The sequence below is a fragment of the Pyrus communis genome, chromosome 13, assembly GCF_963583255.1.
Source record: "Pyrus communis chromosome 13, drPyrComm1.1, whole genome shotgun sequence".
Classification (NCBI taxonomy): domain Eukaryota; kingdom Viridiplantae; phylum Streptophyta; class Magnoliopsida; order Rosales; family Rosaceae; genus Pyrus; species Pyrus communis.
The window spans coordinates 1,667,568-1,719,554 of NC_084815.1; the positions used below are offsets into that span (position 1 = coordinate 1,667,568).

The following is a 51,987-nucleotide window of genomic DNA, read 5'->3' on the forward strand; positions in this document are numbered from 1 at the left end:
TAAACTTTACAACTTTCGTGAAGAGCTTAACTTCGAAATTCTCCACTATAATCATATAAATCATAGATCAAAATTTAACCGTTGATTGTTGTTTACATTTACGCTTCATTTTTCTCATCAAATTTTATTTTTTGAAACCATGATCTATTAGAGGATGCGGAAGATGAACGGTTTGGATTGTTAATATTATGTTCAAAGTTTTATAGTTAGTGAAAATATTGCTTGATGTTTATAAAGTTTCTACAAACTATATGACATTGACTCATATTTCAGTTGACTGTAGATATCAAAACGTGATATCAAAGATCTGAACTGTTCATCTTCTTACATTCGCCAAATGATCATGTTTTCGAAAAATAAAATTTTAAAAATGAAATTCAGTAAGAAGAATAAAACGTAAATGACAATCGACGGTTAAATATAAATTTAAGGTTTATGGATTATAGTGTTGGATTTCGAAGCTAACCCCTTGATGAAAGTTGTAAAGCTTGTCACTATGAACGATTGTATATTTTTTTTTTTAACATTTTTTACACTTCCACAATAATTATTATTAATTTTGCCCTCAAATAAAAAATATTATTCATGAGGGCTTGGAGGATTTTAAAAATCTAAACAATAATGTCATTGTAACCATTATCTACTCGTGGAGGAATAATGATGAATCACGAGTGTTTATATATTCTTTCACATTTTTCATACTTGTATGTATGTCTTCTTAGTTCTTGCCTATTCAAATACTATAATAGTTCATTTTAATTTTGGACAACAATATGTTAAGTAAAATTTATCCTAGTAATGATAATAAGGAATTCTCATAATAAAAATAAATAATGACTAAATTTTTTTTTTTAACTTATATAGAATAATAATACAAAACTATATATTTACTATAGAATATATTGTATATATTAATATGGCTATTGTATTTTATAATAAATATTTCAGTAATTAAACTTTAAAATAATCAAAATAATTTTTTTTCTTAACGGGTCGAAATAGGTTACCCATGTGTTATACCCATTAAGAACCTGTTATTAACGGATCACCCGATAATGACCCGATTAGTTATCGTGTTGACCTCAAATCCATTATTTTTGTATCATTTTCATATCGTGTCAGAAACTACCGAGTCTAGTAGAGATAGTTTCATTTTTCACGTTTTTATAACTTACATCGATATTTGTTGCTTCATAATTCTCTGCACAGTCGTTTCATGCTTCATTCATATAAACAACAAACCTATACAGTAGGTTTGAGAACATGAAGGTAAAATGTGTCTCATATTAGTAAAAGGAGAAATCTTGTAAGGGTTTATAAAAGGTTGGACTACTCTCCATATTACCAAATGATTTTATGGTGGAACCTTTAACAACCTTCATGGTATCACAGTAGGTTGGTCCACGTGTGAAACCCAACGGCCACACGTGTTTCACGCCACCCAATTCATGTTATCCACGTGTTATGTTGGAACCTCAGCCATATTGCCAAATGGTTTTATGGTGGAACCTTTAACAATCTTCATGGTATCACAGTAGGTTGATCCACATGTGAAACCCAACTGTCACACGTGTTTCACGCCACCCAATTCATGTTATTCACGTGTTATGTTGAAACCTAAGCTTCTTTTAGTAATGATAATTGACAATCACCCAATAAATCAGTATATTCAAGATCAATGTCCTAATGTAGACTACTGGTTGTACATGTGATATAGTACTTCTATATTAAATTTATCTTCGGGAAACTTTCGTTCCGGTCTTTAATTAACTAAAATTTTTAGATTGAAAATTTATTAATTTGAATACTTGAATTGAAGGATAAAATGCTAAATTTCAATATTAATTAAAAAATTTAATAAGAAAAAAATATTAAATCCTTCCTAAAATCATGCGAAGATTAACACAAACTATAGGTACTTAAGTTTTTTCCTTTTCACTTGTAAGTGAGAGGTCTTAGGTTCGATTCTGGCCAAATGAGAATTTGAACCATATTATTGATAGACCATTGTGAGGCTAAGCCTATCCCCTCCACCTTAGTGTAGACAATATCGTTTGCTCAAAAAAAAAAAAAATGGTTTTCCCTCAAGTTTGGATTGTTTAAAATCCGATCTGATTTTTTTTATTTTTTTTTTCAAAAAAGAAAATATTGGTACGTTTTAAATTAAAAAAGGGTACATTTCATTACATAATGGGGGTACATTATAAATAGAAAGGTGAATAGATTTTACATTAAGAAAATTGGTATACTTTTCATACATGTAACAAAGTCGTACATTGTTATGACAAATGGGTACATTATAAATAAATTACGAGAACAAATAAAAGATTAAAAAAAAAAAAAAAAAAAGGATCCAGATAAAGTTTTAAAATATGGGCAGAAAAAAATTATATATATGGGTACAAACTAAAACTATAAAAATAAAAAATAAAAAATAACAAAAAGGAGTTGCAAATTAAAAAAAAAGGTATAAATTAAAAATAGAAATATTTGATACAAAATTTAGCCATAAATATAAGCGCATTCAACAATGTAACATTTCTAGCATTATATGATCTATGTGGAAATGGTTTTTAAATTATTTTTTATTATAATATTTAAATATGTTAGCATGTAAATATTTTATTATTGAAATAATGATGTGGTTAAAAACCAAATGACGATTAAAAATTGAAAAAAAAGAAAAAGAAATATGGTTTCAATCAATGAAATACAAAAATGAGGGATGGGAATTTAATTTCTCCTTTATCTAAACTAGATGGAGGGGAATTCAAATTTGGGTGAATCACACAATTCTAGCCAACTTAGTAAAGCCATACTTACACGATGTATGTGATAAACTTTATAGACTTAGTCTGGTCCACCACCAACAATACCGATCTTATCCCAACTTAATCACCTATTTCTAAATGTTGAATTTTATCTCAAAACATCTTAGTGATATTAGAGATGAAAACTCTTATTTATTAATTGTATATTATTTTATTATATGCCCAATGTGAAATTATATTCTCCCACAATATGTTTCTTTTGAACTATTGTACATACAAAATTAACTTTGGTCTTAATATATACAACTCCTATTCATTACAACTATAATTGTTTCCTTCCTATATATACAAGTTTTCATTGTACAAAACAACTTCATTATACTAAATTAAGGATAGAAAGAAGAATTGAAGAAACTGATTTACTAAACATTACCCATTAATATAAAGAAAAGAAAAACCGTACAAATGTTTGAATTGGATGTGTGTTTCCACTCTGAAGTTCTATGATACTATCTGTATGAAAACTTTTGACCTTTCCATTCGTAGTAGTTGGCACCATGAAATTTTATCATTAACCTCAGGACTAGCTTTTAGATAATGATTTCTACTAATGATATTGATAGAAAAAGAAATACTCCTTCCCGACGGAGCCCTACTTGTGGTTTTGGAGGCCTTGTGCGCATGGCACAGAATTAGAAGTAGAAAACTCGACATTTGTTAAAGATGACTCATAGAAGTACTTTTTTGGCCACAATTGCAAGGTATCAAACGATCCTGCAGTATTTTCCTTGTGGTGCCTTCATAGTTTTACAGCTTACAGTATTTAGTCTTTGTGAGTGTTATCTTTTTCATTTTTAACGTGAGTGTTATCTTTACTCTTGGTTAGATGGGCGAATTTTGTATTCCTGATGTTTTGTAGTTGTCAAGTGTGACATTTCTATTAGCGTGTGTCAGTTACATTTACATGCACATTCTATGTACAATCTTAATTGTTGTTAATAAAATCTCATTTGAACTAAAAACAATATTCTATTATCAAATTCTTTGAGAATAAGTCGTCATGCCACTAAACAACATAGCATGGTAAAAGTTCAAGAAAAATGATTATGGTCCGAAGGAAAGTTATTATAAGCAGTTTGGATAATGTTGTCACTCCAACAAGAGCCGTGTTAGAGTTTCTTAAACACCTGCTGATGATTACTGTCTTTAGTAGTGAGTGAACACAAATGGGACCCCTTTACTCTCCCTAATCCCCTGGACTAGGGAATTTGTATTTTTATAAATCATGCAATTGCGCCATTATCTCTTTGACCCTTTAGTTTCTAGATACCGCCATAACCACAAACCTCCACCAACCAGAAACTTCTTATTAGGTAAAGTTATGGATCGACGGCTTGGAGGATGACGATGAACAAGATTATATTTAAAATGAATTTAATTAAGCACTAAGCCGTCTTTCTTTTCTGCAGCTGCCTATATACTATTATGTTTGTTTTCCAATCACAGTTATATGTGATCCAAATTCAGCAGATTCCTGTTTCTTTCTGGAAGTAGGTGCGCTGCTGCCTTGTCCTTTTCTTATAGCTTCATGTTACTTTCAGTTTCATCAGCTTAATTTGTCCACATAATTCAATTATTTGCTCCAAATGTCATATGGTTGCTATTCATATACATACATACATACATACATACATACATACATACATACATACATATATAGGGGTGTAATATTCACACACCCCATTTTACTTTTCACACACCCTTCTAATTTTTGGCCGTTAGATCGGATGAATTGAAGAAAATCAACGGATAGAAATTAACAAGGGGTGTGTAAGAAGTAAAATAAGGTGTGTGGATAGCACACCCCTATATATATGTGTGTGCATGTGTGTGTGTGTGTGTGTGTATCCGTTTATGTATAGAAAAATTAATACTGTGTTAATATATGATTCTGATCTTTCCAGTTTCCAGGATGCAAGCTTGACACACATAGACGTTAGTATAGCAATCTAGAATCCATCGGGAAGTTCACCACGAGAAAAACCTCAAGTTTTATTGACTGATAGGATAATTAACAACAGGCAATGCTAAATTTGATTTGCAGACTACCTCAAATCCTAGCTAGTTAGGAACCCTAAATGGGATTGCTAATGCGAACAATAAATTTTTTAAAATACCCTCAAAACTTGAAATGCTACTTCTGACCTGACAAACAACAAAATTTGGTCAAAATTTGATTTCAAGCAGTAGATAGTTAGGCCATCTCCAGTCATATGGCTAAATATATACCGGGGCCATCGCCAGTCAAATGGCTAGATAGTTAGGACATCTCCAGTCATATGTCAAATATTTTGTTATTATGAACATTGGAGCCGAATAAGGAACAAGTGTAACAAACAAATCCTACTAAAGACAGAACATGTATAGACCGCAAACGAACCACTTACGGCAACACAAAATCTCACCAAATAGGAAGCACCCCAAAACCCCAAAGATTTGAAATTTTGGGAAAGGGAATTGAAACGAAAGATGAGGAATAGAGAATACGGTGAAAGAGGAGGAAAAGATGAATGTACGAATGGTGAGATTAGGTTCAGATTTAGGTGGTATGTAGGATGATTCGGAGGTGACTCAAGAAAATAAAAACCTAAAAAATTGAAAATAAGAGGCATGGAGACCCAAAACCCTATAGAGCAAAAGCTTAAGGATAAAAAAGCCACTAACTCTCAAAACTCTAGAGCCGTGACAACTCAAAACCCTTAAGTTTGTGGTTTCCATTTTAGCCACCTATGCTTGTTTCCCTTGACAATTTATCACCAATCTTTAATTAGCCTACACAACTAAAGGAATTGTTTAGTAAAACATTCTCGTGTTAAAAATTTTCATAAGATACTAGACTAGATTAATCTAGATCGTTAGTTTTCATTAGTTTTTATTTAATTAATTCAGATATATCCTTTGTTTAAAAAAAAAGTATTCATACTTTATCAAAAAAAAAAAAAAAAAGTATTCATATATGCTACTTATGGACGAAGATCATATGATTAATCCATAATAGCTTCCGACTTAGGTTGATAATCATTCTTCAGATGACAAGTAATATAACAACAAAAAATAGAAGACAACGATGCAAGTAGATTAATCGAATAATAGAAGATAATCATTCTTCAGATGACAAGTAATATAACAACAAAAAATAGAAGACAAAGAAGCAAGTAGATAATCATTCTTCCCATTGCGACTAAATCAAATGAGAAGTGCACCCACGTGTTAATTAATCATAACTTAGGGCACCTTTAAACATGCATTTGAATGTGGTCTTCCTCAACACCCTGTATACTGTTTTTCGTTGAACTGAAACGTGGAAGCGTATATAACACCTTGAATCAAAATATGAGATCATTGCTTTGGAGACCAAGGATGACCTCACAAAAACGAAATTGGTCTAAGATTTTTTGCTAAATATAGAAGATTCGGAAGACGAAGACAAAGTTTATTCTGTGTATATACAGAGCAAGGTATAAGTGGAGATGGTCATATAACAGAGCCTTCTAATTACTTTTTCCTTTTTCCTAATTGGCTGCTGGCTAATAGAAATCTTGGCAGAACTGGCTTCTAGTACAATTCTATCAAACATCGTCTTCACATTTCTATAAAACAAGGTTTTAATAGAGAAATTTAATTTCCAACCCACGCCATATACTGTCTATCTATACTCTTCCTTACATTTCTATCAACATCTTCCTTAGAGTTGTTATGTAGTTGCTTTTTTTCTAAGCTATGTAGCAAGTATATAAGACTAGATTCATCCAGCTTATAGTTTTACGCATCATTTTGTAAACCGATACAATATTACAGAAAAACTGATCCAAGCTTTTCTTCAATATTTCTTCTTCTCCAAGCTTCTTCTCTAATCTCCTCTATGGTTATGATGGTATTAGAGTAGGTTGTCTCACATGTTGGACTTATTGATCACCTGCTTCCACGTCATTTGATTTGTGTTATACATGTGTTTGCCTTGAAAATTCGTCACAGGTGACATGTTGAGAGTATGAAGAAGGGATTTTGAGTAGTTGGACTTGGACAACTCTTCATCTTGCTAATTGATTTTATGGTGGAATCTCAATTTTGTATGATATCAGAGCCAAATTGGCCCACATGTGAAGCCAAACATCTATTATAGAAAATAGTATAAATATTAAGGTGCGCATATTTGGAAGGAATTCAATTTTAATTCTTAAACTACTTTCTCTCTTACTATAATAGTATTTTTATATTTTAATTTTGTTGTGGCCTATATTTATTGAGGGGTGTAGCATAAATAGAAAGAGAGAGTGGAGAATAGGCTTGAGGAATTGTGTATTAATTCCCCAATCCTGGTGCCTTTATTTATAGTAATAAGATGGAGAGAAACTTGCTCTCCAAGTAATACAAAATATATTAGGAAAGATCTTCTAGATCCCAAAGGATTCCTATTTTATTTCTACTTAGGATTTACACGATCACATATTGATAAGAACATATGTCACAACACTCTCCATTGAGTGTGCAAATACTCAAATAGATGACGCATCAGATCTTCAGAAAAATGTAGAAGCAATTGATGAAGTCATCTCGTCTAGTTGGCACAAGTAGCGAATGCGAGTCTTAAAACAAACAGAAGAATGCATAGGTAGTAAAACTCACAAAACCTCGTTATGGCAAAACCCAAGTGGGACAAAAGCTCATAGGCTAAGGAGAAAAATGAGAAGTTGCATTAAGTCAAAACTATACGTCTTCTGGACGCAAGTAGAAGAGCTCACAACGGTATGACCAACCCAGGATTGGTGCCTTGTCAAAACCTAGTTAGGTAGCAAAAGCCCAGTGGGAAAAATGCTCCTAATCGTAGGAATAAAGTACATTAAGATCAAGTGAGTATATTTCTAGATACTCCCTCGGAGTTTGACAAAACTTCCAAATGAAACTACAAGCATCACAAATGAGAAAGTTATGCATACCAATTCCTTAGACAAGCTTATGGAATGTAGACTTTGGTAATGACGTCGTGTAGAGGTCAGCAAGTTGTTTGGGATTGGATTGCTTGACTTCAAACTTCTGATGCTCATGCTGATGTAGACACAATATGCTTGTTGTTGACTTGTTGGATGTATCATGATCTGGTATATACATATGGCATTGTCTTCATAGATCGTTGTTAGGACTCAACGATGGATGAAAAACGCAGGGATTTTGAATATGCTTAACAAGAGTTCTTAACTATATCTCCCATCTGATAAGATACAGTGAGTTTTAGAACGATTCGAAGGTTTTGCAACAAAAGGCCTATCTGGTTAACCTCCAAGATATTGCGGTATTCCTTAATGGTAAAGACATAACCATGTAGGAACGTACCTTATGCGGTCAGACAGATGGTCTGATTTAGCAAATCCCACAAGGTAGGCATCATTCCAAAGATCAAGGGGTGTGATATATTTTGAGATGCATAGAGATAGATAAGCTCAAATTCGTAGTAACGGACAAACGTCTTTAACACCAAATTGGGTGGTGGCATGTTAGGCGTAATGTTGCTTTATGCCAAAAGATTATCAGCACATAAGATGTCTGATCTAGTGCACTTGAGCTAAGTACAACAAAAGCCCATGGTACTTAGATATGGCTACCTCATGTTCCAATATGGAACCTTATGCTTCATACCCTTTGTAAAGGTCTCATTTGCATCTAGCATGCAGACAATTAGAGTATACTTGGACGTAACACCTTTTGGGTCTAGATCAAATGGTGGACCAGAATACCATCAAAACTAGCTCGAAACTTCAGGTCAAGATAATGTCGAGTTTTCCCAAGATCATTCATCTTAAAGTCTGACTTTAGGTGAGAGTTAGTATTCTCAACTCTAGTAATTTCGGATTTTGTACACGCAAGGGCATATATCCTTAACTGATCAAATATTCACTTAAACGCGTATACCACATCGGCCCAGATAGTTCTGCATCCGTAAAGTGAAGGCCTCATCAAAATCGAAATAGTGTTCTTATGGTATAGAACTATTTGAATCAGTATATGTAAGTCCCTTGGAAACTCCATGTAGGGTTCCTATCAGGATCCTAAAGATACTCCAACCACATTTACAATGCTACAATCAATCACATGGTGTATGAGAGAAACCTTGTGCCACAAGGCGTCATATCGCACTATTTCATTCATCTCATTCGTCATAGATTGATTCTTTTAATTGAACAATCAGTTCTATGTTGACACTAATCAACGGAATATGGTTCATTATCGTCGCTTTTCATTTATGTCAGTAGTTACCATATAAATGAAACGTCATCTATGATAATCTCATTCCAATTCCATATCTCATCCAAACTAATATACATGACCAAGAACTTCAGGTCTCGGGAGTAATCCAAATTTAATCTCATGAGATGAAAAGGATTGAAATAGCGATCGAGGGGCGGATTAGTTCATCCCACGTTCCTCCACTTTTGGGGAAGTGAATCCTCGAACCGAGTGATCTACCATGATTCTGCGGTAGGATAGATTGATTGGCTGGCCACCAATGTACAAGGGTCAACCACAGTAGTAGAGTTCTTGCTTTTGGGACGAAGGTCCGTCATACATTTGGTACACATATTTGCAGGCACATTTGCAGCTGGTATATTGATCTCGTCATTTTTGCTAGATCAGAGGAAGTGTTTGGCTATACTTTGATGAACTAGATTGGGATTTAGATGAGACATAGTGGAGACATCCAAGATAATTCACGTCGTTCTTTAGAAACGTTGACGTTCTTATCTCCCCCTAATGACAGGAATAGTGCCTTATAAAAGTGACAATCCGCAAAACGAGCGGTAAAGAGATCGTCTGGAAAAGGTTCTTAGTAACGAATATTAGAAGGAGAATCATAACCGACATAGATTTCCATCCTTCCCTGAAAACCCCTTTTGTTCTTTTGTACATAAGAGCAGCGCAAAATGGCACATAGACTGCACAACCAAAGAGGCACAAATGCGAGGGTTCGTATATGGTAACCAACTGACATGTGCTTTATAAGGTTGGGTCGTGACAAGCCTCAGGCGGACCAATCATGGTTGCTTGCAATATTGCATGGCCCCAAGCAGAGATTGAGAACTTTGGTACGTATGACCAATCGATCGCGCAATCGTTTAAAGGCATTTAATGAATGCTTCTGCTGGTTCAATCTGGGTATAAACATAGAGCACTTGATGTTCAACTTCAAAATCTAACCGACATGTAATATCCATCGAAAGTTTTCGATGTAAATTCTCCAAATTATCTAATCAAATAGAGTTGATCAGATAATCAAGGTGGTGAGCCTTAAGCTTGTTAATCTGAGCCACCAGTGTGGATAATGCAGCTTGTGGACAATAGTCACATGTGTGACAAACGTGTAGAAGCATCACCAATACTATAAAGTATCTAAATAGTCAGAGGGTGGTTGAATTAATCCAAAAATATCCCCATTGAATCTGTTGGAGAAAAGATGGATGGTGTTAAGGTATAATACACATCTAGGTATAATGTCTTTACTTCTGATAAGAAGATGCCCAAAACGACGCATCACGGATCATCCTAGATATCCCAAACATTCATCCATAACAAAAATTCCTTTGGAATCGTGGGCTTATGGCCAACCACATAGTGGGCCTGAATGGGTGTAATCTACTCGTTAAACATTCCATCTTCTCTAGAATATGCATTTGATTATATTCGTAGGAAGTGCAATATGGTAATATGCCAGAATTTTACTTCATTTTTCTACATTGGTTTCAATATGATAATAATACTCATGAATATCCTTAAAGCTCAAAAAGGGCATTCTTCTGGAACGAAAGAGTATAAGGCTTCCCTTTGTGTAAAATTAGTACCATTTGACAATATAGGACAATGACATGCCCCACAATCAAGTTGGATAAGCCTGAAAGGTTGTCAGCGGATGATTAGGTATGAAGTTAGCATAGAACCAAACTGCTAACTTCCCCACAAAACATACCTAAGCATGAGTTAATTGTAGTCACATGTGGTAATTTTCGTTAATTAACTCTTATTTGAGAATAATAGTGACATCCAAACACCAATCTTAAATCCGAAAAAAAAAAATGAATTATTCACAAAGTAAACCAAATATACAAGGGGGTTCGGAGCCTTCCATGTCAAATTTTGCTCTTCCAAATGTTTTAGGTGGAGCAAAATTAGTCTTACAAATTGACTACAGGAATGGTACTCCTCAACAACATTGGTAAAAGCACGGAAAAAATGCATAACCAATGATTTATTCCATCAAAACAGAGTTATATTCTGTAGGGTTGAGGTTCGGGAACATTATCCCTTATTCTTGAAGTTTTTAGGTGCCAAAGATCATGTTTCAGGCGTGATACCACCTCTTAGCAAGCCTGATTCTACCATATATTGTAAAACAAACTCGAAATTAGATTGTATGAGAGAAAAAGAGACAAAGACAGAGACAGACAGACCTAGACTTGGGTTCTGTAGGCTCCAGCCGAAACTGGGTCTATACCGTTCGATAGCTCCTAGTCGAATTGTTGGGGTACCATTCTTTCACAAGTATGGTAATAATCAGATAAGAGAATTTAGTAAAATTATGCTCTCTATACTGCTACTTCAGGAGCAATTTGGATATAGAAGGACAAGAAAGATTTTCTTCCAGTCAAAATTCGATCGGATATAAACTTCAAAATTGTACCTATTCATGGACGTAAAGGTTTCAATTATGTTTTGTTTCGGGCAAGAATTCATCTTTTCATGATTTGAAACGGTCCAAAACAAGTCAAATGGCCATGGAGTCCTTGGCAGTGAGGTACTTCCATTTGATATACTTCAGGCATAAATCTTCAAATGAAGATCATAGCAAAGGCTTATTTAGCTCTTCCAAACCATACTTAGCTACAATGATTTCGCAACTAGTCGTAGTCTAGTGGGGTGTCACATCTTGTATCCACATAAAGTAGTTTCTTATTCGAAACTTCCAAATCAGTGAAATCGAACTTGTTATGGTTCGACAATACACTGAATTGTGGAAACAAGAATGTGATTGGTGTTTTAGGAAATAAAATTTTCATAAACATCAAAGTTAGAACATTCAAATTGTAAGACATGGTTTGGTATAAACGGATTTAAGCATTGAGAACTTCGGGTCTCAACATGAGTGTTGCGCGTTAAGAAACTTCAGGTTTCTATAGCACTTTTTCTGAAACTTCAGGTTCGGAAGTATAAACTTTAGGTTCATGGTACCTGCAAACATACGCAATATATACAAAAATGTGCAAATATGTATATAATTTATAATTTAATTATTTGGACTTTAGGCCAAAATTAAAAGTTAGGTGAAAAAAATTTAAAACACATAAGGCCTAAAAAAAAAAAAGGCAATATAATTGGTGGCCCAAGGCATTGGACCAAAGCTCTAATAGGCTATTAAAATTGGTAGCCTAAAATGAACCAAAGCCCACGGGGGCTTTTTGAAAAATGGAACCTAGGAGCCGATACCCAAAACAATTGGGCTGGACAAGAGGTGGGCCGAGCCATGGGGAAAACAATAGGCTTCCATGCATTGCTGGGTTGCTGCAGGTAGGCCCAAAGCTCGGGTGGGACAGAAGGCTCAAAACCAGGGGTGCAGATCCATTGTGGCGCGTCACATGGGAGCACCACAGCCCCACGGGCCAAGCAAAACAGCTACACTGGACCGTTGCAAGCGAGGCCAGAGGAAAAAACTGGTTTCTTTTTTCAGTTGTTGCGGGCCGAGTTACCAAGGCCCAAATACGGCTTAGTCGACCAAGAAGGTATCCCAGCTGCTGCTGGGTGTGCTCCCCGGAGGAGAAGGTCGGCACCGCCGCTTCTGGCGACGGTGTCTTGGTCGAGAAACCTTGGGAGTGAGTTCCGATGCGTGATGGTTCACCGAGGAACCAGTCTCAATGACGGAGGAGGATCCTCGACGTCGGAGGAATCTTCGATTTCAGTGAATTTCAAAGGAAATTCAAAAAACTTCGTTGGAGACGACGATGAAAACCCAAACTAATTGCGACTGCAAGTCGTGATGTCCAATAAAAAAATGGCAACACCATGGTCTCGGCTTCCAATGAGGGTATGTTTTCTAGGTTAGGGATGAAGCAAAGGGCGTCGTTTCTTGGCTTCTCAACACAACAGAGCTGTGCTCCAGTGCATCGCAGCTCCATGTCTTGCAAAGCGGCCCGGCTCAAAGCCCGCAGCTCGCTGGTTAGGGTCTCGAAACCCTTTTTTTTTTTTTTCAATTTTTTTCAATTCAATTATATGCTTATATAGTTTAATTTTATGCGATATCAATTCACGTAATTCTATAATTATGAATATAATACATACATAATTTATGTAGAATTTAAAATTTAAAAAATGTAAAGTTGGGTCAATTGGGGTCTAGTTTGTGTATAAGAGAGACCGGGGTGGAATTCATCCATAACAGTGAGAAGAAAGTTACTTCAACTGTCGCATGCGCGGCTCAATATTTTCTCTGTAACAATGAAGTGATCGATCTTGAGAATGAATCCCGCAAGAAGGTTTCCTCACAAAGGAGATTGGAGTCCAGTTTGTGTACGAGCAGCAAAATAAGGATAAGGAGGATGTCCTATCAAGTAGTGAAGATACAATGATCCAACGTGACAGATCGCCTTGGCACTGGAGCATAGGTTTCGCTGGAGTGGGGTGTAGCGACCCTAGTGGGAGAGAGACCGGGGTGGAATGCATTGATAACGGTGAGAAGAAAGTTATTTCAACTTTCGCGTGCACAGCTTAATACTTTCTCTGTAACCATAAAGTGATCGGTCTTGAGAATGAATCCCGCATGGTATTATGGTAAATATTCATGCTATCAAGGTTATAAAAATATCGAGATAAAAACTGTTGTTTTGGAAGAACCTGATTACATGATGATATTGATGAACTGATTTGATGCATAAAATTATCTCTTCAATTTCAGTTTTCCATCTCCAAAGCTTGTATCACGTTCAAGAAAATAGTTAAATTGAATCAATAAAAGTATATGAATTCAATAAAATTAAAATTTAATCAATTAAAAATAATTGAAGCGTAATACTCTCCTGATTAAAGACAAATAAATTCTTCTCTTTAGCACAGTGTGAAGAGCGTGCTGATAACATTTATTGAGGGTTGCGGCATAGAGAGAGAGTGGAGAATAGGCTTGAGGAATTGTGTATTAATTCCCTAGTCTTGTGCCGTTATTTATAGTATTAAGGTGGAGAGAAACTTGCTCTCCAGGTAATACAAAGTATATTAGGAAATATTTTCTAGATTCCAAACAATTACTATTTTATTTCTACTTAGGATTTACACAATACGAACATATATCACAACAAATTTGAATGTGTTAACAATTTTTTTTTTCTTTTCAATAACCATGGTTAAACTATATAACACGTGGCAATCTGTTAAGATGGTGGTAATGCTCACCACCTTGTAAGGATGGTGAGCAAATTCGGACTTGTTAACCAAAATGACACTCTTCAAGTGGCAAGCCTCCTTCCCATCAATCCTTAATTCACGCCACTATTTTGTAGAACTGATTATATACTTCTAATGGAAGTCAGGTTCTTGGGATCTACTAGATTGTAGTTTCTGAATAATAGTAAACCTATCCAACAGGTTTAATTCACCTCAGTTATAGGTTGTTTAATTTGGGTTATGAACCTTTAACAGAGGTTTCAATTTAGGGTTTTTGACCATCTCCATTTGAGGTCTGATATTTTGGATCTCCAAAATAACTCGTTAATCGGTTCTAGCCTCTGAATATGAAGAGTAATAAGCTTGTTCGATATGTTAATTTGCGATTTTGGTTGGTTTATACAACGTAGCAAACCTGTTTGGATTTGGAGGGTTAGGAAGTTCAGTGGATTTAGTACACTTATGCGCGTCTCCCGCTTTCTGTCGCATCCACACCTTGAGAACATTGTACAACTCAGCACAATCGATCATTCTTTGCGGGCTTATTAATCAAAAAGTGTTTGAAGAGGAACTACTTATTTCAACATATAATGACCATTCCTAACAAAGGAATAAGTTACAAAGACATGTAAGAAGAAAATGCATGTAAAACAAACTGGCTCTAGCTTGGCACAAATCTACAGATGACTGCACAAAGTTAATAGAGTTCTTCAAGTGTGGCTTGCAAAGCTGAATACACAGCGCGCCAACCCTGTTGGGTAGGGTGAGCAGTGTCCCAAAAGAATGCAGATTCAGGATTTTTACAAATGGTGTACTTCTTTGAACCACTTTCGTCCACACTCCCACAAGAATATTCACTGCTTATACCAATGCAGCATGGCCTTAATGGGTTCTCAAACTTTATGCTTCCTGCTCAAGGACAAGATGATTTCACGTATTAGCATTTCATTCGATATTTGTGTGCTTTAGTGCTTTAATATGATTTGTTAAAGGTCACCAAATCCAGTGTTAAACAATATAGACTGCTTAAGATTTTTTTTTTTTTTTTTTTTTTTTTTTTTTGCGGTCTTCACCGACTATGCCTCAATGACTCGATGATCTAACAACAGAACTTAGAAAATTTTAATGGGACAAAGAAAATTTGTTAGTATAAGCTAAAGAGTAAGAGTTATATCGTACTCACCTAGATCTCCTTTGTTCTTGAACACCGACGTGAACGAGGCATAAAGATCAAGAATGATAAAAGAATTCTTGGTTTCGTTGTTCAACTTGGCCACAGCTTGCTGCAACAAAAGGTTGTGGAAACTGACTAGCGCGTTCTCAGTTCCATTGCATTGTTGGAATGAAAATGCTGCCGCGCTCGAAGGAAGACATCCCAAAGGTTGAAGTGCTGTCACAACTATTTTGCTCACTCCCAAGGCATAAATACGTTTCAAGTTCACAGTTACTTGATTCACGACTGATGTGATGAAGGGTTGCCAACCCTATAATGCACAGATAATTGAAGAGAAAGAGGAGTTCAACACAAATAAATTGCATGTTGAGTTCATGCACGAAAAAATATTTGTAATTAACGTTTAATTGGCCAAAAAAACAAAGAATCATTGTTGTAGTTAGTTAGAATTATAGCACATGTGTGATTGTGATTGTGTAAATCATGAGGAGAGATTATACAAGAATCCTATGAGACGTAGAAAATATGTTCTATTATTGTTTGTATTACTTGGAGAACAATAATTCGTGTAATTTTGCAATAGTGCTGTCACTATATTGGACAAATACCCTACTATTTTTGGAAACGGAATGCGGATACACTTGATATTGTTTTTTCATTCTTTTTATGAAAACTGTTATGTGTGCGAACCTGAACAGAGCCATTTGTGGCGACATAAGTCCTGTAATCGTTACCCGCAACGGTGACGAGGGCGACTGAAGAGTGAAGATCCTTGGGAGTGAAGACATAGTCGTTTTTTATGAGCTTCTGGAAGAAGTCAATCTGGGTTGTCATGTTGGGATCCAAAACCAAGGTATTAAAAACACCTGTGCCTCCATATGCGAAATTCACTCCATACTTCAAATGTTTGGCCCCGACTTTTCTAAATCTGAATGGTATTGGAGACTTAACTCCTATAAACCTAGCTGCAATATCATGTGTGTTAGAATATGTTAGGGAGAAATTAGAATCATATATATGTAGGTCAGACTAATCTGCTCGAATTGGTATTGGAGACTTAACTCCTATAAACCTAGTTGCAATATCATGTGTGTTAGAATATGTTAGGGAGAAATTAGAATCATATATATGTAGGTCAGACTAATCTGCCCTAATTCAATTCGAGAACTTATATATTGTGTGGATACTGCAAATGGTATAATGAATGTACACATGTTATAGCATGTAGATTGAGTTTTACCGTATTAACATTATAACTTGAAATATAAACTTGCCATGTAAATTGGTTATATCACATGCATGTGTTCCAATACTATACAATATTTGTTTCAATCCAAAGGCTTTCCTTAAATTATAGCTTTTAATATATGAATTATAACTGTTGGAGGGAAAATAAAGTAAGTATGTGTTCCAATGCGGAAAAGAACAAAATTATAACTGTTGGAGGGAAAATAAAGTAAGTATGAATTGGTCTAGTAAAGGACAATGGGGACAGAGTGGGACAAAGAATGTTCAAGCAAAAAAGTAGAGAATTAGCACAGAAATTCATGAGTAAGAGTCAATAGTGTAGATGAAGAGAAATATCCAAGACTCCAAAAGGTTGAGCTAGCTCATGTGATAAAGTAAGAAATTACATGATGGTGGCCTGACATAACATAAGAAATTACATGATGTGGCCTGACATAACATGTGGATTAAAAGCAAAAATAAAAATAAAAAGCATGCCCAATAATGCAACAACTTTACAGGTAAAAAGAAAACCACCCAAAGAGGCCATTATCTTAAGAGGAACCCACCAGCACCACTATACCATTTTACAGCAATAGTGTATTACTAAAGAGAGCACTAAAGCGTAGGTAAACAAAGTTAACTGAGCAAAGAAAAAGAAAAGCTTGGTACTTTCACACCTTGCAACAAAAAGCAGAGAATTGCACAAGATTAGACAGTGAATCAGAGAGAAGGGTTGGTACCAAGGAAATCGGTGAGGACACGGCCATCGGAGAAACGGCCACTGGGTTTTCCCGGGAATGTGATTCCATAGGGTAGTTTCCAAGAACTGGCCACTGATTTCCCGTTGTTTCCTGTGTCAGAATATGAGTCTCCAAAGACAAATAGCTTCGTCGGCCGCCAAGCAAATAGGTGGCGCTGTGTGTGGTGGTGGTGGTGAGCTGCTGAAACTAGCACCCCTTTTTGTCCTATAACAAAACGTAACCAAATCAAAACAGAGACAGGTATTGGAAAATAATTATTTTACACCCATTTTTGTCTCTGCGCAATCTTGTTTATTTCTAATCTTTCGATTGAATAAATCGAAGGAGAATATATAGACAGAAATAAACAGAATTTCCAGAAGGAGAAAAAAAGTGAGCGTAAACCATTTTCACATAGTATTAACGCATATGCATGCATACCTGAGAGGAGGTAGAAGAGAAAGAGAGTGAGGAGGAGGAAGAGTGTTTGAGGTGGTTTCATGGTAGGCTGTGAAAGAAAGAAGCTTTGACTTGCTGAAAGAGATGTAAGATGGAGTTGGAGATCATGCACTACTTAAATTTAATGAAGATAGAAGGAAAGGAAGAATAACTGAGATTCTCAATGCCTTATATAGTGAAATCAGTGGTGTGTGGCTGATGATAAAATATGTGAATGTTTAAGGGTGACATTGCAATTTGCGTTCTTTTTTTCTTTATTTGTCAGTCCAAAAAGTAAAGCCACACCTCAAAAAAATAACATGAATAAGTTATATGGTAATTATACAAACAATAAGATGAACAAGATGAGAACTCTGCCTACTAATATTCGTATGCACATGAACATATTCTGTTTCTCTGAAGGCTTCCGTACGTCAAACAAGACGGGGGCCGCCCTGGCTGAGGTCTTTTGGTGAATGGGCCGCCTGGATTCCTCGTCAAGAAAAGAATGAATAAAATATATCCTTCTATTGTATATGTGAAGGACAATGTGAAGTTTCAAAAGGGTCTAAAGTTTGAACAATGGTATTAGGACTCGTCTGTGTTTCTGTGATCCTGCTTCGCAACGTGAGAGTATTGTAAACTATGTCATATAATTTAAGGGGCACAATACTTGGCTCCATACATATAAATAAGGGTCTTTTCATATGACGAAGTGACATAATTTTGAAACTGCTTAGGCATTCATATGATTTATGTTGACAAATTGACATTTATGGTAAGTTATTGCTCATATCAAACCATTAATTAAATAAATATACATCATAGTATACATTTCATAATGGATGTGCTAGTATCGAACAATATTGGAAGTGATGAATTGATGTGTGCTTCAGTCAGTGTGACTCACTGAATCTTGGTGATCCCTCCACCAAGACGGTCAAGGTAAGTACTCTCCAAGAAGTGTGTCTAGGCAAGTAGTTAAGCCAAGTTGTATTGACATGAGAGCTTAGGGAAGATAGTTCAAGACTACACCATGTCATGTAGTTCATTAACTCCACATAAAATCTGTTTGATATTTGTCATCAAACGTAAGAAATGGATTCATAATATTTATGGAACATAACATTACTCATATTGCATAATGAGGGATAAAGAATTGAAGTTGAAGGGGATTCTAAAATTCTCGTTGACACTACCAATCTTAAGTCTGCAGTACCTTGGCGAATCAACACTTTAATCAAGCGAAGGCAGCGTGTGGTTTGTTATGTGATCTTTACAACATATTCTTCGTGAAGTCAACGTCGAATGCTTTAATTTGCTTCATTGGGTCATAATTTGGATGTAGTCTAAGTTGGTTAAACACGCACTTGAGACTCTCTTGCTGTTGGATGTCTTAGAGGCTTTTCGTTGTAATTTTTTTCCTATGCTATAAAAAAGGGGAAAAGGATCTGGTGTGATCTGGATTTTCTATCATATATCATGCGATCAGTTTTTATTAAGTATTATTTATAATATTTATTTTAAATTTTAAAATAATTTCTGACCGCATGTTATACAATAGACAGTTCAGATCACGCGAGAATCATTTTCCTAATAAAACGAGCTATCCAAAACGTATGCATTAATAAATAATTATACATGGGACATACATAGATAACTTGCATGCAGGTAACATCGGATACATGACGTCGTAGGGCTTTTAGCTTCGACTTGGATCCGCGTAGATGTGATTTTTCAGAAACTTAAATAACAAGTCAATATTATAAAGTAAAAAAACGAGTATTTCTAGTGTAAACCAGCTGTAACAAACGTAAGAACGACTCTAGGATTTACAAGCCCAAGAGGTCAACGTCTAATCGTGCCTATTAAGATTCAAAGTGCTACGATCCATGAGAGCCAATGGGAAAACAAGAAAATAAAGGGTTTCTCCTATTAATATTGTGTTGGAAAATAATAATATTTAAGTTTATTTTATTGGTGGGTTTAATTTGGGCCCAAGTCATGAGAATTGGGGTTTTGCTTCACTACCTATTAGTACTTAGAGTGAGTTTACATAAATATGATGTTTTGTTTTTCAATTTAAAAGTCAGTCGAGATGTAGTTCAGATACGGATGGGCATAAAAACCGTTAAACTGGAAAACCGAATCGAACCGTGACAAAAAAAAAACCGTAAAAAACTGTGTTGACCAAAAAAGTCAAAACTGGAACAAAAACCGAACCGAACCGTTTCAAACGATTTCGGTTCCGGTTTGGAAATATTAAGAATTGGAGGAACCAGACCAGCCGCTTTTAATATAAATTATTGTTTTATTATTATTTTTATATAAATAAGATATTTTTCCAAGAAGACCATGTGCACCCATTATTTTTCTTCACTTCTCTCCCCCTCCTTTGTTGTTTTATCACTTTTCTCTCCTACATTATTTTTCTCCATTCTTTTCCAGTACATATTATGCATTATGTACATTTTAGTTTTAGTTTAAGATCTACACTTTGGTCTTGATATGAGTCTTTCTATCTTTTGATTTATATTTATATACACACTTTCTATCTTCCGATCACAAATCTTGTAGATCTAGTAGTGGAAACTCAAATTTACTTGAATTTATGGTTGAAATATGTGTTTGGTATTAGAAGTAGAAAATTAGAAAAAACACATATATAATTTTGGTTGGAACCGTAAATCGACATGAACCGAATCGAAATCGTCATGAACCGAACCGTATGGTTTTAATAATAAATTTAAGCGGAATCGCACCGAACTGAACCGTTTAAATTTTCCGGTTCCGATTTTATTTTGAGGGTGGAACTGGGCCGAATGAGACCATGCCCACCCCTAAGTTCAGAAGATTATAGTCATGAAAATATTTTATTTTAGTTAATAAAATTATATTTAGTGTTTGTAGTCGGTTTCTGTAATTTCGGTTTGTTATTCTTCGTTTGTTCTTCGCAAACTTTATTGAACTCTTAAATAGGCCTTGATCAAGTCAAAGTCAATATCATGAAATAATTTTTTTGAAAGGTATTATGAAATAAGTTGGTAACCCTGTTGGGGTATGAAACTAGATGAAACAACGTTATATCAAGGCTGAAGGGGTCAATGACACCAACACTAGTTTCAAAAAAAAAAAACAGATACTAGCACTCTCTCAGATCGATATGTTCTTATTTTCCTTATAAATTATACATGTCTTTTCAATTTCAAGCACCTAATGATAATGTGAAGTGCAGAGGTGGCTTAAAAGCAAGGCGAAGCATGTGTATTGAGCCTCATTTTAAATTTGGCTCATATTTTCTTCATACACTTACTGTATATCGTAAAATTTTATGCTTCATAGTATTCTTCATTATAAAGGAGGAAAAAAAGGTTCTTATTCTGATAAATCTAATTGACGTACCTCAAACTCATATTGTTGTGAAAAAACGTATTAAGGTACTGAATTAAAAAGGTCTCATTTCACTTTCGTCTTAGGCCTCAAGTTTGCATTGAGACGGCTCCAGTGAAATGGATGATGTTTACCATGTTTTGTTTAAGGATATAGAAAGGGCAAGAGTCGAACTATTTTTGTAAACACAAAACAAAGTGCTCAACACTGAGTAAGCTTGGAGTATATAATTGTGGATGCTTTATTTATAAAGCCTTTGTGTCAAAACTATATATGGCTGAATGAAGTCTTTTTTTTTATGCTCAAACTATTAAGTGACACATGTGACTACATAATATGTTTGATTTAATGACAGCGGTATCATCTGATCATTGAGTTGTTAGAGTTGATTAAGCAGTCTGTTACTAGTTAAGTAGTCTTGATATCTCCGTTATGCTGTTACATAAATAGCTTATGTAATTTCTCTTGTACGGTATTCAATTCATTCATACAATTACAGAACAACAATTATATCAGTCTCTCTCTAAAATTCTCTCTCTTTTCGGTTTGTCTACATTTCTAAATATTTCAATGTAGTATTATGTTAACAGGGTCCAGTTACGTACGTTCGATGTTGGATCAATTACCACTGATAAGCAGGATCTTGAGATCCAAGATTATGTTAATAAGCCGGATCTTGGTTTGTGTGCTTTTGAAAATTTAACCAAACCCTTCGAGATCAGATCAAGCATGACAGTGCCTCAATTGCCCAATTAATTCTAGAGATACTAAATTGACACATTGACAATTTAATGATTTTTTTTTTTTTAATAGATTCAATATAAGCCGTCTCACTTACAACTAAAGAGTATTACCACTATACCGTAGTATTAAGTGGCAATTTACTATCTAAAAGTTACGATGATAACACATTTGTAGATCCAAAATCAACGATACAATAATATATTTACTCTAATTCAGGGGTGGCGGATTTAAGTTAAACCATCTACATAAGTCGAACTTAAAATCTTTCACTTACACGTAAAAATAAATTAATACCACTATACTAAACCGAAGTAATAAGTGGCAAGTTAACTCCATCAATAAACTAAGGCCATTAGCCCTCTCCATCATGTTGAAAATCAAATATTACAAGATTACAATCAAAATAGGAGAGAAAAGAAACCTAGTAATATTCTACCTTTCTTCTATTGGTGGAGTAATCCTAATGAGCAAGCCAGGGAAAACATCATCAGGGTCATGGATATGTGGATTCTCTTCAACAATGTAGGGGTCTCCACATTTTTCAATAATTGTTTGCAGAGTCTCTCCTTCACGAACCACATAAATTTCATCGCACGGCTTGTTCAATGCAACCATTTGGAGTTGGACCTTCCTCGCCGTGAATTCGCTTTCGCTTGATTCACAGCAGCTTAGAACCAGAACGAGTGCCAAGAGCAAGGCACAATAACAAGCAATCTTCTCTGCCAATATTACAGTACTTGATGAACACATAACACACACCATGTTGTTTTTTCTTAGGATCAGTGATTGTGGTACGTGGACGTGTTGGTCTTATATATATTTAAGAGAGAAGTAGTTTTTTTCTTTGGTAGTTGGAGTGGGTGCAATTCTTGGCGGGTGTTCAAACGCTTTCTCTTAATGTGTGATAGGTACAAATGCAGGTCAGCACATAAGACGATAAACTAAAAGAAAGAGGAAAAGAGTTGGTTAAACTGCTTTATTAAATGAATTTGGTCCTGGGTTTTGACACCAAGACTTTGTTATGTTCTTTTTATTTTTAAATTTTCTAATTTGTTTTGGTTGTAACAAGAAGCTAGCGGAGGAGAGGGTCAAAGATGTTACTGAACCCATGTCCAAGAAACTTATGAAATTAAATATTTTTAACCAAACCCAAAGAAGTTAAGCTTAATGAAAACTTTAAATCAGTTTATATACTAAACAATAAAATGAATATATCAAATGAAATTGAGCAACTGCTTTTGGAATTGATTATTTAATTTTTAGTAGCAGAGTTGCTCAAGTGTATTTTGTAAAGTTGAATACCCAACGCCCAATCCTTGAAAGAGGAAAATTATCAAGTTTTCGTATGAAGTGAAGCAATTTTGTTTCCTAAGTTGATAAAACAAAATAATGAGGAAATTAATTTTTTTTTTTTTTTTTGTTACAAGTTATTTCTTCACTGGAGATTGGTGGAGCGATCGAGAGGAAATGAAATTTCCTTGTTAAACAATTTCTTTGTCCTCGCTAAAAAGAGAAGGAATACAACCTCACTCCCACCAAATATAGAAAGAATCCAACCTTACTCCCACCAAATATAGAAAGAATCCAACTTTATCCATGTAAAATAAATTTCTTACGTGAAAAACGTTTTCATCGCTTTACATCTCCAGCAAGTTTACTTCAATCCCACTCCCACCAACCAAGTTTTTCATGAATGTACGAAGCACATTGATAGCACGTTTATTAATTCGTAATCAGATTGAAAGGAATTGAATTGAGGAAGAATCAGAATAGTATTATTATGAAAGTTGTTTACTAAACTGTAATCGAAATCAAACTCCTTATTTTCATTCTGATTATAAGTGCGTAAACATGCCATGAGAATAAATATCATGTTGTCCGAGATCGAATTCAATCTGGAGCTATTGTCACAGCTCACTTGCCCACAAAATGTCAGCTTGCCGACATGTTTACTAAATCACCTAGTGAGCCATCATTTCGTTTCTAAATCACATAGCCAGCCATCATTTCGTTTCTTATTTGGCAAGTTAGACGCTCTTGACATCCACAATTCAATGTGAGGGAGAGTGTTAACGGGAAGAAAGGAAGATTTGCTTGATTGTAGTATCATATCAATTAGTTATTGTGATTGATTGTAATTGACAATTTGTATATATTTGCCTAAATAGATCAGTTGTAAACTGTATAACTACATATGTATTGTAGGTCTAATTTACAGAATCATATAAAGGACAGAGAGAGGGGGTGTGGCACATAGAGAGAGAAGAGAGAGATGTGTAATTGTGAGGTGTGTTTTATTCCACCCCATTGTGCCTTTATTTATAGTAGTGGAGAAGGTTAAATCCTTACCCTAATAGGATTACAACTCTAATAGGATAATATCTAGTCTAAGAGATATGGTAGAATCCCATAAGGATATCCTAGATATGTTAGGATTTACACAATCACATTCCTAATCTCCATATGACTGCAACACTCCCCCTTGAGTGTGTAAATACTCAAACAAATGGCACATCAGGTCGTCATTGATGAAGTGGATTAGTTGATGAAGTTGTCGGCACAATGAGCGAATGCGAGTCTCAAATCAACGGAAGAATGCATAAAAAGGTAAAACTCACAAAACATCGTTATGGTAAAAGCCAAGGTGGAAGAAAAATACATAGACTAAGGAAAAAAGTGAGAAGTTGCATTAAGTCAAAATTATACGTCTTCTGAACGCAAGTAGAAGAGCTCACAAGGGTATGATCAACCCAGGATGGGTGCCTCGTCAAAACCTAGTTAGGTAGCAAAAATCAAGTGGGAAAAATGCTCCTAATTGTAGGGAAAATGAGTACATTAAGATCAAGAGAGTATACTTCTGGATACTCCCCCTAAGTTTGACAAAACTTCCAAATGAGAACTACAAGCATTGTATATGAATAGTTAGGCATACTAATTTCTCGGACAAGCTTCTGGAAGGTTGACTTCGATAGTGACGTCGTGTAGAGGTCGGCAAGGTTGTCTGGGATTAGCTTGCATGACTTCAATCTCCTGATACTTTGCTAATGTAGACGCAATATGTCTTGGCGTTGACTTTGTTGATGTATCATGTCTTGGTCAGGTTGATACATACGACATAATCTTCATGGATTGTCGTCGGGACTCAATGATGGATGACAACAACAAGTACTTCGAATATACTCAACAAGAGTTTCTAACCATGTCTCACGTGTGACGTAGTGAAATAAGGTGACTCTTGGAATGAGTTGAAGATTTCGCAACTAAGGTCATATCGTGGACCTCCAAGATATTGCGATATCCCTAACGTAAAGACATAACCATTCGGGGATTTGCCGTGTGCGGGTTTGATAAGTAACCTGCATTAGCATAATAAGTAAGGCAAGCATCATTTCGAGGATCAAAGGTGTCGGATACGTTTGATATACATTGGGATTAGCCTAAATCAGTAGTACCTTTTAGGGTAGCAGAAAAACATCTTTAATACCAATTGCGTGTAGGTGCGGTGATGCATCTTTACTAATAGATCAACATCGAATGAGATGTCTTATCTAATGCAATAAGCTAAGTACAATAAGCGCAGAGTTGAACTCAGATATGGAACTTTGAATTCCATAACCTCCTCAAGGGTCTCATTTGCATATAACGTTGGAAGATCATAGGTATACTCAAAGGGTAACACCTTCAGGGTGTCGTTCGACTGGTAGACCAAAGTACCGTCAGAACAACACCTGAACTTCAGGTCAAGGCATAAATGAGTTTTCCCAAGATCCATCATCTCAATTTCCGTCTTTAGATGTGAGGCAGTTTTCTCAGGCTCTTCTAAAGTCTTAGTGAGATGCATGTCAACGACATAAACTGTAATTATAGCAATTTGGAATAAGACTTTATAGTTTAACATGCAAAGGCATACTTCATATCCCTAACTGATCAAATAATCATTTAGACGGGTATACCACATCCGATGGATTACTTTAATCCATAAGTGAACGCCTCAACCAAGTTGATAGTGTGTTCCGTGGTTTGGAACTATTTAAACCAGTCCATGTAATTCTTCGGGAACTTACATGTAAATCTCTGTATCTATATCCCCATAGAGAAACACCAACCACATTCATAATGTTGCTATTAATCACAAGGCGTTTGAGGGAAACCTTGCACCATAAGGCGTGCATTATATCGCACTATTTCATTCATCTCAAATAGCATGGTTACCTTGGGCAGTAGAGGAACGATAGGTCCAAAACACACTTTGGTAAGGAATTTAACCTGGATTGTAATTTTAGTTGTCCAATCAGTTCTACGTTGTCACTAATCTATGGAACACGGTTCGATATCGTCGCTTTTCATGTATGTCAGTAGCTACCATATAAGTGAAAACATCATCAATGATAATCTCATTCCAATTCCATTAACTCATCCAAACTAATATAATGGACCAAGAACTTCAAGTCTCAGGAGTAATCCAAATTAATCTCATGAGATGAAAATGATTTGAGACAGCGATCGAGTATGGATTCATTGTGTGTCGTGACCTTCCTCTTCTAGGTAAGTGAATCCTATGAACCGAGTGATCTGTCGTGCTTCAGACCAAGACAGATTGATTGGCTATCCGCCAGTGTATCAGACTGTCCAACAAGGAAAGCCAAATCGTCCAATAGGGGTGGCACACCCTTTGGGGATGTTGACTCGACGTTCGTTAAATACGTCTATCCTTACAGGCATGTTTTCAGTTGGTATATGATCTCGTCACTTTAGCTAGATCAGAGGAATGCTTTTGGAGCAACATTCTAAAAGCTAGAATTCATCACACTTGTGCGATACAGGGATCGAGATGAGACATAGTGGGTAACGTCCACGCAAATTCGCGTCATTCTACAGGAACGTTGACGTTTTTATCTCCCCCTAACGACGAGAAGACTATCTCATTGAAGTGATAATTCGCAAAATAAGCAGTAAAGAAATCACATGCAAGGGCTCTAAAAGAGCTCTTATGAAGGAGAATTATAATCGACAAAGATTCCCAACCTTTTGTGAGGACCCATATTGGTACGTTGCGGCGGCGCAACTTGGCACATTGAATGCACACCCAAAATGCGTAAATATGAAGCGTCAGGTTCGTAACTAGTAACCAACTGTAACGTTGAAATGGTTGGATGGCAATGGGCCTCAAGGTGGACCAACATAGCTGCGTACAAGATTTCATAGCCCTAGGGAAAAACCAAAAGCTTGGTGCGTTGACCAAGGTCCTGATGATCAATTAAATTGCACTTTATGATCACTCTGCGAGCTATTTTGGGGTGAACATGGGAATTATAAACCCAAGACACATGCAATACTTTATAAAAAAAATAAAAAATAAAAATAAAATAAAAATAAAAAACCATCAATATAAACTCTCCGACATTATCTAGTCTCCTAGACTTTATAGGATAAGTAGGGTGGTGAACCCTTAAAATCGGCCAAGAGGTTTAACAACAATGTGTGTGGACAAATATGTGACCAGTTTGTCAATTCAACAACCAAAACCATAAGTATTTATATAGTTTGCATTTTGGTTGGATTAGTCCACATATATTCCCTTGAATCCACTATGAAAAGAGGATCGTTTCGTATCTTTGCTAAGGATGATTTAGAAAATCAATTTTCCAAACGAGCAGGCTTGGCAAAGTGTGCTTGTAAGCACAAGATCCTTACTTCAGGTAAAGATATGTGTCGGAGCATCATTGTTCGACCTAAGTGTCCAAAATGGTCATGTCAAAGCAAGTAAACCGCTCGAATCACCCGGCTCCAGGCCGGCCACAAGTGGCATGTTCCCAGTTAAGAAATAGCCCATTGGCCCTAAAGCAAAGCTTCAAGCTCATTTTTGGAGGTGGTGCAAAGATATTCAACTTTATTTTCTTTAGTGGTTTCATTTATGATCGTTGTCATCTTGAATATCCTTAAAACTCAACGACGTTCTTCCGGAACGGGGAGAATATAAGGTTTCTTAAATGGTAATGTATTATCATTCATACAATGAGGAGCATGCCAATGCTCTTAATCAGGTTGGATAGACCTGAAGTCATTGCTAGAGATGTGGTTTAGGTGTAAAGTTAGTGTGCGTGGTATCACATTCATCCAGACAACTAACTTTCTCACATTCATACCTAATCACATGTTTAATTGAATTTGGTCACATGTATACAAGAAACATGATTCAATTAACTCATATGCGAGGACAAGATCGATAAGATTATCCATAACTAAAACAAACACCAAAAGTGAATCCAAGAACATAGAAAAAATATTCATAAAGTAAATGGTTTATTAAGGGGATTCGGCCAACAAGGTCATCCATGTCAATATTATGTTCTTCCAACGATGTTTGGTGGAGCAAAATTAGTCTCACATATTGACTACAAGAATGGTACTCCTCAACGACATTGGTGGGGGCACGAACAAATGCATAACCAATAATTTATTCCATCGAGACAAAAGTAAATTCAACAGGGTTGAGGTTCGGAAACAATATCCCTAATTCTTGAAGTTTTAGGTCTTAGGTGCCAAGGATCATGCTTCGGGCATGATGCCACACCTTGGCAAGCCCTAATTCTACCATATGTTGTAAAAAACAAACTCAAAATTAGATTGTGAAAGAAACAGACCCAGACTTAGGTTAGGTAGGCTTCAATCGAAGCCAGCGACGTCTGTTTGGTAAGCCTCTATTGAAGCAGAGCAATACCATTATGTGCATGCCACATCCCAGCCCGAGGTCCACCACATCCTGGGCCTGCCCCCTCCGTAGCATGATATTGTCCGCTTTGGGCCCTACTGTTTCTGGGAACTCACACAAGAACTTCCCAGTGGGTCACCCATCATGGGATTGCTCTCGTGTGCTACTCGCTTAACTTCGGAGTTTTTACGGAACCCGAAGCCAGTGAGCTCCCAAAAGGGTTCGTGCTAGGTAGGGATGGGAATATGCATACAAGGATCATTCCCCTGGGCGATGTGGGATCTTACAGTGCACCTCTGTCGAAGCATAGCATGCCCTTCGGTGCATCCCTGCCGAAACAGGGCATCACCATTTGGTAGGCTTTGACCGAACTGGGTTAGCCATTCGGTAGACTCCAGCCGAACTGGGTCTATACTGTTCGGTAAACTCAAACTGAAGCTGGGTCTATACCCTTCTCTCATGTTTATGGTAGTAATCAAATCCGAGAATTTGGTAAACTTCCACTTTCTACATTGTTTCTTCATGAGCTAGAAACAAGGAAGAACGAGAAAAGTATTCTCCAATCAAAATTCGATCAGATTTATAAACTTCAGAGTCATACTCATTCATGGACATAAGTCTTTGAGTAAAGTTCATGGCAAAGGCTTATTCTGCTTTCCCATGCCATTGTTAGCCTCAATGATTACTCAGCTTCTTGATAGTCAAGTGGATATTCATGTCTTTTACCCACATAAAGTGATTGTAGTCAAGAAACGTCCAAATCAGTGAAATCGAACTTGTTACGGTTCGACAATCCACTAAATGAAGGGAACAAGATTGTGATTGGTGCTATAAAAATTAAAATTTTCCATAAGCATCAAAGTTAGAACATTCAGGTTCTAAGACATGGTTTACATGAAAAAATCAGTTTTTCATGGATGTATTGTTTTATGAACACTTCAGGTTTCAAAGGCACTAAATTTGAAACTACAAGTTTAAGTTTAGTTATGAACTTCCGATTCATAAAATGAGGTACCTGTAAGAACACAGAATATAATATACAACTAAGTGCAGTGGATTTGGGTTGCTTCAAGAACTCAAGTGTGAGTGCTTCAGGACTACAAATGGTAGTCAACGGTTCAAATAAAATATTGAATCGTTAATTTCCAAAAAGTGGAGTTCAAGCCAATAATTTTGGATTAATTGTCAGATTAATGGACTACTGGTCACTTTAATTAATTTAATAGATCAAGGCCATTCAGGATCAATCATAGAAGGAAAATAATACAAAGTTTCACGCCATATTTTGGGCTAGACGGCTGTGGGCCATTTGAAAGAAAAGCCCAAAAAAATGGTTAAGGCCGTGAAATTGGGCACCAAAATTATGGGTGCAGGCTGGAAAAAAAAGAAGGCCAAATATGGCTTTAGGCCGAGAAAAAGAGGCAGCCCAGCATTGGATTGTTAGCTACTGTCCAATCTGTATAGCCCAGCAGCTGCAAGCTGCTGGTTGGGCCATGTGAGGCTGCTGCAAGCAACCCATCAACCTACAAAATAAAGTTGCAGGCTTGCTGCACTCACGGGCCGAGGGAAAAAAAATTCATAAGCAGCAGGCTTGCTTCTGATGAGGTGGCACGGATTGGGGCTGCAGGCCCAATCATGAAGAACCCAGGCATGGTGATACGCACGCAGCAAACCCAAAAGGTTGCTGCAGTTTTGGTCCATGTTTGGCTCAGCGCAGCTTCGAGCCATGATTTTTCCATATTTTCTTTTTATATTTTTTTTTCTTCAAAATCTAGGGTTTGGAAAAACCCTAAATTGCTTCTATTTTCTTTCAATTCTTTGACTCACAAATTTCACATAGCATAAATTGCGTAATGCATGAACAAATATATGAATCATATACAATATATATATATATATATATATCGGAAGGTAAATATAAATGTAGGGGGTTCATGCATCATGGTGAATGTTTTCATGCTTCATGGTCGTTTCAAATATCTTCATTTATTTAAGCGTACCTGATTGGCAGAAAACAATAAAAACCTTTGAATTTTGTAGAAGATCCTTCTCGGAAAGTCGGAATTGCATCTCCCATGCGTTGTATCACGTTCAACAAAGAAAATTAAATTGAATCAATAGCATGTAAACCAATTCAATAAAATAATAAATTAATCATCAAAAGAATGATTAAAACGTAATATTCCCCTGATTGAAGATTAAACTCTCTTTAGCGCAGCGTCAAGAACGTGCTAATAACATGTTGTAGGCCTAATTTACTGAATCATATAAAGGATAAAGAAAGGGGGTGCGGCACATAGAGAGAGAAGAGAGAGATGTGTAATTGTGAGATGTGTTCTATTCCACCCCATTGTGCCTTTATTTATAGTAGTAGGGAAGGTTAAATCCTTACCCTAATAGGATAATGTCTAGTCTAAGAGATATGGTAGAATCTCATAAGGATATCCTAGATATGTTAGGATTTACACAATCACATTCCTAATCTGATAGGACTGCAACAATATGTATTATCATCATCGAGAAATCAAAGGGAAATTTTCTCACAATTCACATATTCTTAAGAAAAAAAATCTTGGATTATTACTAATTGGTCACATTTTTGGACCTAATTATCCCTAAAATTTAGGGCAAAAAAATTATTGCTCAAGTGACTAAAAGAATACTTTCTTGCACCCAAAGTAATGTATCCAATTATTCTCCCTCTAAAAGAATACTTTCAAGCACCATTTTTAGTTTCTTACATACGTCATCTTTATTTCTGACCATTAGTTTGAATAAATCAAATAGAGTTAACGGCAAAAATTAAATAGGGATAAGTAAGAGAGCAAAACAAATATGTGTTTATCGTTTCTCTTGTTGTTGCATATTGTATCATGAAAAGTAAAGATAAAGTGTAAGAAACTCATCAATTAACTAGAGAGAGAGAGAGAGAGAGAGAGAGAGAGAGAGAGAGAGGAGAGTTTAAGGTATAAAGGTAAAGGTACCGATTCAATCAGTGAGGACGCGATCATCGGAGTAACAACCTGTGGGTTTGGAAGGAGTTTCCATAAGGGTACCAATTATTTATTTTTATTTAAAAAACAATTATGTAGTTAACATATGTAAATTTATTAATACATTAATGTCATGGACTTCCATCAAAATGTAAAAACGAAATAGGTCCAATAAACATAAGGAGCTAGGGCCAGAATACTACTTTTTCCTATATTTTTCTATTGACCTAAACTAAAAATATGAAGATTCTTGAGTAAAGCATCCAATGAACAGTCCCTCAGATTTCTCAGAGAGAATAAAAATTCCTTTACAGTATGTGAAAAAAAAATAGACAAGATTGCGACTTTATTCTCTTTTGTAACGTAACCAACCATATAAACTTCCATTACCTTTTGATTTGGTGGTATTTTTCCTTTCAACGTTAAAGGTATCTCAAACTTAAATGTGTCATCCCTTGTTAAATAAATAAATAAATAAATAATCATATAGATGAAACAAAAATGTCTCCCAAAGATTTTTTGGTTAAAGTGGGATCCAAAAAGATTGCCAACGAGGAACTTTTATTAAAACAAACACACATTTACAAACAAACAAAGGCTCACTTTATTCCTATAGACAAATAAAGAACGGGCTTAAAAATAAAGAAAACACAGAAAATGAGCCCAACAACAATGAAGCCCAAACACAACAAAACGTCTGAGAACCATCTATTGTGCTTTCCATCACTGATCCAAGAATCATCCAGCCATCCGATTCTCCGTCCACCACCAATCATCACCTCCACAGACGCCACTTGCGCACAGCCATCAACAAGAGATAGTCGGCGAGAGAGAAGCCAACCATCAGAAAGAAGCTCCGGGAAATTCCCAAGCAACACCGCCAGAAATGGCAGACAACAAGGAAAACATGGTGGTGTAGGAAACACCCGAGCCGGATAAAACACCGAAACTCTACACACGAACTCAACAGAAAACATGGCTGAAAATCGAAGCAAGGAAGGGCTATGAAAGGGATATCCACCTGGGGTTGAGGAATTGGAAAGGCCAGAAAGGAAAATTGGAAGAACCATCAGCAGATGGAAGAGGAGAAGAAAGAAAGGACAAAAATAAAAGACCACCCACCGATCCCAGCCGCAGCTAGGATCAGTGACACCAAACGGAAGCATGATCAGAAAATCACTCACACAAAAGGGTAAGAAGCACCCTTAAGCAGAGGGAAAGACTATAATGTAAGAAGCACCCTTAAGCAGAGGGAAGGACTATAATGTATCCCAAAGATTGACTTATGGTTAATGTATGTATACAGAGACAGTATATGTTGGTGTTCAATAAAAAAAAGGTGTTAAGTGAATGAGCTAAAATGGAAGAAAAAAAGAAAGCCATGAAATGGAAAAGAAAGGAAAAAAACAAATACACGACACACACTCTCATTGCAAATACATGTGTTCCTTTTGTATTTTTCACTTCTCTTTTGTACAGGCTTATTTCTTCTCGCACATTTACATCCAACACAAACTCAACCTCTGAATCTTTTCCAGAAACATGGAGGGTAGGAAGCTTCCCTACTCCGCCATCGTCAGAATCATAGTCCTCTCGTCGGAAAAAGTTGGATTGTATATAACATTTGTTCTATAAACTGCTTAAACTTACAGTCAAATAAGAAAGAGGAAAAAAAAATCTAGTAATTCTGTATTATTCTACCTTTGTTTAAATGGAGTAATCTTGATAACCAAACCAGGAAAAACGTCATCAGAGTCATCAATATGTGGATTCTCCTCAACTATGTAGGGGTCACCACATTTTTCACTAATTGTTTGCAGTGTCTCTCCTTCACGAACCACGTAAATTTCATCACACGGCATGTATTCCATATGATCATCATCAATCTGGAGCTGAACCATCCTTCCCTTGTATTCGCTTTCGCCGGATAACGATTGACAGCAGCTCAGAACCAGCATCGCCGCCACAATCAAAGCGCAGTACCAGGAAATCTTCGCTGCCATTGTAGTTGGCGAGGATAAAACATAGACCATGCTTGCTTTAAATTTGTGCCAAGTTGATTTTTCTTTGGACTGAAATTGGATTATGGCTCTTGGAGAGGAATTGTCGTATTATTTAAGAGAAGGGGAGAATGTCTTTGGTGGTTGGATGGGTATAAAATTCTTGGAGGGAGTTGAAACTGCTCTCTCAATGTGGTAGGTAAACGTCAGCACAAATGACTTGAAAAAAGAAAACCCTAAAAAATAATTTAAAAATAAAGGAAGAGGGGAAAATAGTCGGTATATTTTGTAAAGCACATGATGTAACGGTTACATGTTAGATTTCTTCTTTAAATCGTTAGAAAAAAAAAATCCAATCATCAACTACCACATCATATGGTTTACAAAACATAGGACTCGTTTGGAAGTGAAAATGGCTGAAAGTGCTTTTGGTGAAAATGTGTTTGGATTCTAAAAGCACTGCAAGTACTTCCTGCAAGAAGCACTTCAAGTTTTTTTTTTTTTCAGAATTCACTTACATTTTACTAAGAATTGATTATAAAGCACTCTCATTAGAAATATTTTCAATCATTTTAAAAGCACTTTCAAAACAGTAGAGTAAATTCTCTACCTTTTTCATATCAACTGCCTTGTTAAATGGATTTGGTCTTGGGGGTTTTGACACACCTGCTTCTCTTTGGTATGCCTTTGGCTCTTTTTTGTAGAGGGGTGGCTGGTTAAGGCAATAAAGACTTTTTCAAACAATGGTGGCTGAGTGTGGTGGCTAATAAATTAAATCAAAAAAATACTAGGAAAATTATAATATTGTGTTCTGCCGCCCTGTTTTGACATATTGAATATAATTAGCTAGATGACGATTGTAGAAAGGTATCAAACACCAAATAAGACGAAGGATTTGCATGTTGCGTCTAAATAAATACCATATGTTTACCTAGTTACAAAAACTTGATAATACCTCTTACGTTTGAGAGATTTTTGAGTGGGGTTGTCGTATATGGCGGTTTCTGGTTGTCTGGAGAACTAGAGCCGCATCCGTCATCCCTGTACATAAAATTATGGGGTTCCAGTTTTATGTGTAACCGCACTGACACGTAATTTGGCTAACATACGCGAAATTCTAAAAAATAAATAATAGAATAGGCATCACCTAACCACTAGAGACTGAGCAGACAGATTATTTAAAGAAACTGGTTGGAGGGATGGAAAGAGACCTCCAAACCGGGAACTTGGGCAGTCACAGTTACAAGAATTGAGTTCAAATAGATCTCTTGTGGATCACTGCTCTACTGCTCAAGTGTCATTTTTATGCAGGTTTTCTTGGGACGAAACACAAATTAATTTCTTTAACGTCATACCGAGTAATTAAACATGTAAAAATTTGAGACGGAAAATTAAACGCGACAATTTTGCACAGAAATTCGAAAGGAATGTACTATTCCTTGTTGGTAACTTCATTAGAGGTGTAACCGGACATCATTCAGAAAATGTTTTACAATTTCAAATAAACACAAGGTTTCATGGAAGGCTCGCTCTCTCTTCACGCCTCGGACTTGGGGCATCTCTGAGAAGGGAAAGGCCATGAAGGAAGGTATTGTTAATGGAAACTAGGGGCAGCAGCAATTATCCTTCTCACTAATATGTAGTGCGCTTTCATGATTTCATCAACTGATTTCGTATATAATCCAGGACTGCCTCCACATTCACCGTCCAAGCAACTTCGACAGGGGAATAACCTGTCCATGGATTGCCTGTATTCCACCTGTAATATAGTATACTCATTAGACTCATAGAGAAGCATTTGCGTAAAAAAGAATTCATTGGAGCATGCTAATCTGCACATACTTTTTCAGTCCTTGATCCATCAGTGTATGCCCGACGCAGATACCCTGAGTCTCAACCCTCACAACGCCCTTCTTGTACGTGAAGAGATCAGGACGGACTAGTGCTACAAAACTGACAGGGTCATGAAGGAAAATCCCTGAAACATACGGCAGAGAATCACATAGGTAGAACGTCAAACCAAAATAGAAGGGCTTTTAACAGATTTTGAACAGGTAAGTGTAAGGCTATAGGTTAAGTTTACCATAAACACCATCAGATTTCACATGCCAGTCTCTGTAGAATTTGCACGAGTCACATATGAATTGAGTATGCTTTCCTTTAGATTGCCGCAGTTGAAGGAGGTCATCATCTGAAACCACAATACGATACTCAAGTCAGTTAGGATATCAAAATTCCAGTGGAATAGCTCATGAGAATGTGTCCGGAAAGTTAAGCAAACTGTAAACTGGAAGTTGCACCTGTAAATTTCACTTGGGTTGTAATATTTATTCCAACAACAGTAATGTTAGCCCCAGACGTAAACACAACATCTGCTGCTTCTGGATCTCCATAAATCTGCAAGCCAGACATTGGTTTCTTCATGTACACATTATTGAGACAAAACTGACAAGTAAATGTGAATAGTTCTCAACAGTTAATGGCAGTTATGCAAGTATATGAGTGAGAATAAGCTAAGAGCCTAAGAGGGATGAAAACCAATCCCCACAATTTTTTTCAGGAAAAAGTTACTTCTAAATAAAGCATGAAATAATTTGGTGAAGTGTTATTTTTACTTGTTGCATGCACGGTGGCACTTACATTTGCTTCAGCAGCAGGATTTACATTTCCCAAAGCAAAGAAGGAACCGCCAAGTACGACCACCCTTTTCACCTTTTTTGCGAATGAAGAATCCCTTTTGATTGCCTGAGCAAAGAAGCATTGTCATAATAAGGAAAGATATCAAATCTCATAAGCTCAGGTCAACACCAAAATGAAGAAGTAAAAAGGACTCTTCAACTTACCAATGCTAAGTTTGTCAAGGGACCCAGGGCCAGTATAGATATTTCACCAGGATACTCAGAGATCATATCAACTAAAAACTCAGCAGCATTCTTCTCAATTTTCTTTGTTTTTGGAGGAGGTAGATGCAAGTTCCCCATCCCATCAGAACCATGTATAAAGTCTGCCACACGTGGGCTTCCACCCTACTTCCACAAGGAAACATGGTTATGATAAACTAAATAAGGTTACTTATTAGAAACTAAAGAAGGGGGCATAGGGTAGGGTGTGAACATTATTAAACTATCAACTATCAAATGAAACAAGGGACAAAAAAAATAGCCAATGAACAAATATAAAGGTGTCGCCCAAGGAATGCCCGAAGGCTAACCTCAATTCTAGCCTTCTAGGCCAACTAAAGGAATACATATCAAATTATTACCTTTAGAGGCTCAGGACTTCCCTCTGCCACTGGCAAACCTGGATGCCCTGCGATCTCACACTATCCTTTTGCAGATTAAGAACAGTAATTGATCATGAACACACTCAAAAAGAAAATAAAAAAATGGAATTGATAGACAGACCCGAAGTCATTACAAGAAGATGAAAATCAAAAGACATGAGGACGTACCAGAAGCAAGGCATTGCGAGTGGCGTCTTCCGTGGTGACGTTACCAAATATTGTTGTGAAGCCTAAGATTTCTAACTCCGGTGATTGAAATGCCATTAAGATGGCCATGGTATCATCTGCTGATTAGCAATAAAGAAAAGTATTACACATGAAAACATGTTGGAGAAAGAAAAGTCGATAAATGTTGTTTTGGATTCCATAACAAACGATTTTCTATTACATTTAACTACTAAGTAGATGTCATTCAATTCCCATTTCTATGCAAGCAATATAAAGTTTCTAAACCCTCAAGGGCATATTCTCCCACAGACTTTAACTTTACTACTCTCTACATTGTGATAAAAAAGGAAAGAGGGACAATCCAAAAAACAAGCAGTTCATAATACATGATCCCAATTCTTTACTTTTCCATAATTCACTGATTAACCATAAATAAGTCAATAAAACTCATTAGAATGTGAGCATCCAATCGGCAATAGGAGGAAGAGGCCCAAGAATATGTAAACTGTTAAGGTAAAGCTTCCGTTTCCAATGTGGGACAACTCTCAACATAACCAAGCTTTTCTTTCATGCTTCCTCAACTCCCAGTTCCAAACTATTATTATCCAAAAAATGGTTATGAAAAAGTCAAAATCACCAAATAAAAAGTCAGGCATGGACAAAGAAACACTCCACAAGACGATCACATTTCGAATACATAATTAATTCAATAACTAAAGATCCTCACGCTAACTCCATCACCATTTGGCATAAAACCAATCAAATATTCAGAATAGAAATCATCAAAATGCGGTCGATTCAATGAACGAAAAAACGCAAGCTAAGCCTAAAAGTAAGACAATTGAGCCTAACCCAGCAGTTCTTGTTCCCCAATTTTAGCTTTAGCTCAAACAAGTTCCCCACTTTCCACAATCCAAACCATCACAAAACTCAAAATTAAAAATTCATCCTAGTTACTGTTCCCACATTTTCTCAGTCACCAAACAGAGCAATAGGAACCATCCCAAAATTCAAAATTTACTCTCTCGGCAACCAAACATATCAAAAGGAACGATCACAAAGTTGAAAATTTAAAATTCCAGCCTGGTTACTAATCGCAAATTTTCACAGCAACCAAACAGAGCAAAAGGAACCCTCAAAATTCAAATTTTCTAGCAACCAAACAGGCAATAGGAACACTAATGCATAACACTTGGAAAAAAAAAAAACCAAGCAAATTGAAACAGAAAACTGACCAATTCCAGGGTCGGTATCAATAATGAGCTTCTCGCGCTTCAGATGATTAGCCCGAACGCAGTCTCTTTCGCCATCGACCGCCACACCGTTAGAATTCGTCATCGCGCTCTCCATGAACAAACGCCTTCTCCGATCTCTCTCAGAACGATAAGAACAATCCCAGAGGAAACGACCGCGACTACGTATTTATATAATGTGTATGTATATGCGCGAGATATACTATATTATAGTATGCATACACATATACATACACACACATATATATATAATAATCGGAATTGGGGTTTCGTCGGATTGGGAGGGACGACGAGAGCGATGGTGCCTCAAGAGGCATCTCGGCGAGTTTATATAGGTTTTAGGTGCCGGAAGATGAGGAGGAGACGTGTGCGTTTGGGATCAATCAGGATCGACAGGTGGCACGTTTCAAGTGGATCTCGATCTTGTCCAGTCACTTTGTAACTTTGTTTGCTGAAAATCCCCAGCTCAAGGGAATATCCATGAGGGGACGGAAATGCCGAAATGGAATTACAAAAGCATTATACTTGGGTCCTAACCTGTCCGGATTCAAGATACTGACTTTTTGATGTAAAGAGGTTTTAGTAGACATTAGGCGCTAGTCGAACGACGGGTTAGAGCTTAGCGGTTAGACAGACTAGGCGGATTTAAGTAAATCAATTATATTTCGTGTAAATAAGTGTATGTTTATACTTAAAATATATATAATTTCATCATAAACTACAAAATAAAATGATATATATTATGAAGTATTCGACATAATGAAAACATGAGAAACAAGCATATAATGTGTGTTCATTTAAGTATTCAACAAGCCTTTACAATTTATTGAAAAACAAATAAAATGCAAAATGAAAGCTATCTATTTTCTGTTTAAGTAAGTCACAACCTAATCGGTGTCTAGGCATGTCTGGACGGTCTAGGCTCTCTTTCTTAATTTTCAAATTCCTAAACAGGTGACCAATTGCCTAGCGCCTAGGCGGCGCTAGGCGTAGATTTTTAGAACCGTGCCTGAAACACGAGATGTCATATGTTATATTACAAGTGGAGGAAGAGCTGAAAAATTAAACTTTTCTCCATTTATATAATGACACATGGCTTTGGAAATCTGCACGATTAGAACTAATGGAAGATCACAGGATTTGTGAGAGATAAGGAGATGCATGAGAGGGGAGGTGGTGGAAGGGGTGGGGGTACCGGCTGGCAAGGACGACGACAAAGAGGACAGTCTGGCGAAGGTTGGTGAGGGAGAAGAATAACGGTTGGATAGGAGAGTGGTGAATGTCTGGTAACCAGTTTTAGTTTAGTGTTGGTGTGTGCAAAAAGACACGTGTCGTTATTTGATTGTACCACATAATCGTAAGTACCGATGAAAAATGGATGGGTTCCAACTTCTTTTAGATTTTTGATAAGCGAGGAGGGATGTCGAATTTAGGGCCTCGAGTGGAAACAATTTTTAATTACTACACTTATAAATTTGTATATGATTATGTAATACTTTGTTATGTGGCGTATTTTGCACATGTTATAATTTGAGTAGATCACATACGTTTTAGGTATTATTTTTTGTTATTAAATTCTCATATGACAGAACTTTTTTATTTTTTAGTTTACTTATATGACATAACTGATAATCGAAAAAAAAATTGAAACATGATAGAATTATCATCAAATTTAATCCAATCAAGAATTTAAAATGATCAAGGTAAAAGCTCACTAACTAAGTGACGTAACTTATATTTGTAACAAATTTACTCATAGTAAATAATCTTAATCATTTTGAGTTACAAATTTTTTAGTTTTTACGAAGTTTTACATTATTTATAATGATTTTTGTGATGCCAATAAAATAAAATACGACATGTTAAGCTAACATGCGATCTTCCTCAATTTCTAAATCCGAAGATCAATACAAGGATTTCATTATTGCCATCCCCCTCAACTGTATTATTTGAGATTCCCACACAACACAACCGTATGGTTTTGGTCATTTTATAGTGAAAATTTAATTATTCTTATCCTTCTTGGTTATTAAATATTGCAACAATAATTGCAAGTGGTGGTTAGGATAAGCTATTAATTAGGAATAGTGTTTGTTAGTTGAAATAAGAGCAGCAAGTCTTATTAAAATGAACAAATGTCTAATTAAAAATAGACACATGGCTAAATAATTAAATAATTAAAAACTTTAACCAACATCACTTTAACAATGGATACGTGTCAATTTTCAACTGATTTTCAATAAGATTCGATGCTCTTCTTTCAGACATCAAGCATTATTCATTAATTAAATATCGAACTTATTATTAAAGTAATTAGAACATCAGCTCACTGTCAAAGTATATTTTAAATAAATCCCAGTTCTACCTAGCTGTATTAAAATCAATTGAATAATGTGATGACACCACTATTACAAGCATTCGAATTTGGATCATGACTCCAGTCACACCACCATTATACAAAAGATGACTCCACTTTTACAATTAAATACCCCATCTTTAAAGATAAAAGTTAAATATCCTAAAATTTTAAGAAAAAATATGAAATATTTATTTGCTAAAAGCGCTTTTGTTAAAAGCACAATAAAATACTTAAAAATTAAATATCCTATAACTTTGAGAAAGAATATCAAATCTTTTTTTGCTGAAAACGTTTTTGTTAAAAATACAATAAAATACTTATTACAAATTCAAGTGGTTTTTTTTTTTTTGTTTGAAATACAGAGATGCGTGATCGAACTTTAATGCATAGAAAGAAGCACATTACTCTAACTAATTTGACTAAACTTAGCACATTGCAAAAACATCTTTAGCCATTGTTAAACAAGGCCTAAAAGGTTGTTGCTCACTTTTCTTCAAATTTAAGAGACCCACCTAAAGTCACTCAGTACTGCAATCTGATGATATTCTTTTTCACTTGAAAGTGAGAGGTCTTAGATTTGAATATTGTGGATGGCGAATTCAATGCGAAATTAAGCTGCCCATAATGTGACTTAGCTGAACTTCCCTCCCCTTAATAATAAAAATATCAATATACTAACAAAAAAAAAAAAAAAAAAAAAATTGAGTGGGCCACCAAAATGCTAAGAACATATTTATGAGTACGCATGGTATGAATTATCATTTATTTTCTTGACATCTCTTGCATTTACTAAACACATAATGAATCAAAAAAAAATTGAGTGGGCCTCTAATAAATATCAGTTTATCTCATACCTGAATAATCGAAGGTCACAAAGAAATAAGTAGTCTATTCCAAACTTGAACAACCAAGTATCATTCCGTACGATAATTTATTTCATTTCAATCAAGTAAGCATACCCCAAATTCAACTTTAAATTGTAGCTTTCAAGTATTCAACTATTTGCATTATAACAATTGGTATTCCAAACCATATTTTCAATACACTGAAAAATCTCTCGAGCATGTGGCAATGGCATTCAACATGGGACAAAGAAATCCACATGTGTAGGACGTGTAAGACAATACAGTGGTGCCCCAACCAATTAACAGAATTCACAATATCCTTTTAATGCCAAGACAACAGCATATGGGAACACATGGAAAAGCCACTTTTCTTCCCACATAAGCAACATAATTTGGTTTTACCAATAATTTAGCGTTCAAAAAATCCGCTTTATGCAAGATATAACGGTTGCAAAGATTTATCAGATTCGCACATAGTACATACAAAATGTAACTGTTGAATGTACGTACCATGAAAGAAAAATGATTAAATATACGCAAAGGAAAGAACAAAGGACAAAGATTGTCTGCCCTCCCGTGCCCTCCTGTTTGTGTGGTCACGGTTAAGAATTATGAACCAAAACAGTAGACGGGCAGCTTAATTTTGAATCAGTAGACCAGACATTAAGCCTTCATATATCAAACCTTAACCTAATGAAGCTTAATTTTGAGTTCTTCCATATACACAACTGGTTTAATGGTGATCCGAAAAGTTCGGGGATCAATCAATTTGTGGAAGTAGAACTTCGTACTTTCAATGTTACCCCAGGGAAGATTTCTGGTTCCTTACCTCCAGGAAGACTTCGGCTGCTAGGATTCTCCTCATTCTACAGTCAGATCAAGAAATTTTACAGCAAAATTTGGCCCCTGCACCAAGTATGCGATGTCAGATACCTGTCGACATATAGATAGAAGCACAACAATTAGTACTTCACATCGTATGTAAAAACTGCACGGTTGAAACCACACATGCAGTATTTAACAATGGCAGAAGATAAAGGTGATAAACAGAAACAACTGAACATGACAACCGCTCCTCTCACTTGATCAAATGGAACTCTGTTAAACTCAAAGACCAAAACCCGAAAATTAATTCATGATGCTAATTATAGACCAACAAAATTTGATAAAATAGAGTATATTTATCAAATCCCAATCCAGGAAAGGAGGAACCTTTTTTTCCTTTTTGGTAAAATAATGGAAGAGAGAAGTTATAAGAACTACCGTCTACATCTGGTATTCATTTAATAACCTCACACAAACGAAAGTGAAAACCAATCTGTTGGCTAACCAACCACCAGGGCTAGTTAAGAGCGAGATTCAAGGGTAGACATTATAAACTCGAAACTAAGAGCAACTTTTCTCAAAAAAAATCCTGAACTGTCAACATGCGTATACTTGTAGTAAGCGTAATAAGATAATTGAACGCAAGTAACAGCAGCAATTAGCTCCAGGACAAGCTCCTGTTTATTGAACACAAATATCACCATCGTATTTGACATACCTTTGTAGTATAAAATCTGCTCGTAACAGTTAATGTCGTTATGTAACTTCACGCATTTTAGAGTTTTGGGAGCTTATGACGTTGGCAGGTGTCTTAACAAGACTACCCTTTGCATTTCCAGCAGCTTGTCCAGCGGGATTCCTAGCATTTGCTGTCTCAGTTGCTACCATGGACTTCTTTATCTGCCAAAGAAAGGAAGGAGAAAATTATAGAAAATCAAATAGGACAAACCTAAGGATAAGTTTTACATGTTTCATAATCATTCATGATGCATTATTCTAACCACCCAAGTTCAAGTCAAAACACAGCAAAGAAAACAGGCCAAACTTACCACAGCAAGACGCTCCTTGTGGATATCATTTGTAAGCTGCAAAACCATCACAAAAAGCAAACAACAATTAATGAAGCATTAAAAGGTTTTTTATTTTTGCATCACCGTAAACATAGGTTTTTAAGTTTTACGATGCTAAAGTACTATTAACCAGTCAATCCATGCTTACTGGTTTTTTGAAGCCTTTAATCTCATCACCACCGAACCCAGGCAGAGTTATATTCCAATTCTTTTCTGTACAAGAAAAATAAATACAGAAGGTTAAGCACTAGTGTACATAATGTGAACAGAAATATCAGCTAGCACTTCTTCCACATAACTAACCAATATGTAGAAGTATGTCTTTTGCTTCTAATTGAGTTGATTTTCTATGCTTGGCTAGTGAGCAACTAAATGTTGTAATCTGCAAATGGGAAAAAACATATTGTCACAATAAGAATTATGAACAAAACAGAATACAAATATATAGAAAGCTATAATTGGGGATAATGAAAAGTCAATCATTGTACAACATACTGAAAGCGGTGAAGCGAAGACCATATGAAACAAATAAGCAAATAAAGCCTTTTCCTATGAAGTTAGTGCTGGCCACACAATGCTTTCTTATCAAGGCAAATTATTCATACCCAAGCACCTATTTCAGCTAGAGCAGATATGGACACAAAGGACATGAGTTTAACCAAGAAAAAGAAAGATAGCAAGCACTTGCAAATTAAGAAATTGTGAAACATATGCAGATCATATAATATTAAGAAGCATATGCAGATCATATTAAATGATTAGCAGCGTACAAAAGGGCTCAGAATCACAAAATAAGGCAGTTATAACTTCACAAAATTTGTTTAGCAATACAAGCTTAATAATCAGGGATATCCTTTAAGTGCAAGAAAAAACAAAACACAAAATACTAGCTCAATTACTCACAGAATCAACAAATTCATCTGCAATGTCCATGAGAATTTCTTCAACTTCTGGATCCAACTTCTCAGATGGATCAATCTGTCCAAAAGCAGAAGACTCAGTAACTGGAAGCAAAAAGAAAGATATTAATTTTAAATATAAACAAAAAAGATATTATCGTCAAGCGGTTGGGTTAGGCAATCCCCTCTTATTAATAAGGAGTATATGTTAGAAAAGGATACAGCAATTTAGAGATATCAGGGCTGCCAATTAACATACTCGAGACAATTTTTCTCTCCCAAATATAAATAGGTGAGACTTGTTCCTTTAAGAACCATTAACAAATGATATGTACATCCACTCTAGTGCAAAAGGAATGCCTCTTCAAATTAGCTTTAACAATGAGTACTGATGAAACTTCTGAACAAATGCAAGCATGAGCGGATATCAAAGTACGAAGAAAGAAGGCCAACATGACTCACCTGGTTGACTAGCTCACGGATGCTTCTTTTGCCAAGAATTCTATTACAAGATTCATCTGTTTCTGGACTAAGAGTTTTATTTTGGGCCCCTGATTGGACTGTGTTAGGCTGTGCAGCTACAAGAGCGGAAGACTTGGGATTGACAGGGCCCTGCACCCTTGTGATCTGTTGCTGACGAGGCGTGGTTTGTGGGACCCTTGATTGCTGAACTTGTTGTGCAGATGATGTAGGCTGTTGCTGTGAAGCTGAAGGCAGGGGTTGGTGCGGTGAAGCAGAAGTCAGGGAATGGTGCTGCTGCTGTGAAGCAGAAGGCAGGGGATGGTGCTGCTGCTGGGGAGCTGAAGGCATTGGATGGTGCTGTAGCTGCGAAGCCGTAGGATGGGGATGAGACTGTTGCTGTTGCTGCGGAAGATGTGATCTTTGCTGCATGGATGGCGAGTTCATCTGCTGCCTATATGAAGGGGATGGGATAGGAGGCTTCCCTTGTGGCCCAGATGACAACCATGGCTGAGTATGAGGCTGCAAACCTTGAGATGCATTTGGTGATGAACTAGCAGATCCAACTGATGAAACTCGTAAAAGGCTGTGCCCTTGGAAATTCTGCATAAAGGAAGTGGAATAAGCAAGCATACTTGAATAAAATGAAAAAGAAGGGGAAAACAACTCTTAATCACCAGATATCTTTAACAATGCACAACAAGAAGAATTGGTATAGAGAAGATGCACCAACAAAGATAAAGGTCAACAGCAAATGAATGCATGGTCCCATTGAGCCACAAAAGAACAAGCAGGACACATAAGTGGAACCCCAGGGCATACTCAACTTACACAATACTGAAGGAAAAATGACGCCAGGTTCCTGGAGACAAAATTCAAACAATAACATAACATATTTGCTAATCATCATACTCAAATCCCTTGCCCTATTTTGGATAGGGGGCTTTCAAAGTCCCAAGGAACTTTGAAGTTTATACTCAATTGTTTAAATTGCACTAGAAGAGCACGACCAACTACTCAAGAATTACAAAGCTGCTACTAAAACGCTACAAATGCAAGGATTTTCAAATGACATAGTTTAATGAGTTATTTGAACGTTCCCTCGGATGTATTGCATTCAAGTCACTATCTAATTTTTGTAAGCATTCCTGACAATTTTGGCCTAGGTTCCATGGAACTTTAAAGTCCCTCGTCCACACTCACCACGAACAATGAACCTACAATACAACTCCAGTCATTTCTTTGCTTACACTATATATCCACATTCCCACATATCCACAAACTATATATTGCACATGGAAATCAAAAAAGTAAAATGTGGGTGTGGCAACTGGATACTGACTTGGGAAGATGGGGACTGATTACTCGCAGTAGATGGTGGTCTAAGAGAGGATTGAACTGGTCTCTGTGGATGGTGTGCCGGAATCCCAGTTGGCCGCATTTGAGAACTAGAACCGAGTGAACCCATCATCCCTATTCCCTGCATTCCTTGCATTGATGGTCTCACCTATATATCCCCGAAAACTACCATTACATATTCCAGCACGTAAACCACACAAACATCTATCAAAGTTCCAAACCAAATAGAAACACAATAAAATTACAAACATGTAGCCCAAATTGGTCACCCAACATATACCAAAATATCAAATAACCGGTAAAATTATCTTCTTTTTCTTTAATGGAAAGTTACAATGATACAATGTTAAACGGAATTGAAATGTCACCTGGGAAGGACTGGAATTGGATACAGGTTCGGGCACAGAGACGCCGCCACGGCCCATCCCACCAAAATGATGCCCATAGGAAGACGAATAAGGAGTGGGTTGAGGAGTAGAAGGGCCGGTGTGATGCGCAGAAACACCAATGGCAATGCCGCCCCTCGGCGGGGGAGGCTGAGAGGGTGAAGGCGGCGGAGGAGGCCCAGACGAAGCGGAAGAAGAAGGCGAAGGATACTGGTGGAAGTGGGACTGCTGCTGCCAAGGAGGACGAGTCAATGTGGAGGGAGGCCTGGGCTGCGAAGGGGGTGGAAGGGACTGGGGGGACGGTTGCGGTTGATGTAGTGGTTGTGGGGGCAATGGGGTTGAGGGTTTAGGGTTAGGGTTTGGGGAAGGGGGGCTTGGGGTGCAGGTTGGAGTGGTTGTTAAGGAGGAGGACGGCGGTGGCTGAGGCTGAGGTGGAGGCTGGGGTTGGGCGGTTTGGGGTGGTTCAATGGATGGTTGGGAGGCGGAGGGAGTTGGAGTGGTGGTGGAGTTCTGTTGATCCATGTCAGTTTGTTGGGGCGTTGGGAAGGAGGGAAATTTTGGATCTTTGTTCGGATTATGGTTTTTGGGTTTTCATAGGGAAGAAGAGTTTGGGCAAAGTATGTTGCTTTATTGCGACGGTAGGGTGGTGAAAAATAATTATATTTATTTATTTTGGTACGGATTTGATTTTTATTGTTTTTTTTTTTTAACTAATAATTTAATTCATTAGTGTTGTTGTTTGTGAAGAAAAAAAAAAATCCGTAACTTTAAGCCTTTGTTTTAGATTTTTTTTTTTGGAAAAGAAATAGATTTTTCTTTTTAAAATTGGCTGAAACTTTGATGTTTAGGCCTAATGACTTGGGACAAATTTGATAAGAAAAACGATAAAATTACTATTTTTTTTAGACGTTCTATCAAATCAAATGGAAACAGGCTAATAAGATTAAACAAAAGTGTTTTGGGAAAAAAATAGTGTGCGACTATTATTTTCTGTTTGAAAAAATGAGTTTATGGAGGTTTTGAAGAGTGTGAGAGTTAACTAATCAAATAACGAAGTGAATCGCTAAAGACAATCACAAGTGAACCAAGTTCTAGTGAGCAGCCTGATAGAAGGCCTTGAGTTCTTAGTAGTATTTAATGGGAGCTCTTTAGGTATTAGAAAGTTATCCTTAACTTTTCTAACAGTGGTGTGAAATGAGCACAAGATGTGACATATTCCAAATTCGAATACCCTTTCTCTAATTAAATTCTTTTTTTTTTTTAAATCTTTTTATACCCTTTTTAACTCCATCACATCTGCACGTCTTCGTTTTGCTTTCCTGAAGTTTGTGTATAATTCGCCTATATTTCTTATATGAAAAGGCAAAGGAACTCACAATAATATGCTCTACTTGAAAAATGTTATATAGTTTTGGAACTATACCGATTCATCTGATACATCGGTCCAAGATTGGCTATACCGAGGGGCAACCTGAGTGTATATATAAATCTCATGTTGAAATGTTCCAAATCGACTGTATCAATGAGAAAAAAAAGAGTTTAAATATCATAACCCCACTTCAACTAATACTAAAGCCTTTTGTGATAAAACTTCACACCTGACGGATTGTGCAGGTGGTAATTACCGAATTGGGGATAATATCAGTATTGTTGGAATGTGGGCCGTATGGTCCGTCTCTCTAATAATTCTACATGGTATCAGAGTCAGGGAGCGGAAATTAATACCGAGGCCTTTTGTGGTAAAACCCCACACCTGACAGATTGTGCAAGTGATAATTATCAAGTTGGAGACAATATCGGTGTTATTGGAATGTGGGCCGTATGGCCCGTCTCTCTGATAATTCTACATCTCATACACAATATCGATGTTATTGGAATATGGGCCGTATGGCCCATCTCCTTGATAATTCTACATCTCATACATACCTCTCTTCTTATATAACACGCATCACGTGACCTGAGTGACAAACACGAGAACGAGACAAACATTCCGTTGATCTTAAGATTTTGCCTCGACACAATGACATTGGCATCCGTTTTCCAAAAATTGGAGCTTGTCAAGGCTGTTGGACCGTTGGTAGATACAAAAACTTAAAAGCAAGAACACAGAGTCTTCCCCCTTGAGTCAGTCCCTGCAGAAGATAACATTCATACATGGCTTCTAGTATTACTTGTCATCACCACTGCTTCTACGCCTCTCGTGCAGTTGGAGACTCGTTTCTGGATGCAGCGGTTTCATCTTCAAGAACGCGGTATTCCAAGCTTGGATTTCCATTCTCATGTGAAGTTACCGGAGCAGGATCTTTTTCCCTGTAACAGCAAACAATCAAGCGTACCGGTAATGATTAATGACGGACTTTCACTATTTGATAAAGCAGTTTCAATACAAGGTCAGAACGTACGTTAGTGAATAAATGATGAGTCCGATAACTACAACCGAAAAAGCTACATAGTATAACCAGTCCACCTGCATTTCAAGTCCGATTTGCTATCAGCATAGAACAATTTATATGGATATGGAAGAGGTATGAACAATTGAATTTTTTTCCAAACTATAGGAGTCTGTCACTAGGGTACCTGCTGGCGGTAGAAAAAGATGCGAACGACAACTGCCCACATATCAGATGTGAGAATAGACAGATTCAACAATGTGGCTCCACTCCGCTGTATGCAAAAAAAATTGAGTTAGTTCATGCAGATCCTAATTTGCACGCACAGAACTTCAAAGAATTAAACAACAGGAGATGAGAAGGAAATTAACCTTGAGTACGAATGGAGTAATTGTGTAGAACAATATGCCTGCTAGAGTATAACCAGCCCAGGCTAATATCTGACAGAAAAGAATGGAAAAGAAAAGAGCGTTCAACTTAAGAAGTTGCAAGAGAGCACCGGGAGTATACAGAAAGTATTGGCAAAGCTGTTCACGTATTATACAAAGCTAAGACCACTTACAATATCTGCAGACCACGCGATGGATTCCAGAGTCTGTAATTCCAGGATAGACCTGCAAGAGGGTTAAGGAATCGAAGAAATATTGTTCTGTTCTCCAATAAAGAATCATGGTATGGATTATTTGAAGCTACTCTCTTGTATGCATTATTGTGATGAAAAGGATACATTTGACACACACTCACTAGAAATCCATAAGTACCAATCATGCAAATTACTTCAACGCGATCTTTTTTCTTGACACAAAACTCCTGCAGTTAAAGAAGGATTGAGATGAGAAGAAACTCAATAGAGGCAACTATTTTACATAACAACAATTCCATTCAAAATCAACCAAAAACTGAGAGAAAGAGCATGGTTTCCGTAATCTTGGATTATATTAGCACTTCTGCAGACAAAAATGGCATAGGAAGAAAAGTGAAAGTTTCAGGCACCTAGTTTTCTATTGTGAATCTCACTGGGAAAAGCTTTCCCTTCATACAGCCGGTGCCTTTTACAAAGATAAGGTAACAAAATATGAGTTCAAAAGGATTCACCAACCTCTCCAACATTGCTCATAGCGAAGAAAATTGTTCCTGCAATGACGAGTATGTCCCCTAGGAGAGGTTTTGAGCCACCTGAATTATGAACAAAAATGATTAATAGATCGCTCAAGAAGTAGAAAAGTTGGTCCAAAAGGCATTAGAGAAGATCACCTCCACCGCCCACCCCTGCATCGGAGAGGAGCACTAAACCAAGTCCCACAACACAGATGGCAGAACCAAACAATTGCCACAGAGAATACCGAGTGCCTAGGAAGATCCATGTTAAAAGTAAGACCCAAGCTATTGTGAAACAGTCCAACAGTGTCACACTCGTAATTGATGAGAACTGGTATGCTTTGTTAACTGCATCAAAACAACACAAAGTTAATATCTCCCTGCATCGTTCATATAAAAGTTACCTATATGCAATAAAATCCCAAAACTCCTCTGCAGTAAGGCATTTCAGACCAAAAGACGTCATGCCTCTTTTGTCGAAAACCTTCCTTCCTCAAAATGGAAACAAATCTCTTCAGATTAGGGATCACAATTCCATCTGTGGCAAGTAATCCTTCGGCAATGAGGAAACTTCCCTTTCAAGGATTCTGACGTGTATAAGCGCATCGTGTTCTCCTATGCTAACTATAAGCCTATCATTATTAAGGATTGTAACATGTATGCAAACTATAAGCATATTAATCCTAGTCTTGTACTGCCTTCTCTTTAAGCTTCCCTAGAAGGCTACTTAGTGACTCGGCTATCTAAAGATCTGTGAAACATGTACAGATATCAGCTCTCTTTTGCAACTGAGACAGATCAGGCAAAATCTAATTCCTTAAGAATCGGTTCATCCCTAATGTAAAATCACCCAACCAAAACACCAATCAAACAACGTCCAATCGAATGTGATGATGAAGACACGGATTTGATCCGAACCACTAGCAAACCGATGTTTAAAGAAATGATCAATAACAAAAAACTTAACAATCAATCATTAACTAGTACTCACCAAGATAGTTCCCCTGAACATCAACAAATCCCAACAGCACATACCAATACCAAGAAACCTGCAAATCCCAAGTTTTCAACTTCTTCATTCCACATTTCACAAATTGAACCACAATGGCAAATCAAATGACAGTTAATTAACAATGATCCAACCAATTAATGCTTGAAAACTGCGAAAATACCCGTAATTTGTCACGCCTATACAGCAAAATGCTCCCATAAACCAAAGCCAAACCCAAGTAAGTGGGAATGGTCTGTGTAATAGGCGCATCCACACCTGCACACACCCACCAACCGCTTAACACCGAAAATATGCACAAATAGAACTCGTTCAAAGCCCGGTTACAAACTTCAATTAAAACTAAAACTTCGCACGCTAGACAGACAATAAGCCGTATATAAAACACGGGTTAACACCCTTTACCCCATGAAAACAGGACCTAACGAAAAATTAGGAAGAAACGAAGAGGGAAACAAAAAGGCAAGAAATTTGAAAAGGGTTGGTGTGGAAGCTACCGAGACTGGCTATGAGCGAGGAAGTGAAGCTCATCATTGCCAGAACGAAGGAGACGAGCTGACCCAGCAGCAGCAGGTACAGAGTTCGCAAGGTTCCGTGGCTTCTCCACCAGTTGGTGGCGGATAAAACGAACGAGTTCATAGCTCAAGTGTTCGATTGTTGACGTCGTTCTTTTGAGATTTGGATCCGTTTGAGCTATATGGACTCTGCCCTTCGTTCCCTCCTGTTTTGTAAGCTACGTTTGTATTTTATATTGTTTTCTTTATAAATAATAAGATAAAAATAAATAATAATATTAAATATTAACGTAATTTAACAATAACCACATAAAATAAAATAACACGAAAAATGAGCTGTTTTGTAAGCTACGTTTGTATTTTATATTGTTTTCTTTATAAATAATAAGATAAAAATAAATA

General features: G+C 36.6%; 4 protein-coding genes across 6 annotated transcripts; all 4 read right to left on the bottom strand.

Annotated features, from left to right (window-relative positions):
* Window positions 1-14,787: 14,787 nt before the first annotated feature.
* LOC137713848 (GDSL esterase/lipase At5g03610-like) lies at window positions 14,788-17,966 on the bottom strand. Its single transcript, XM_068453203.1, has 5 exons — window positions 17,832-17,966; window positions 17,391-17,615; window positions 16,111-16,385; window positions 15,430-15,730; window positions 14,788-15,155 (listed from the first exon to the last, which is right to left on the bottom strand). Exons 1-5 carry the CDS (start codon window positions 17,890-17,892, stop codon window positions 14,944-14,946), a joined length of 1,074 nt encoding a protein of 357 aa, XP_068309304.1. The 5' UTR covers window positions 17,893-17,966; the 3' UTR covers window positions 14,788-14,943.
* A 17,114-nt stretch (window positions 17,967-35,080) lies between these two features.
* LOC137712946 (uridine nucleosidase 1-like) lies at window positions 35,081-38,829 on the bottom strand. 2 transcript variants are annotated; one of them, XM_068452153.1, is made up of 9 exons: window positions 38,354-38,827; window positions 37,119-37,234; window positions 36,930-36,989; window positions 36,511-36,693; window positions 36,308-36,412; window positions 35,968-36,064; window positions 35,751-35,858; window positions 35,510-35,645; window positions 35,081-35,426 (listed from the first exon to the last, which is right to left on the bottom strand). In XM_068452153.1, the coding sequence occupies exons 1-9, from the start codon at window positions 38,466-38,468 to the stop codon at window positions 35,318-35,320; spliced, it is 1,029 nt and encodes a 342-aa protein (XP_068308254.1). In that variant the 5' UTR covers window positions 38,469-38,827; the 3' UTR covers window positions 35,081-35,317. The 2 variants fall into 2 exon arrangements, with proteins under 2 accessions (XP_068308254.1, XP_068308255.1); XM_068452154.1 differs by lacking the exon at window positions 36,930-36,989 and having other exon boundaries at window positions 38,354-38,829.
* A 3,152-nt stretch (window positions 38,830-41,981) lies between these two features.
* On the bottom strand, window positions 41,982-47,162 carry LOC137713509 (transcription initiation factor TFIID subunit 12-like). Of its 2 annotated transcripts, none has more exons than XM_068452811.1 (9): window positions 46,556-47,162; window positions 46,171-46,335; window positions 44,832-45,431; window positions 44,374-44,448; window positions 43,774-43,852; window positions 43,619-43,683; window positions 43,450-43,485; window positions 43,119-43,300; window positions 41,982-42,481 (listed from the first exon to the last, which is right to left on the bottom strand). In XM_068452811.1, the coding sequence occupies exons 1-8, from the start codon at window positions 47,093-47,095 to the stop codon at window positions 43,157-43,159; spliced, it is 1,704 nt and encodes a 567-aa protein (XP_068308912.1). In that variant the 5' UTR covers window positions 47,096-47,162; the 3' UTR covers window positions 41,982-42,481; window positions 43,119-43,156. The 2 variants fall into 2 exon arrangements, with proteins under 2 accessions (XP_068308912.1, XP_068308911.1); XM_068452810.1 differs by having other exon boundaries at window positions 41,982-42,508.
* Window positions 47,163-48,540: 1,378 nt separating this feature from the next.
* On the bottom strand, window positions 48,541-51,776 carry LOC137713743 (uncharacterized). Its single transcript, XM_068453090.1, has 11 exons — window positions 51,568-51,776; window positions 51,234-51,328; window positions 51,053-51,110; window positions 50,218-50,409; window positions 50,063-50,139; window positions 49,691-49,773; window positions 49,526-49,577; window positions 49,335-49,403; window positions 49,151-49,237; window positions 48,976-49,040; window positions 48,541-48,883 (listed from the first exon to the last, which is right to left on the bottom strand). Exons 1-11 carry the CDS (start codon window positions 51,707-51,709, stop codon window positions 48,763-48,765), a joined length of 1,041 nt encoding a protein of 346 aa, XP_068309191.1. The 5' UTR covers window positions 51,710-51,776; the 3' UTR covers window positions 48,541-48,762.
* Window positions 51,777-51,987: the final 211 nt, after the last annotated feature.

Excerpts from the sequence above, each read along its gene's own strand:
- LOC137713848 (XM_068453203.1), bottom strand. The coding sequence starts at position 17,892 with ATGAAACCACCTCAAACACTCTTCCTCCTCCTCACTCTCTTTCTCTTC. Across the intron at positions 17,616-17,831 it reads TCTCTTCTACCTCCTCTCAG|GACAAAAAGGGGTGCTAGTT; the intron begins GTATGCATGCAT and ends GTTTTGTTATAG. Across the intron at positions 15,731-16,110 it reads CCACAAATGGCTCTGTTCAG|GGTTGGCAACCCTTCATCAC; the intron begins GTTCGCACACAT and ends TGTGCATTATAG.
- LOC137712946 (XM_068452153.1), bottom strand. The coding sequence starts at position 38,468 with ATGGAGAGCGCGATGACGAATTCTAACGGTGTGGCGGTCGATGGCGAA. Across the intron at positions 37,235-38,353 it reads TGATACCGACCCTGGAATTG|ATGATACCATGGCCATCTTA; the intron begins GTCAGTTTTCTG and ends GCTAATCAGCAG. Across the intron at positions 35,646-35,750 it reads GAAATCTGATGGTGTTTATG|GGATTTTCCTTCATGACCCT; the intron begins GTAAACTTAACC and ends CGTATGTTTCAG.
- LOC137713509 (XM_068452811.1), bottom strand. The coding sequence starts at position 47,095 with ATGGATCAACAGAACTCCACCACCACTCCAACTCCCTCCGCCTCCCAA. Across the intron at positions 45,432-46,170 it reads ATCAGTCCCCATCTTCCCAA|AATTTCCAAGGGCACAGCCT; the intron begins GTCAGTATCCAG and ends TCCTTTATGCAG. Across the intron at positions 43,301-43,449 it reads ACAAGGAGCGTCTTGCTGTG|ATAAAGAAGTCCATGGTAGC; the intron begins GTAAGTTTGGCC and ends TTTCTTTGGCAG.
- LOC137713743 (XM_068453090.1), bottom strand. The coding sequence starts at position 51,709 with ATGAACTCGTTCGTTTTATCCGCCACCAACTGGTGGAGAAGCCACGGA. Across the intron at positions 50,140-50,217 it reads TGCAGGGGTGGGCGGTGGAG|GTGGCTCAAAACCTCTCCTA; the intron begins GTGATCTTCTCT and ends TTCATAATTCAG. Across the intron at positions 49,238-49,334 it reads TTACTCCATTCGTACTCAAG|CGGAGTGGAGCCACATTGTT; the intron begins GTTAATTTCCTT and ends TTTTGCATACAG.